Source organism: Manis javanica, chromosome 2 (assembly GCF_040802235.1).
Source record: "Manis javanica isolate MJ-LG chromosome 2, MJ_LKY, whole genome shotgun sequence".
Classification (NCBI taxonomy): domain Eukaryota; kingdom Metazoa; phylum Chordata; class Mammalia; order Pholidota; family Manidae; genus Manis; species Manis javanica.
Window position 1 is genome coordinate 27237471 of NC_133157.1, and position 72089 is coordinate 27309559.

Genomic DNA, 72089 nt, shown 5'->3' on the forward strand with positions numbered 1-72089 from the left:
AGATCTGAAGGAGGAAAGACAGCACATAGACCTGGGCCTTTTAGCATGGAAATTTATCTGAGGAATATTAACTGATCTCACTGAAGAATGACTCTAGAGCTGAATGTTTAACACAGAGTTTTAGTAGGGGGTTTCCTTGCATGTTAGTTACATTGCTCTGTCTGCAAATATCCTGCCTTGCTTTTTCTGGAGGACCTCACCCTACTCTGACTATACCCATGGTCCCTATCTCAAAACTACCACCAGCCACTCAGTATGAAAGTTTAAATAGACCTATAACTATTAAAGAAATTGTAATCATTTTATTCCCAATCTCCAGACCTGGATAGTTTTGCAGAATTCTACTAAATATTTCTAAAGAAGAATTAACACCAATTTAATATTGTAAGAAAAATTCTAGCCAAAATAAGCAGGCGACGAGAGGCAACAAAGGGCCAGGCAGTTTATTTGAGCGCAATTCCCAGGTGATACTCCCCCATTCGGCTATCACAGGCTGGGGAAGTCAACTCCGCAGGGCAGGCAGTGAGTTTTTAAAGGTATGGGGAGGGAGAGCTTAGATTTACAGCGGCGGCGCAAGGACTGGCTAGCCTAAGGCACATTTTTCAGGTTGGGAGAGGGCAGCAGCCGGGGACTTTGGCATGTCATCAGTGTCCGATGTGCTCCCCCCTCCACCCAGTCCCTTCAACCCCCAATCCTCCAGGGAAATGGAAAGTGGGAGTATTCCCTAAATTTGTTTTTTAAAGCTGGTAAAAGCCAAACAGATGGGAGAAAAAAAATAATAAATCTACAGGCCAATGCCCCTTATGAATATGCATAAAAATCATGACCCAACTATCAGCAAATAGAATCCAGCAAAATAAATAAAAAGAATTCTATACCATGACCAAGTAGGGTTTATTTCAGGGGTAAAAGACTGGCTTGATATTAAGAAATTGAGTAATGTAATTCGTAATACTAAAGGATTACAGAAGAACTTACACAATCCTATCAATCAACATAGCAAAAGGATTTGATAAAATTCAATACCCATTCATGATAAAGAAATTCCCTTCTGTTCCTAGTTTGATCATATAGCTGACATATTTAGTGGTAAAAGACTGAATGCTTTCTTCCTGATTTGGGGATAAAAAGGCAAATACATTCCAGCTCTCATCACTCTTTTACAGCACAGTGCTGGAAGTTCAAGCTAGTGCAGTAGGATAAGGAAATGAAAGGCATACAGATCAAAAAGGAAGAAACAAACTGCCCTGATGTGCAGATGGCATGACTGGGGGAGTGCTGGACCTTAGGTTACTCCACTGATTAGAAGAGGGATTCTTAAGTTTTTGCTTTTCCATTTGCTGTTATTTTAAAATGTCAAAACAAAAACAAAACCCACAAAGAATCTTCTCTTCAAATGTTTGGGGTTCTTCCAAAGATTATTTTCATATGTTGTACATACTGCTTATCCTGATAGCTCTTAAATTTATTATGTACAATAAATGCAAATGTTCAAGCTGTCAGGGAAGTAGTATATCACAGTTCCTGGAGACCAACTACCAAGATTTGTATCTTGACACTGTCACTCACTGACTGTATTATCACTGTGGGCAAATTTTTTCTCTGCTCAATTTACTAAATCATATAATGCTGATGACAATGGTTATGATTAACAACTTACCACACTGGGTTTTATTGGTATTAAATGTGAAAACATGTGCAACTGAGTATAGTGTCTCATGTACAGAAAAAGCTCAATAAGTATCACTCATATTATTGTAAATATGTGACATATCCCCTCTCCCCTTAATGTCTTCCCCCTAATCAAAGAATGACATTACTCACAAAAATCTAATGTTTGAGGATTTTCATCAAAGAGGAAGATCATATATGACAAAAACTAGGAAAGCAAACAAAATTTGTAATAAAGAAAATTAGTACATCTGACAAAATATTCAACCCCCAGCAAGCAATTAAAACAGCAGTGAAGTACCATTTTATAACTGCCAAATCAGAAGTATTCTAGTTGCAGGCCAGTGCTGACTAGGCTGCAGTCAACAGGTGTACTGTATTGGTGACTGAACTGATGTAACTTTTTTAGCAATTTGCATATATCTGAAAGGAAATTTTAAAAAGCACGTCTGTTACATGAGATGCTAGACTTGCTATAACTTAACATTCATAGTTTTGTCTCCCTTTCTTCCCACAGTGAACAGAGCTAATTCCAGATAGAATCTTTTCTAATGTGTCCCCTAAATCAGCCATCAGTGTTCTCTGACATCCTCAGATACATGTGAGAATGAAGGATGAGAACTGTTACACCCAAGGTCAAAAAGTATGAGCATGTATTAGGGAAAGGATAACACAAAGGAACTAAGACACAGTATCGAGGAGGACTATGGGGCCAAAATAACATTGCCAAGATCAGGTTGGGTCACGTCAGTACTTTGAAGATACAGTTTGGAGAAACTGTCCTGGTGAGGTACCTGGAGATGCTAAGAATGATACACACTAGCCTTCTGGTATTAGTTCCATCCTTTGAGTTCTTAAAGGAACTTCACCTTTTGAACTGGAAAGCACTAAAAAATACAACAATCATTAAATTTTGAGGGGTTTTTTTTGGTAGAACAGATGGATCTATTTATTTATATATCATACTGCAGGAAAAATACACATTTTGTTTAATCTGGGGGCTCCTACATTCTCATTCACTAATAGCTTGTTATTGACTGGATTATGAAAGGGTTGGCAAAATTTTTGAAAATATTAGGAGACTTCAGATAAATGTGCAGCCAACATGCAACATACCTTCTCCTAGCTTCTATTAAAAACCCAAAGATTTTTTCTAAAACTTAAGATTGCAAAGACCATTTACTAAGCACAAAGGAACATGATATTCAAACATCATTAAAATGAGAGAGATTTTTCAAGACCTCTTTCCCGTCTGAGTTTAAATCAGGGACAAGAATTGTGTCCTCAAGGAACTAACCAGGAAATACATCAGAGCTGCCCTGACAGCTTCTTTTGTGTTCCCTTTGTTAGTCCAGCTACTTTGTTTACAAATCTCCTTACCAAATGACTTCATTAACAATTGAAAACACACTAATATTACCTTAGGAGTTAAACTAATTAAACGCTATCAGCTATATTTATCCTATAATTTCATCTATTTCTTTCTATTTTTTTTTTACAAGCAGAATTTATCACCAACCAGTTATCTCAAGCTAATAGATACAAAAGACTTGTGTGAGAAGAAGCATTGATGATATGCATAAAATCACAACCACAGTAATTGGACCATAGTTAAGAAAAAAGGAATCTATGCTTATTTATAAATGATTATATAAAGGAAGAGACAATATGGGTTAAGCAATGAAATAATATTTACATGAGCAAATTAAGTAAATCCCCAGTTCTTAAAAAGTTTGTTTAAAAAACAGGTCAAGGTGAAGGAGTAAATCTGTACTTTTAACTGCCACATATGATCATTTGGGTTCTTTTGCCTTGGATTTGGTTTCCTTTGGAATCTTTCCATTCTGACATTGAGTAAACCTGGCTACTGTAGAAACACCATCCACAAACTTCGTCTTGAAAAGGACATTTGCATTGTTGAACATACCTTCCTTTAGAGACACCACAATGAACTTAAGGGAAAAATAAAAAAAGCATAAAAAATAACTTTTGTAATATCCTTGACATTTATTCCGTTTTATACTAGAGCTAAGAATTGTTTGGAGATATTTTGATTTTGTTATTTCTTTAAATGCAAAACTCCAAGAATATGCACATCCTAAAATGCAAGTAATAAACAGTTATACTAGTTACTTAATGCTAGCTTTCCATAATTAGTTTCAGCAAGTCTCTTAATTTTGCCTCAAGTGGTTCATTACCCAAGTTTACTATTTCCTCCTGGCTGAGTTCTTGTTGTTGTCTTCAGCATCTGGTATCAGTGGTTTTTTGTTAGCTCTAAATGCCCCAGTGAAATGTTTTTCTATGTACTTTTAATAATACCAAAGAAGGCTTCAAGTTCCTACAGTACTACCACCAGCTCAAATGGAGTACTTGTAGAATTAACAGTTAATGTTAATCTGTAACACTTCACAGTTAAATGCTAAAACACTGCATACTAAATACAGTCTATGATAACTATAAGTGAAATGCCCGTAGTCGTACAATGCATCATCTATATAACCATTTTTGGCAGCCTCAGTTCCTAGACCAACAGTTTAATGAAAACAAAACAGTTCTTAGCTTAAAGGGGGCTTTTTCTACTTTCTAACCAGGAGAAATGAACAGTACCCCAACAAATGCCACATGATTTTCTGATACCTGGGTATAGCCCTGCATAAAATAGTCTTGTTTTGATTGTGCATCGTCTGGCAGCTAGAGAGAATAATTACATTACCCCTAATTTCAAATTATAAAAAAATTAGATTCTCCCTCACACTACAACCAAAAATTGTAATGCCTGGCTCTTTAACAGGAAACCAAACCCTTTTTCCTTCAATACCTATTTGAATGTAAGCATATATTTGAAGACATAGACAATGCTTTAGTATTCTCCAATTCTAATATCTTGTTAATATTGACCACTACTGAATTGTTTAAGAAAAACAAATACTGAAACTATTACTGAGACATTTGTTCTGGTTCTTACCTGAGAATGTGTGAAATGAGTATGGAGCATCTGTCCAATATTCTGGGTATGAGAAAGATCCAAGGCTGCATCTACCTCATCCAGGATATAAATTGGAGCAGGTTTGAAGAGGAGCATGGACAATATTAACGACAAAGCCACTAAAGACCTAAGAAAAGGCCAGGAAAAAAAGCTATCAAAACTCCATTTTACCATGTTTTACTAAAACATTTTATCATTGTTTACTGAAACAAATCTGCTATCCTGTAATTAATAGTGCAGACTTAGTCAGATAAAAAAATCTTAAGTTTCAAACTGTAACCCTTTTGTAGTATTAAAATTTTCCTTATATTTTCCATGTTTCTCCTCTTCAACAAGTTTTACATGGAACAGGCTTATATTCTTTCACCAAATAATAAGGATCTTTAAGAAAAGGTCATGTTAGTTAATAGCTATTTTGCTTCTTACCCAACTGCTGGTATCAGAAACAGCTAGATAGCAGGTCAGTGAGAGCTACATTCTTATACTTTTATTTTTTATTTTTTTGGTATCATTAATCTACAATTACATGAAGAACATTACGTTTACTAGGCTCCCCCTTCAACAAGTACCTCCCACATCCCCGTTCACAGTCACTGTCCATCAACAAAGTAAGATGATGTAAAATCACTACTTGTCACCAAGTTCACAGTCACTGTCCTTCAACATAGGAAGATGCTGTAGAATCACTACTTGTCTTCTCTGTGTTGCACAGCCCTCACTGTGCCCCCCCAACACTATACATGCTAATCGTAATGCCCCCTTTCTTTTCTTCCCGCCCTTATCCCTCCCTTCCCACGCGTCCTCCCCAATCCCTTTCCCTTTGGTAACTATTAGTCCATTCTTGGGTTCTGTGCTTCTACTGCTGCTTTGTTCCTTTAGTTTTCTTTTGTTCTGATACTCCACATATGAGTGAGATCATTTGGTACTTGTCTTTCTCCACCTGGATTATTTCACTGAGCATAATACCCACTAGCTCCATCCATGTTGTTGCGAATGGTAGGATTTTTTTTTTCTTAGGGCTGAGTGATATTCCATTGTGTATATGTACCACATCTTCTTTATCCAATCGTCTACTGATGGACATTTAGGTTGCTTCCATATCTTCACTATAGTAAATAGTGCAGCGACAGACATAGGGATGCATCTGTCTTTTTCAAACTGGAGTGCTGCATTCTTAGGGGAAATTCCTAGAAGTGGAATTCCTGGATCAAATGGTATTTCTATTTTGAGCATTTTGAGGAACCTCCATACTGCTTTCCATAATGGCTGAACTAGTTTACATTCCCACCAGCAGTGTAGGAGGGTTCCTCTTTCTCCACAACCTCGCCAACATTTCTTCTTGTTTGTCTTTTGGATGGTAGCCATCCTTACTGGTGTGAGATGATATCTCACTATGGTTTTAATTTGCATTTCTCTGATGACAAGTGATGTGGAGCATCTTTGTCATGTGTCTGTTGGCCATCTGAATTTCTTCTTTAGAGAACTGTTAATTCAGCTCCTCTGCCCATTTAATTTGATTATTTGCTTTTTGTTTGTTGATGTGTGTGAGCTCTTTATATATTTTGGATGTCAACCCTTTATCGGATCTGTCATTTACAAATATATTCTCCCATACTGTAGGATACCATTTTGTTCTATTGATGGTGTCCTTTGCTGTACAGAAGCTTTTCAGCTTCATATAGTCCCATGTGTTCATATTTGCATTTGTTTCCCTTGCACAGGGAGATATGTTCAAGAAGAGGTCACTCATGTTTATCTTTAAGAGATTTTTGCCTATGTTTTTTTCTAAGAGTTTTATGGTTTCATGTCTTACATTCAAGTCTTTGATCCATTTTGAATTTACTTTTGTGTATGGGGTTAGACAGTGATCCAGTTTCATTCTCTTACATGTAGCTGTCCAGTTTTGCCTGCACCATCTGTTGAAGAGACTGTCATTTCGCCATTGTATGTCCATGGCCCCTTTATCGAATATTAGTTGACCATATATGTTTGGGTTAATGTTTGGAGTCTCTATTCTGTTTCATTGGTCTGTGGCTCTGTTCTTGTGCCAGTACCAAATTGTCTTGATTACTGTGGCTTTGTAGTAGAGCTTGAAGTTGGGGAGTGAGATCACCCCCACGTTATTCTTCCTTCTCAGGATTGCTTTAGCTATTCGGGGTCTTTGGTAATTCCATATGAATTTTTGAACTATTTGTTCCAGTTCATTGAAGAAAGCTGTTGGTAATTTGATAGGGATTGCATGGAATCTGTATATTGCTTTGGGCAGGATGGCCATTTTCACGATATTAATTCTTCCTAGCCAAGAGCATGGGATGAGTTTCCATTTATTAGTGACCCCTTTAATTTCTCTTAAGAGTGTCTTATAGTTTTCAGGGTATAGGTCTTTCACTTCCTTGGTTAGGTTTATTCCTAGGTATTTTATTCTTTTTGATGCTATCGTGAATGGCATTGTCTTCCTGATTTCTCTTTCTATTAGTTTATTGTTAGTGTATAGGAAAGCCACAGGTTTCTGTGTTAATTTTGTATCCTGCAACTTTGCTGAATTCCAATACTAGCTCTAGTAGTTTGGAGTGGAGTCTTTAGGGTTTTTTATGTACAATATCATGTCATCTGCAAATAGTGACAGTTTAACTTCTTCTTTACCAATCTAGATTCCTTGTATTTCTTTGTTTTGTCTAATTGCCGTGGCTAGGACCTCCAGTACCATGTTGAATAACAGTGCGGATAGTGAGCATCCCTGTCTTGTTCCTGATCGCAGAGGAAAAGCTTTCAGCTTTTTGCTGTTCAGTATGATGTTGGCTGTAGGTTTATCATATATGGCCTTTATTATGTTGAGGTACTTGCCCTCCATACCCATTTTGTTGAGAGTTTTTATCATGAATGGATGTTGAATTTTATTGAATGCTTTTTCAGCATCTATGGAGATGATTCATGTGGTTTTCTCTTTCTTTTTGTTGATGTGGTGCATGATGCAGATGGATTTTCAAATGTAGCATCCTTGCATCCCTGGGATGAATCCCACTTGGTCATGGTGTATGATCCTTTTGATTTATTTTTGAATTCAGATTGCTAATATTTTGTTGAGTATTTTTGCATCTACATTCATCAAGGATATTGGTCTGTAGTTTTCTTTTTTGGTGGGGTCTTTGCCTGGTTTTGGTATTAGGGTGATGCTGGCTTCACAGAATGAGTTTGGGAGTATTCCCTCCTCTTCTATTTTTTGGAAAACTTTAAGGAGAATGGGTATTATGTCTTCTCTGTATGTCTGATAAAATTCCTAGGTAAATCCATCTGGCCAGAGGGTTTTGTTCTTTGGTAGTTTTTTTTACTACAGCTTCAATTTCATTGCTGGTAATTGTTCTGTTTAGATTTTCTGTTTCTTTCTGGGTCAGTCTTGGAAGGTTGTATTTTTCTAGGAAGTTGTCCATTTCTTCTAGGTTTCCCAGTTTGTTAGCATATAGGTTTTCATAGTACTCTCTAATAATTCTTTGTATTTCTGTGGGGTCCACCGTGATTTTTCCTTTCTCTTTTCTGATTCTGTTGATGTGTGTTGACTCTCTTTTCCTCTTAATAAGTTTGGCTAGAGGCTTATCTATTTTGTTTATTTTCTCGAAGAACCAGCTGTTGGTTTCATTGGTTTTTGCTATTGTTTTATTCTTCTCAATTTTATTTATTTCTTCTCTGATCTTTATTATGTCCCTCCTTCTGCTGACCTTAGGCCTCATTTGTTCTTCTTTTTCCAATTTTGATAATTGTGACATTAGACCATACATTTGGGATTGTTCTTCCTTCTTTAAATATGCCTGGATTCCTATATACTTTCCTCTTAAAACTGCTTTTGCTATATCCCACAGTAGTTGGTGCTTTGTGTTGTTGTTGTCATGTTTCCATATATTGCTGGATCTCCATTTTGATTTGGTCATTGATCCATTGATTATTTAGGAGCGTGTTGTTAAGCCTCCATGTGTTTGTGAGCCTTTTTGCTTTCTTTGTACAGTTTATTTCTAGTTTCACGCCTTTGTGGTCTGAAAAGTTGGTTGGTAGGATTTCAATCTTTTGGAATTTACTGAGGCTCTTTTTGTGACCTAGTATGTGCTCTATTCTGGGGAATGTTCCATGTGCACTTGAGAAGAATGTGTATCCTGTTGCTTTTGGATGTAGAGTTCTGTAGATGTCTATTAGGTCCATCTATTCTAGTGTGTTCTTCAGTGCCTCTGTGTCCTTACTTATTTTCTGTCTGGTGGATCTGTCCTTTGGAGTGAGTGGTGTGTTGAAGTCTCCCAGAATGAATGCATTCCAGTCTATTTCCTCTTTTAGTTCTGTTAGTATTTGTTTCACATATGCTGGTGCTCCTGTATTGGGTGCATATATATATATTTATAATGGTTATATCCTCTTGTTGGACTGAGCCCTTTATCATTATGTAATGTCGTTCTTTGTCTTTTGTCAGTTTATTTTGAAGTCTGTTTTGTCTGATACTAGTATTGCAACACCTGCCGTTTTCTCTTTGTTGTTTGCATGAAATATCTTTTTCCATCCCTTGACTTTAAGTCCGTGCATGTCTTCGGGTTTGAGGTGAGTCTTTTGCAAGCAGCATATGGATGGGTCTTGCTTTTTAATCCATTCTATTACTCTGTGTCTTTTGATTGGTGCATTCAGTCCATTTACCTTTAGGGTGATTATTGAAAGGTATGTACTTATTGCCATTGCAGGCTTTAAGTTTGTGGTTACCAACTGTTCAGGGTTAGCTTCTTTACTATCTTACTGAATAACTTAACTCACTTATTGAGCTATTATAAACACGGTCTGATGATTCTTTATTTCTCTCCCTTCTTATTCCTCCTCCTCCCTTCTTCATGTTTGTTCTTTTGTTCTGTGCTCTTCTTAGGAGTGCTCCCATCTAGAGCAGTCCCTGTAAGATGCCCTGTAGAGGTGGTTTGTGGGAGGCAAATTCCCTCAACTTTTGCTTGTCTGGGAATTGTTTAATCCCTCCTTCATATTTAAATGATATTTGTGCTGGATACAGTAGTCTTGGTTTGAGGCCCTTCTGTTTCATTGCATTAAGTATATCATGCCATTCTCTTCTGGCCTGTAGTGTTTCTGTTGAGAAGTCTGATGATAGCCTGATGGGTTTTCCTTTGTAGGTAACTTTTTTTTTTCTCTCTGGCTGCCTTTAATACTTTGTCCTTGTCTTTGATCTTTGCCATTTTAACTATTATGTGTCTTGGTGTTGCCCTCCTTGGATCCCTTGTCATGGGAGTTCTGTGTAACTCTGTGGTCTGAGAGGCTATTTCTTCCCCTAGTTTGGGGAATTTTTTGGCAATTATTTCTTCAAAGACACTTTCTATCCCTTTTTCTCTCTTCTTCTTCTTCTTCTGGTACCCCTGTAATGCGGATATTGTTCCGTTTTGATTGGTCACTCAGCTCTCTTAGAATTCTTTCAGTCCTGGAGATCCTTTTATCTCTCTTGGCATCAGCTTCTCTGCGTTCCTGTTCTCTGTTTTCTAGTCCATTAATGGTCTCTTGAATCTCGTCCATTCTGTTTTGAAGTTCTTCCAGAGCTTGTTTTATTTTTGTATTCTCCTTCTTTAGTTCTTGCATATTTCTCTGCAAGTCCATCAGCATGGTTATGACTTTTGTTTTGAATTCTTTTTCAGGAAGACTGGTTATATCTATCTCCCCAGGTTCCTTCTCAGGGGAAGACGTAGCAGATGCCAAAGCTGTCTGGGTTAGTCTTGTCTGGATCAAATTTTTTTGCCTTTTCATGTTGATACGTGCATTGGAGTGCTACTGACGCTTCTATCAGCTGGAAGAGTCTAGCCTCTTTCCACTTGGCTCCTGGCCTTTCTTTACTGGGACAACTGCGACCCCTAGTGGCTTTTGTTGGGCAATTGCCTGTAGACTGGGTCTCTGTATCTGGTCTGGCTGGTATGGGGAAAGCTCCCTTACTGAGGGCGTGGCCAGCCTCAGGCTGCTTTTCTGCTTTGGCAGGGCCCCAGAGGGGTAATGGACGGGGGGCTGTTTGGCTGTTACCTCTGTGAAGTGTCTCATATCTGTTGCCCAGGGGGTTAGTGCGCCCAGATTTCCCTGGAATTTCCAGCTGCTGGACTGTGACTTGGGATGTTTCCATCCAGCTGTGGCATCCCTGTCCCGTTAAGACTTTCAAAAAGCACTCGCTTTTCTTTGTCACGGGGGCATTGCCTTCAGGACCTGCTCAGAGGTCTTGCTGCCCTGTTTCCCTAGTTTCCAGCCCTCCACGCATGCACTGTGTCTGCACTCTGGTGCGGATGCCTGGGGCTGGGTGTTTAGCAGTCCTGGGCTCCCTCTCCCTACCCGCTCCTACTCCTCTCCTCCTGCCGGGAGCTGGTTTGAGGGGCGCTCGGGTCCCACCGGGCCGGGGCTTGTATCTTACCACTTTCACCAGGCGCTGGGCTCTCACAGGTGTGGATGTAGTCTGGCTGTTGTCCTGTGTCTTCTGGTCTCTCTTTTAGGATTAGTTGTATTTGTTGTATTTTCAAAAATATATATGTTTTTGGGAGGAGATGCCCACTGTCCTACTCATGCTGCCATCTTGGCTCCGCCTCCTTGCTTATACTTTTTATACTGAAGACAACAGCTATTATGTTAGTAATAGGATAACTGGGGTCCTCTTTCACACTTTTACTATATATGTATTCACATGTGCATACACATACATACTCTACTCTAAAATGGTGCCAATGAAAAAAGAATAGAGTTGTACAGATTATAGAACATTACATACTTCAGTGTCAGAAGGTAAAACCATTTGTGTGTCAAACTGGCTGGATTATAGGGTACCCAGATATACGGTTAAACATTATTTCTGGATGTGTCTGTGATGGTATTTTTGTATGAAATTAGCATTTGAATGGGAAAACTCAGCAAAGCAGTTTGCCCTCCCCAGTGTGAGTGGACATCAATCAGTCCACTGAGGGACTGAATAGTAAAACAGGTAGAGTCCATTCCTGCCTGATCACTTGAGCTGGGACATGGATATTCTGCTCTTGGTGCTCATGGTTCTCAGGACTTCAGACGCAAGACGGAATTACCATACTGGCTTTCCCAGGTTGCCAACTTGTAGACAGCAAATAGGGAATTCCCAGCCTGTATAATAAAATGAGCCAATTCCTTATAAATCAGGAGAACCCTGAGTAATACTTTATTTAAAATTTGTATTTACACTTTCTATAGCTCTTTTTCAGTTCTAGTCTAGCTAATCATCCCCTTTAACTTGTAGCTGTTTCCTTCTAATCAGGTATGAATAATCCTAGTAATTCTTGTATTTTTTTAACTTTTTATTAAAAAAGCCTTAATATATTTAACATTAGAATAAAAATTACAATAACTTTTGCAACATATTCTATGGCATCAGCAATTACATGAATACTCCCAATTTTCTTCCAGGTTTTAATTACTTGGCTCTCTGTAGGGAAGGAGTTAGGCCACGTGACCTAGGATTCTCCTAGTATGTTGACGGTCTGAATCACTATGTAAGGCTGAGAGAAACTTCCTAGAAGCCCAGGGCATGCTGGCTCCAACACTCTTCTTCTTTTATGTAGATCCATGTATCATTTTCCTTTTACTTGAGAACTTCCTTTAACTTGTACAGTTTTGCTCAGATCAAATCCTTCAACATGTTTTTCTAAAGAAATATTTATATTGCCTTCAGTTTGAAGAACATTTCTATTAGACACAGAATTCTTGGTTGACACATTTTTCTTGTAGCCCTTTACAGATGTTCCCAACTTCTGACTTGCACAGTTTTTGACAGTAAGTCTTAAGTCATTGTTTTTTTCTTGATACTAATACGTCTTTGTACCTCTGGCTGCTTTTAAAATGTTTCTCCTATTCACTGGCATATATAATCACAATTTCATGATATGCATTTGTGCTATATGTGTGTGAGTTTATGTGTTCGGCCCACCTCAGTTCACAGACCTTAAGTGTGGGGTTTTACAGAACTCATCAAAACTGGGTAACTTAGAGCCGTTATTTCATCAAGTATTTTTCTGTTTTGCCTCTTCCTCTCCTTTTGGAACTCCAATTATGTGTGTTAGCCTGCCAGATCTAACATCCCATAAGTCACTGATGCTCTGCTTTTAATTTTTTTCTCTATATATCCTGAATAGATTCTTTGCTATGTCTTCAAATTCACTCGTTACTTTCATATTGTCTTACTTGCTGTTAATCTCATGCAGTAAACTTTTCCTGTTAGATATAGTTTTTATCTTTAGAAGTTCTACTTGATTCTTTTAATAGCTTCCATTTCTCTCATCATGTTCTTTTTTCTTGTAGTTCTTGGAAATAATGTAACTTTTTAACTTCCTTGCCTGTTTGTTTCATCACCTGTTTCCATTGACTGATTTTTTTCATGAGTCACATTTTGTTTATTTTTTTAAATTAAAGTATCACTGATATACTATCTTATGTTGGTTTCAAATACACAACACAGTGGTTCAACAAGTACCCATATTATCAAATCCTCAACCCCCTCCAGTGTGGTCACTATCTACCAATGTAGTAAGATGCTACAGAATCATTAACTATTTTCCATGCTGTACTACCATCCCTGATGAGTCACATTTTCTTGATTTCTGTTCAGTTATTTTTATTATATGGTAGACATTGAAATTTTGCTATTCAGTCTAATTTTGTTGTCTATCTTTAAAGAATATTGGGCTTTGTTCTGAGAAACAATTAAGTTATATGCAGATCACCTTGATCTCTTCAAGGTGTGCAATTAACCTAGCTAAGGTATGTTTTGAGTAGACTTTACTTCAAGTATAGTACAGAACTAATAAGGCTAAAGTATGCTTACTGGGGCCTTCCAAAATTCTGATCTGTTTCCTTAATTTAGTGAGACTACTAGGCTTTGCATAGGTTTCTCTCCCTCTGACTACAGTGCAAAATTTACTCATCGGGAGAAAATCAGGTTAAACAGAGCTCAGCACTTTTGTTTCCTTTCTCTCAGATACTCCTGTGCTGTTCCTTTCCCAATGTCACCTACTATTTTAAGCAAATCTAAATCAAGTAGTCTTACATATTACAGGGTCCTTAAATTCTACATGCAAAGATAGATAAGCAAAGCAAAACTGAAGTAAAATTGGAAAGCAATGAGAGGATTGATTATACTAAACTAAGAGGAATGAGAAATTATAATACTGCAAAAAGGTTACTCACCTCTGACCACCACTAAGTTCAGTTAGGTTTTCTTTCCAAGTATTTCCTAAGGCAACCCTGAACTCCAGACCATCCAATACAGTTTGCCCTTCTGGAGGTGCAAGCGTAGCATTAGCACCAGGCAAAAGAGTAGAAAAAATAGACCCAAAATCCTTGTTTACCTGGATAAAAACAATACCAAAATATAAAAAGTTTTCCAAGAAGAATCAAAGGATTTGTGTATATGCAACCTAGCAGGTGCATTCTATTACTCTAACTCAGGGTTGGCAAATTACAGCCCATGTGACAAGGTCAGCCATGCCTTATGGCTGCCAGTGCTACAATAGTCTAATAGTTGCAACAAAGAGTATATGGCTCACAGAGCCAGAAATATTTATTATCTGTCCCTTCATAGAAATAGTTCTGCTGAGCTCTGCTCTAACTTCCAGGGAAAAGTAGAGGCTAAACTAACCCTACCCCAAAGCTTTGACATTTCTGAAGGCCAGGAATCCTCAGAGCCACACAAATGTGTAATATAGGAGACTGAACTTTCAGTTGGAGAAACAAAAACTCTTTTGGACATAAAACATTTTCTTATAAAACTTGTTTTCTGTTGACTGGTATGGTAACATAGGCCTATGGTTATAAACTGACCTTAAAAACCCAAAGAAGATCAGGGGAAGTCTAAGAAATCAAACCACCAGATCTGTTTATGGCATTGAGTGGTTCTTTCCTATATACTTTTTTCTCACGGCAAAAAAGTTAATGTGTTAACAGGAAGGATTGCACCCGAGAGAAAAAGGCCAAAGAAGCTGTTTGGCCTTATTCCCATCAAGTCATAGTAGATTACACAGAGATTTAGGAGCCAGTATTCTAGCTTGTAATCAGATAATCACTTGATCAATGATTTCAGAATTGGGCCATCTGTCATCAAAGACCTAACTAATATAATAACCTTAGTTCACATTTGAGAGTACACACACACATGAATTTAAGAGCCATTCTCTCTAGGGAAATCTCCAACTTCAAGTGCAAATATACATTTTATGAATATTTACAGTAATAAAGAATTTCTTAAATACAAGCAGTGCTCCTCAAACTAGATTTACTAAGGAATACATATTTTAATAGCAATGCACACATGCTGAGTAATACACTATACAGAGGAAACAGGATCTCATTTTACCTGTGATTTCCAGAGCTAGGTGAGGTTTATCACAATGGGGAGAGAGACCTCGGACTCTTTTGGGAAAGACGGAAGACAGCACTGTATTCAGAAAGACCCTAGGTTCTTTTCCTTTTCCTTCCCTATTCTCCTTTCTTTCCTCACCGCACCCCCGCCCCACATTTTTGGCCAGGCAGGAGAGAGGCAGCTCAGGACTAAGACAGTGGAATGCTACTAAACCCTGAACACGACCAGGGACTGCATGTGGAAATTTCTTCAAAAGAAAAAGAGAAAGATATCAGTTAATGGACAGAGAATATAACTCTATCCTAAATAGGAAATGAATTATATTCATGGGTAGGTATAACAATGAGGCTAACAGCAAACACAAAAATCCAATGCTTAAAATATTTGGGAATCAAGTATGCTTGAAGACAAAGGAAAGTATGTAATGCTGATGATAATTACACCTACCCTCATTAGGTTATTGTGAAGATTAAATGAGAATATGAGAATAGTGCTTGGCACATGAGCACTCAATAAATAAACCTGTTTTAGGAGAACTTTCGAAATTGGGGAAAAATCTGTTTAAAGATAACTCTACTTGCACTAAATCCAGGAACCATGGGGAATACAAGACAAAACCTTTCAGATCCAGTGTTAAACCACATATACAAGAATAATGGGGCCAACTTCTTGTATATATTTTTTTCAAAAGACAGACACATAGTACAGGGAGATGGAACTTGAAAATAAGTCACAGAGCAGGAAAAACAAGGTGACTAACAAGGATAATTGTGCTGCCATTACTGAAAATAATATTATTAAAAAATTAAAAAAGAGAAAAAGAGGCAAGGTGCCCAGTTACATCCCAGAGGCACAGGACTGTTAAACATGAATAGCACAGTAACTGCGGAATGTGAGTAAGTCTTTATGGCAGACACAGGAAAACTTCCACTTAGCAGGCTAAGGAATTATCCTAAAGGAGACCAATATGTGCAGCCAGGGAAGTTAGAAATAATAGTAAAGAACCTTGAATATGGCCGAATTGTCATAAAACAAAAATGGTAGTAAGGATTTCATTGTGTAAGAGTCTAGTAAAAGAATACCAAACTGCCTTGTTTATTGCCCTATTCTTAAAGAAGCAAAACAGGGTGACAGTAGTTAACAACAAAATGAAATTTTAACTATGGTTCTAATTTAGGAAAAGAGAATCCCAGTTTTCTACCTTTTGGCTATATGATCTTAGGCTGTTTCATCTTCCTCAGCTTTGGGTTCTTCATCTATAAAATAGGGATAATAACTACCAAAGTTACAGAATTGTTTTAAGAAAACTAATATAAAATAATTAACAGATCATTTAGTATATGTTTATAATTATTAATCTAATGTGTACAAAATGCTTGCAGAAAACCCATGGAATGTGTAATAATTATGAATTCTGAGGGGCTATTAATAATTTATGAGTGGTAAGGAAAACGCCAATCCTGCTGTAGACATAGTTTTTTAGAACATCTGACCTTCGTGAACCTAGGAAAGAGAAACTGAGGAGGTCAGAACTAACGGGGTCCTTGGGAGAGGTGTTCCAGCAATCAGAGCTTCCCCAACAGGAAGGGGATAGTGCTTCCAGTTTCAAGTAGAGGGTCAGCAGGTACAGTACATACTGGACAATAAGTAAGGGCCTCTGATCTCTTGGGAAGGAAAGTGGCAAGCAAGTAATGTCCCCTTTAAAGGTAACACAGACCTCTTAAGTAAGAATGAAAAATGGAACCTGAGAAGTAGAACCTATGAAAGTATGATGGAGTGACACAAACTTACCTTTGCAAATGGTCAGTAACCAAGTCCAAAAGGACAAAATGTATTTAAAAGTCTATGAGGTTTTAATTAAGGTATGAACACGTGACTCATTCACACACAAATTAGCCATTTCAAATTCATCTCAGAGTATAAACCTATTGACAATATTCTTCACCCTTGCCTCCTAAAGATTAAACAATAACATTTTTTATACAAATACCTTTTGCCACGCAATATTTAAGGCTTGGTTTTTCTTCTGGTCAAGGTCTTCTATAGTTGCAAGGATTTTGGATTTGTCATTTTCTACAATTCTCTTTTTTTTCATCAAGTCATTATACTGGCAAGATAAAAAGCACATTTAATTGGGAAAATAAAAATTTTCCTAAGGTCCTAGAATTCAATCAGGAATAAAAGGGTTACATTATTTTTATATATAATATATATATTCCTATTTACCAAAGATATACTGCATTAAGAGTTATAATGTAAGCCACATTATGAGGAAAGTAAATGTATCATCTATGTCAAATTCAATTACTATAATTGATAATTTATATGGCAAGCTCCAGAAATATTTTGCCTGCACTAATATTCTATTATCTTCCTAGCTACTAAGGCAAAAAGGAAAGTGTGTCAGATGTAACCTCAAAAGTAGTCCCACGTGCCTTCTTCTTAAGGTTAGGCTTAGCAACAAAACAAAGAAAATTTCAATTCTTCACCATGATGTAAAAAGTCCTACATAATTTGGCCCTCATTTATATCTTTTTCCCATCATATTCCTTCTGGTCTGTTTTCAGTTCCTTGAATGTTTTAAGCTTACCGTAGCCTTATAGCCCCTGCATTGTTCTCTCTTCCTGGAACATTCTGACATAACTGGTGCCTCAAACTGCAGCTCAAGAGTCACACCTTCAGAGTGGCCTTCCCTTCCCTGATGTAGGATGCCACTGAAAACATTTTTGATGGGCTGCAGAGGGCTAAGCATACTAGGCGTAACAGCAGAACTTTCTAAACATCCTCTTCAAAGCCTCACATTTCAAAGGAGGCTTCAAATTCTGCCTTAAAAACTCCTGCTAGCTATATTGCTGTCCTTTCTTCTTTATAGCCAACCTCCTAAAACCTCCTCCCCACATTTTTATCTATTTGTTGTATAATCCCATGTAGTTTCTTATGTGGCAATGACACAATAGAGCAAAAAGACAAGACCGTCTGCTGATCAACACTAGAGCTTTTGTCTCTTGTTAGGAGATAGGAGTTGGTGAATTTTTTAGACCCAGTTGTCATTATCTAATAAAAGCAAACAAGTAAAAACAAACAAGTTTCATGATGGAATGCAGCTCAAATCAAATGAAAAATTCTCTTCCATAAATATGCCATATTTTGCAAAGCTTTGATGGAGAAATGAAAACCAGAAGGAATATTTCATAGTGTGATCACAAGTGCATTACTGTCTGTTTAGTATCATAATATAGATTCTTTGTAGATATTAATGTCAGTAACAGTTCAAAGAACCCATTACAATAGAATTTCTCAAAAGTAATGGAGCTCATAGTATTATTTCTATAGAGCTCTCATTAACTCTATCATGCAAATTCAAATAGAATTTTGTGGAATTAAAGGTACAAGGCATGATAAAACATTGTTCAGACTGCTACTGCCTATGGGACTGTCACAAATAGGAATTGATTTCCCCTCTGGATTTTTCTAGTGACATGGCAGAGTTTAAAAGTTTTATTAGGGTAGGGGAGATGGGTAACATCAAGCTGAGAACTCAGAGTATTAAAACAGATGATGCTGCTGGGTTTGGAGATTAGTAAAACTAACAACAAGTTTAGTTATTGCTTATATAATAATAGTTCTAGTACACATGAGAGTCTAAAGGAAGACCGTAGTTACGGAGAGATTGGTAAGGTAGACAGAGTACATCCTATTTTTCAAAGCCTTTGAAGTCAAGTAAAAGAAATGACAGAAATGTGAGGAATTAACATGATCAGAAAAGTGTTCTTATTATTTACACCAAGAATAAGAAAAAGGTAGAATATGCTTATGGCAAAGCTGATAGAAAAGTAATTAAAGGTCCAACACATAAACAAATGATAATGCAAAAATACTGAAATAAGAAATGAAAAGGGAGAAAAGCAAAACCGAAAGCCAGCCAATGTGAAAGACTTCAAGCAGAAGACTGGCTCTCACCACCTCAGGCTGACACAGAGCCGACCTCCTCCTGCTCTCAAGCGGCCAGTCTTAGGAAAATGACTTACCCGCTCTTCAGCCTCTGTTAGTACGCTCATAGCTCTCATGTTGACATTTCTTCCTAGTTTCTCCTTCATTTCTTGTAACTTCTGAAGTCTCTGGCCAGCTTCTTTGGGGTTGTTAGTTTTGAAATCATAGGCACTACTGGGTTGCCCAAAGAGGTGTTTCTCTGCATTAATCCAGTCATAGTCTTTCAACATTTTGGATACCTAGTCACATAGGATAAATATGGAAGGATCTATCATTGCTTACAAATCTACATTTAAAACCAATTTTATAAAATATTTACTAAATTTAATTAAAACATTTTGGAGAAAAACCCCTCAATGACTCATTTGAAAAAAGTTCACTGGCAACAACAGTGAACCTATAATAACTAAATATTTTTACCTGGAGGATAGGTTCACAAAACAAGATTATACAGAGAAAAATCTTCCTATTTCTTAGGCATTTGAAGAGGCAACTCAGAGAAATTTCTACAAAGTATATGTGAAACCACCCATAAGTCAGATGAGACTCCTTCAGATTTACCTAACTCAATCTATTGCCTCAAAAAACTTGTGAAAGTTAAAATTCTTATAGGAATACTTAAGTCACAGATCTGGCAAAACTGTGGAAGCTTAATCAACTGAAAACTCATAATTCTCACTATTATAATTAAATAAAAACTATCCTAAGCATTGACTCTATTCCCCTCTACCCTCTTTGACATGGCACAGTAAAAAGCTTCTTCATATAACCAATTAAAAACTTAAACTTAGAGAGCTTAAGGAAATCTTTCTTCTACTCAATTGTTTAAGATTATTTCTACTGGTAGAATCTAATGCTGGTCAATTTGTATATCCTTATTAATTCCATGGGTATGGTCTTACCTCTAGGCTCCAAGTAGAACAACCATTTCTAGGCTATCTTCCCTGCTCACCTGTAAGCTCTATGAAGGCATTCTGTGTACACAATGCTCATCCTTGTATCTTTAGTGCCTGGCATAGTATCTGATACTAGTCAACGTGCAATAAATAATTGATAAACTATGCACTTAAAGAATCCTTGATTTTTTAGCAGTTCTACCTACAAGTTCCTCTTTGAACCTCCTTAACTGGGAACAAAATCCCCTAGTGATCACCAATACAACATTTTTAATTACCAAAGAACTAATAATAGTAACACTGGTAATATTTCTATGAATCCACTAAAACGAGGCTACCAGGTCAATGGCAAATCAATATTAATACAATGTTTGGGTACTATGATGTGACCATTAACAAAAATATTTTTAAAACCAAGTAATGAACCTGAATAGGCATTCATGGTTCTTTCAGAGGGTGGGAGACTGTTTTGTATTTTCTGATCTTTTTTGAAGTTAACTCTCTTGCACTTTTATGATGCCAAAAAAAACGTATAAGGGACCAAACTGGTAGAGCCCATAAGAAAACAGGATAGATGTTATTATTGAGACCAGAATGCAGCTTCTTAACCATGCAAGGAATATCTGCAAAAGCATGTATTCTCCCTTAAGTACTTAAGGCAATGTGATACATGAAAGCAAGAAACCTTAAGAGTGACCAAAAGCTACAGGATAACTTCAAAAAGATAACTGCTTGGCAAAACATATTTCAGATGAGGCTGCAAAAAATCAACTGTACTAATCCTCCTAACGACATCCAGAAATCAATTAAGTCCCTATTTTGGAAGCTGTTTATATATATATTTTTGTGAGTTCTTTAAATTCAATCTGAAATAAGATAAAGAATATATATTATTACTACAATACATTAGCAAAAATTCTATGAACATCTGGGGATAAAAGAGTCAGTTCCATGGTATACCATTAAATATTTGGCAAAAATATCTTATAGATGGGAATAAATACCTGAAATCTAAAAACAAAACATTTGTGCTGATGAAAATTAGCATTTCTGAGAATCAGTTAACATAGCTATAAGCCTTAAAATTGTGTTACACAGTGGTTCTGTCATGTACACTGAGTTGTATATCGAGCAGTTTACCAAAGTATTTCAGCAACCCAAACACAAACATTTGATTGACGGTAAAAATGAACAACACAAACATGCCTTTGCAGCAGCATCTTCAGCTTCCCGTTTATGTTTACTGATATTGTGATCCAGTTCCTTAAGTTTAAGCTGAGAATTACTGTTTTGTTCCTTATGTTTTGCCACTTCTACATATTTAGCTTTAATTACACTGTCTTGGGCTGTTATCACTTCTTTTTGTTTGGTCACCTCTTCCTGAGCTTTATTCACTGACTCCTGTAACAAATAATTAGAAGACAAGATATAGCAAGATAATATGGAGGTACTTAAGTTTATTAGAATATCATCTAGCAGACTCTGCGCAAGATGGTCATGTGATTATAGGCAGATGGTGACCTAATCCTCTGCATTCTATATCCCCATTAAGCTGACTAATGAATTCACACACAGCAGAGAGCTTGTATTACCAGTGGGAAAAGGAGACAGGAGTGTTCATGCTGGAAGCAATTAAGTTTCTGCTGGATACAGTGTAGCTGACTGGGGGAAGACTAGAGCCTGACCTGTGAGGATCTCAGGAAAGTGGCATTTCAATAGGAAGATAATCTGACAGACCCCAAAAGTACATTTTTCAGGAGGGGCAAAGAACAGCAGCAGGCTAGGCTGGGCTGTGCTGCTCTTCCTGTCTCTAGAGGTCAGCCATATGGACTTTAGAAGTGGCAGTGGAAGGTCACAGTATTGGATTCTAGTGCAAAACTGAGCAACAGAATAAGAAAAACTTTTGAGAAAATAGGTCTGTGGGACAAAGGAAAACTTTCTTGCTGACTTTACTATCCCCCTACCTCCCCAGATTGAACCTTGGATTAACCTCCAAAATGGTAATTACAACTGAAATTCAGTCTACAACCAGCTCCTTTGCTTCATCCTAAATGTTAAAAAAGTCACACAAATGTCTAAAAACAAAACAACAACAAAAAAAACTCTAGCGCAATTCCTATTAAGTAGGGGGAAAACAAATAGGACAACCTGCTAAAAGACCCTGAGGAAGAATAGGTCTCGATAAGTGATCAAAAGCATAGCAAAAAAATTAGCAAACAGGTAATCATGTGCAATACAGAATACTTGACATTATGGTTAGGTTACTGATGTACCCATAGTGCTTTAATTGCCTTATATAGTTCAGTTTGTGTCATCAGAGAAGGTCTTTTACAGGAGGAGAATAAATCATGGCATTCACCTAAAAAAACCCAAAGATATTTAGCTTTTTAAAACCTTTGATGAAGAAAAGGAAAAAGAACAGACATAAGGTTTATTAATTAACACTGTGTCTGACAAAAACATGTTCATGAAGAAGATTCTCTCATTTCTAGTGGTTAAAGACTGCATTGCAGGTGTGACTGTAATAACACAGGGACTCTGTCACTTAGACTGAGTAGAAATGAAATTTTAGTTTTGTCTGAGCCTAATTCATAAGTAGGCAGTTTCTTTTCTAAGCTCCCTGGGAGAGTTCTTAGATATTTAGATACGCTTATCAGCAAAGGGAAACAATTTAGAATGTAAAGCCTGAAAGAACAGCCTTTAAAAATCAAACGATCCATTTATAGTTTCCCATAAAGAGAAAAAAATGAATGCTCTCTTTATAGAAGAGTGTACATGTTTTGATTTTATCTTTATTTAGATCAAGGAAGGAATGGTTTATTTTATTTTTACATTTCTCTTTAGAAAACTATTGGAATTTTTTAAAATTCCACAACATGAAAGACACAGAAAATATGGAGTAATGAGATGAAAAATATAAGATTAAAGACAACAAATCAGAAGGAAACTAAAAATGTTTTTAAACTAAAATTTATGTTGGAGACAAAATAGAGGCAGAAATTAGAAAATTTAATCAGCAACACAAAATGCAAAGTTGAGGAGAATTTGATCCCTTATCTTCAAGAAAATAGAAAAAACTGTTAGATTTGATTGTGTTAAAAAAGAAAACCTTGAACTACAAATAGAATCAAGAGGAAAGAACTAATTTTCAAAACGCTATATGCTACAACTACTAAAACAATCATTTCAAGGGAAAACTTAACAGAAAATATAGAAGTAGATGACAAAAGCAAAGAAGTACTATGATGCAGGTAAATGAATGGAACTCCCCTGTCAAAAGCTGTATACACATAGTTAACATGAAAATTAATGATGTATGCTGCTTACAAAAATGGTATCTATAGCAACATGACAGAAAACTTAAAAAAATGAGTTATGTCACAAAATGAGAAGTAGGTACACTTTTCCGATTATGGTCAGTAATACTGTATTGCTAAGAGAATAATCTTAAAAGTTTTCATCACAAGAGAAAATTTATGTATGATGACAGATATGAACTAGACTTATCAGCCATCATTTGGCAATTTACACTAATACTGAACCATTACATTGTATAATTCAAATTAATGTGCCAATCATACCTCAAGAAAAAAGTTAGGAATAGAAGTAACATGGAACAGAACAATTAAATGTCAAAATCGAAGAAAGAGACAAGAGGGTATCCAATTTCATAAGGGACAATCTCTAATAGACATACCACAACATTAATTTGCAGTAACAGAATGCTTTTATAACATTTGAAACTCCCATAGCTCCAAACTCAACCTTCACATGGCCTGCTTCTGATACCAGAACATTTCTTCCCTCACCAGCTATAATGCCATTAACCCTTAGTAAAGGATGCTGTAGGGACACTGTAGAAGCCTTAACTTCCTGGTTCCAGTGTGCTTTTCTCAAAGGCAAGCTTGACATGTGCAAAGGCTAGCAGCCAACACGGCTTCCCCTGGCATCCTGCTTTTGCTGGGCTGAAGGGGAGCTTGACAACATGTTCACAGGCTGGGCACCTTTCCATGGCCAGTTTCCCTGGCATCCCAAAAAGCTATTTCCTAGCAAGGGCTGCCCATGTGGCACAGCAAACTTCACCACCAGTGGGCCAGTTACGTCTCCTCCAACGAGATCTGGTTCTCAGCCCTGTGGGCAGAATGGAGCTCTTTTACAGATTTGTTCTTCCATGGGATACCACCTCAGCCCTATAGGTAATGGCTGTTTCCTGTATGTGCTGTTCCTATATTCTTTAGAGTTCTCTTTATTCCTTAGTGATCAGTCCTGTATCATTCCAATCTCCTATTATAGTTAATATTTTATCTAACTTTTGCCCATCCAAATTACTGTGATTTGTCTTCTAAATAGACTCAGACTAAAATGATTAGTAATATTATTTCAGAACTCTGACTGAATTGGCGATCATTTTTGCCTCTTGTGACATGAGTGAAGAAATCAAGACCTCCAAAGTCAGATATCTTCAAGCCAACTTTTCCAATATTAAGTAACTCTTACCTTACTTTTAGCCACCTCAGTTGCCATTACTTTGATCTGACCTTCATAAGATTTGATAGCTTCATTTACAGCTTCAAGCTGCTGTTTATAGGATATGTGCTCTCTCTTGAGCTCTTCTAGCTCCAGGGTGATAGCTTCAACTTCCTATAAGAAACACAGAATCAACATTCAACCAGTTACTAACTGCTGAAAATACATATGTCAACAAAATTGGTTAAGATTCTCATGTAAGACTTATAGCTTAGTTATTCAAATACCAAAAACACAGGTAAAATGCTTATCCAAGGGGAAATTTATTCTTCTGTACTTAAAAAAAATAATGACACATGTATGCACAGTTTTTATAGGTTCAAAGAACTCTGCATAAAGCAATTTCCTTTATCTTTTTATTTATGGGGAAAAACAATATAGAATTCTACATAACAGATAAATTAGCAGAGGTAAAGCCTTTTTTATAAAAAACATTATTCAATTTAGAAAAAATTACTTTCACAATTTTCCTCCTTCCCATTATAGACTAATTCATTAGAAAACACTGTGCAGCTATTTAATAACAGGCAGGTCAAAAATAAAAATAAAAACTATGAAGAAAAGTAAACAAACATAAGTGAAGTTGTGTAGAACAGCTTTTTCAGAGCATAGCCTTTGGAGACAGAAAAACCTAGGTTCAAATTCTAGCTTTGGCACTATCCAAAAGATACCATCAGGTATCACCAGTCTGTAAGTGAATGACACTTTGTAAATATAACATGCTTTGTCACACATCATTCTTTCACAGCATACATCCACATAGATGAATGTATTCTGTTCACTACTTAAGTAGAAAAGTCAACACTGAACCTCTGATATGATAGAGCTCTGCCCTGTGGTAATCAGCTTTGGTCAACTCTTGAATGAAGCATTTACCAAAAGGCAACGTTGCTCTTTCTCTAAAATTAGCAAGCCAATGCAACACACACACAATTATATAACAATTAAGGTGTATTTTTATTTTATGTATAGGATGTGGAATTTATTTCCTAAAGAAGCCACATCTCACTTTTAGATTTTGTGATGAATACTGATGAATAAGGTCAACTAATGATGCTCTACCATCTTCAGCTCTATGTTGACAGTAAAAGATGATTTCCATTTTAAGAAAGGTTACCTGTTGTTTTTCTTTCATTTTCTTGCTAGAAGCATCTGCTTTTGTTTTGGCACAATCCAGTTTTTTCTGAGCATCCTTTAGTTCTCTCTCTCGTTCAGCTTCTGCATTTTTCATTTTATTCTCCAATACTTCGTATTTTTCTTCTGCCTTTTTTTGAATTTCTTTGGTGTTTTTTAAGGTCTCCTCACTTTCCTCTGCATTATAAAGTAGGCACATGTAGGTAAATGAGGTCCTCCAAATAATAACCACTATAGAATAATAGCTTGTAAATTCAACTTTTAATACTAGAAATGGTCTGGAAAGTTAGACTAGAGTTTAAAAAAATTAATTGTTCCAGCCTTATTCTAGAAATTGTATGTTGAAACACACATCGTTCCTAAGATCCATATGTGAATTATCTAAACATCTATAAAGAAATTTTTACCGATCATATAAAATTGAGTAACAGAAACTTTACCTACAACTGTTTCTTTAACACAGCTGTATGGTTCCTAAAACCTGAACCAAGAGCATAAGTTATTTTTCCTTTTAGTTTCCAGAAAGCTTACAATTAATTTCATAAACAAGTTTATGTTATACTCTTTACTCAGTAATTTTTACTCAAAGAACCTCTATAAATAGAGAAGTATTCTAAGAACATGTCTAGGATGACTCATAAGACATATATTGTCTCTAAACTTATCAAGAAAAAATTTAAAAAGCAAGACAGAATTCTGATCATGTTACTGTCACAACTGACATACACCGTTAATGTTAGGACCTAGGTACAAATATAATAAAGCCATGACTGCACAATTTCCTAGAAATAATTCTCATTGCAAGCAATCAAAACATATCTTGAAACAAACAAAAACAGAAATAAAAATACCAAAACTTATGGGATTAGCAAAAGTTCTAAGCGGAAAGTTATTTCCCAACAACAAAAGCTTACATGAAGAAACAAGCAAAATCTGAAATAAAAAACTTTACACCTTAAGGAACGAGAAAAAGGAGAACAAACAAAGCCGAGAGAGGAAATCTTACCGTTTGCAACAACACAGATATGTTTCGAGGGCACTGTGCTGACATAAGTCAGACAGAGAAAGACAAATACTGTATGGTATCATTTGTATGTGGAATTTTAACCAATTTAAAGAACAAACAAACCCAAGCTCATAGAAACAAAGAACAGTAGTAGTTGCAAGAGCCAGGGGTGGAGAGTAAGAGAAATGCATGAATTTTTAATTTATAAAAGAGAAAAAAGAAAAAAAATATTAGCAGGGGAAAAAGGTATGTGAATATTGTCCTAAGGAACAAAAAAACCTAAAATTACCATTTACAATTAAATTCTGATTAAAGTGTAAGATAGGTTCTTAAAATAAGAGACATAGCTAGCTATAAATTCAATTACATTAAACATTGAAAATTTCTGTATAACAAAACTACCATAAACATAAACAAAATTAAAAGATAAGCACATAAACCAAAAGATATTTGTAATTCAGATAACCTGTAAGTAATCAGAACTCCTAAGTATGAGAATAATAAGCAAACCAACAGAAAAATGGGCCAAAGAAATAAAGAGAAAATCACAGTAGAAACTGAAAGGTCCAAGGAACATACAAAAAGGTCCCAAAGGTTATCAGCATTTATGGAAATGAAACTAAAATGCTAATGCACTATCTCGTCACAACAGTAAGACAGGAGCACTTTAAAAGTCTGGAAAGTTAAGGATTTGGAGAAATGAGAACTCTCATATGCCACTAGAGGAAATGTGTATTGCTACAAATGGGAAGAACATGGCAATATAATAATGATTAAAATAAACAGCTAAGATTATTAATTCAAATAAATACATAATGAAACACCGAAAATAAGGTTATCAGGAACAAATTAAGCACAGAATCTTTTTATCTTACCAATGATTTTCTTAAGAGCATCTAATTCTTCTTGTTGTTTGTGGTATGAGCTTTGCTGGAGTTTGGTTTGTAATATATCTGCCTCCTCAGTTTTCATCTCCCACTGCTGTTTTAGTTGGCGATACCTTAGGAAAGAGAAGTTTATAATAAATGACCACAGTTTTTCTGATGTTTGAGACATGCATTCAAACTATAGGCTCCTACCTAAAATCAACTCACATACTATATAAAAAATAGAAGATGCCACTAGATTACAAGAATAGTTTCAATGACTCTAAATGCATCTCAGGCATCAATTAAATTCAGGTCTGATTTGGTCACTGAAAGCAAACAACTCTAAATTACCAAGATCAATAATAACTATTTATGGAGAAATGCTCTTAATTTTAGAAAATACTAAAAACCTTTGAATACATAGGTTTCCTTAAAAATAAACCCTCCTAGTGATCCTTATCAAAAGTAAACTCCATAGTTACCCATAACAAAAACAGATTAATAAAACAATTACACAAAATTTCAAAATTTGATTAATCCCCATTTCAAATTAAAAAAAAAAAAGCCTACATTTGTGGTGAAACTGATAGTTTGAAAAGGAAGAGTACTGAACTTAACATTTGCAATCCACTTTTCCTGCAAATCCTGTAATTCTACTCCATTTCTGGCTGTTTAAAGTTATTTCTTTGGAAGGTAATTAGCTAATTAAGCTGTAGTGAATTTCAAGTCATAATAAATTCATAAGGTAGCTTGTCACTAGAAATTTATGACTTGAGAAAAAATAAGGAAGCAACTTATAAATACTTCCTTGAGTATTCCTGCCTGGACTGTTTAACAGCAATTGGAACCATAATTTTCAAAGCATTTTTCAATTCATTTAAAATGCAGTATATAGACATTTGGAAAAAAAAAAGATATAAATCATTTTCCTGATTCAGTCCATGAAAGAATGGCTTTAGTTGACCCTCCCCACTCCCATAGTTTTCAAAATCTATTTCCTTTCTTTGATCTTAATATATAAGGCAATTCTCCAAAACAAATGATCTAATACTGCTGAACAAAGTTAACTGTCTAAGGCCAGTATGACTACAAGCCCCACTACCTTGGCCAGAGCTTTGATGTATCTCAGAGAAATTTTGTTTCATCTTTCTCACAGAAAAAGTTCACTCACTTTATGATTAATTTACGCTAATGAATGTAAGGTGCACGTTTTTACAAGTACATGAAATCTGAAAGTGGGTATTTTGATATAATTTATATCTTGGATGGCCAATTGACTGATTATGATACGCTCTTCCATATATGTGATGTCTCAAAAAAGACTAAGCTTTGATAATTTCTGAAGATGAATGTCAAAAAATCATCTCAAATGAATATATTAAATAGTCATCTTCTCAGTGAGGCTTTTTCCTGGCCAATCTGAAATTTCAAAATCTCATTGCCCTGGATAGTTCCCAACTACTTTCCTATTTTATTTTCTTCTTCTTAGACTTAGCAGTATTTACTAACTTAATATTCTTTGTTGTCTGTTTCCCTAACCATATGAAAAGATGAAAGAAGAGATTTATCTGTTTGACTCACTGCAATTCCCAACTCCTAGAAGAGTACTCAGCACAGGCTACTCAATAGTGAATAATGTTAAGTGACAAACAGAGGCTACATTAAGTAGCATGATCCCAATAAAAAAAATGCATATGTACCTGTATCATAAACACACAGAAGTAATTTTGAAGGTACACATCCATACCTGTATCAACACCCACACAGAAGAATCACTGTAGTAAGGAAACACTTAAATTTTGGCAGTGCCATGAACTTGCTTGCCTCCTCCATAGGCAACCTAGTGATCTTTAATATTTAAAGGAGAGCCACAATGCTGCTTAACTTAGTGTAGACCCCCCTAAGAATGAATGCTATACTGTATCAAATCAAGACTTTAATATCCTTTGGTATCAACCTCCAATGAGTCTCCAACATTTCCACCCACACATAATGGTTTTCCACTGATCCAAGCAAATGTTAAATCTATCTCAACAGGGAAAGGGGAATATTTGGCTTTTTTTTTCCCTTTTGTTAATTAGCTTTCCCTGTATTATTATAACAAAGACATTTTTATCAGAAAAAAAATGGATAAATGATAAAGAAGTTACCAACTCACAAATTATTCAAATTAAACCAAGGATATTATTATTCAAAGTCAAAGTTTTATTTCTTTAAATGAAAGTCAATTTTCTTTCATTTTTTTTACTATGCAGATCTTTACTCAAAAAAACTTAAAAATATGGCTTAACACAACAGAAGTCTTACTTTTCAGCAGTGTTTTTAAGACTTGCTAATTCTTCTTCTAAAGCTTGTAGCTCATTCTCCTTGATTCTCAGCTCATCTTGAACATCTTTAAGTTCTTGAAACTTAGTTAAAATAGAAGCTGCCTGGGACCGAGCACCTGGTAGATTGAAACAGGTCTTGGACAATAAGTTACCACATATGTAATAAACTAAAAGCTTTCTAAGAGACTTGCACTTGAAATGATTCAATAGCAAATCTCTCATGGTTAAAGCTATGTTTCATCTGTGCATCTTAGGACATCATACTTGATAAGAAGTAATCCTAAGTAGATGTGGTAGACTGCTTATTTAAAATAATCACTGATCCTACCTATGGGGCCCATCCCTCCAAGGTCCATTTTCCTCCCCACTATTATCAGGCTTAGCCATGTGATTTTACTATAATAAAAGGGGAATGAATGTGCCTCTTCTGAAAGTGAGCTTTAACAGGCAACACGTTAAGTCACCATTTGTTTTCCCTTTCCCATGAGAAAAGTATGTTCAAAATAGGGACTATTCTTCTTTCATCCTGGTCCCAGAATAACAATGGAACAGAGACAACTGACAGTTAATGTAGCATAATTATGGAATGAACTCATAAGCCACTGAGCTTGAGGGCTGTTTCTTTTCACATCATAACCTGGTTTACACACTGATACAGCAGCATAAGCAGAGTAAATTGGTTTGGCTTAACAAGCAACTATAATTGTCAAGTAACAGGCTGAGGTGTTAGGTTGGCAAGAAAACTCTATAGGTTTGGTGAGAAAATACAAAGGTCAATCAGAAATGCTAATATGGGCACTTCGTTAATATGGTATGGGGTTACATATGTGCCAATCCCTTAAGGACGAACTTCAAGAATATCCAAATTAATGAAATCTGAAAAGTTTCCTCTGTTTTTAGTTATTTAAAAATATGTGGCCTCTCTTTACCTTCCAATTACACATACTAATTACTGTGTACTGGAGAAGTTAATACTTGATCATGGAATTCATTTTGATGGCTATTGTTTTCTTGGCCTAGAAAGAAATTAAGTGACTTATCTCATGAGGCATTATGAAGCCTTTTGGTTTGACTGAAAACAAATTCTGAAATCAGACTTCTTTCTGAATTCAAATTCTGAGCTTTAATACTTACCTGCATGTTATTTAAACTAGTCTGTACCTTAGTTCTACAACTGTACTAAAGATGATGGTAATATGCCCACCACATAGTTGCTATACGGATTGAATGAGTTAATTTTTTAAAGCCCTGGGCTATATAGAAAGATAAAAATGTTCTGCATCTGCATTGTCCAATTATCCATTAACCATTTGTGGTTAATGAATTCTTCAAATTTGACTGGTCCAACTGAGAAAATTCTTTTTATCTGACTTAAATATAAGAGCCACATGTGGCTAGTGACTACTGACTTGGATAGCAGAATTTTACAACACTGCCTGGTACACAGTAAGTACTGTATTTCAGTGTTTGTTATGACATGGTCACTTGACACTGATCTGGAAACTCAATGTAGCAAATATCAGAAGAAAAATATAATCATTATCTAAGAATTGCTTTCTTAAGGTATTAAATCCACTACTTCCTATTTAAAAAAAACACATCATCATACAGCATAGAATTGTGAGAACAAAACTGATGTAAAACCTACCTCCACTCAATGTCCCATGAGGATCAAATACATCACCTCCTAGAGTTACAGTTCTAGTCATAATCCTTTTATCAAAAGCCACTTTTTTTGCATTATCCATATTGTCACAAACAAATGTTGTTCCAAAGACAAATTCCATTGCTTTTTGAAGTTCTGGTTTGTATTTAACCAAGGAAAGAGCCACATGAACATTGTTAGAGCCAACCTGTGGGAAAACAACAGATATAATAAATACTATCCCTTTCTTTCAAATACTATTTTACAAAATAGTAAAAACTGCTATGGAAGAAATTTAAGTAATACTTATCTAGAATTATAATTCCTTTTGAACTTTCTAAAATGCTTTGGAAAACTCAAGAGTTTTAGGAAAAAAACAGTTTCAGGTTTAAACATTAAAAGATCTACTGTTAAGTAAAATATATAGCTAACAGGGATTATCAGAGTTTCTGTCATGCAGGAGCCACCACCAAGTTTCTAAATCTAAAATGGACAATATGGACACACTTTCTTAAAGTACAGCAATTGTTAAATCAACACAATTTATAAAATGTTTTGTTTTAGTTGTTAATTTCATTCCACAGTGAATACTTTTTTAATTCAAACTGAACATACTAGGGCAGCTACATACAAGTTACAGAAATAAAAGCACAACCAATTATTGATTAAAAATAATACAAAAATACCTCAGTCCTTTATTTTGATCCAATTGTCTCTTCTCAACCTCTGCCCATCTTTTTAGAACTAAGCATCCTTTATATAGCTTACAGCAGCAGAAATCAAAATGAAGGCAGCTCTATATGACACAAGTTCAGTACTGTCCTCTGACACAGCAGCTATTAAATGGGTCTGGTTAAGGGATCTAGGTAGAAATTATCTTTGCTGTTACCTTAAATCCCAATTTACTTCTAACACTGGGATGTGACCTAAGGCTGATGTTACTTTCAAAGCCTTCTAGACCCAAATGTGATTTTCCAAAATAAAGGAAGTCTAATGAAAAATACCCCCTTGAATTATTCTGCACTCATCTTTCTTCTCCTAATAATATATATATCAATACAACTGTATTTTGAAATAAGTTTCATTGAAGGCTCTGAATTTCAGCAAGTACACTGAACATCCATTTAGTTATCTTAATTACAAATGCATTTCTAGGTTTCACAGAACTGACATTTTAACCCAAGCACTTGGAATGCCTGCTTGATAAGAAACTGATAGTGAATGTTATGACTGGCTTATTTTTACCCAATTTTATACAGCCACAACAGCCATTTAAAAGCATTTCTTTGTATTAGCAGATCGACTTTAGGCGGGATATCCCAGTCACCTGCACTGTATGTCCCTAGGTTGGAAGGCAATCTGAAAGAACTCTAAAGGAGAAGCAAATCTGCAAACCAGACCTTCCACCATGGTTGTCACTGTGGGCAGCTTAAGTGTGCCTGGCATGAAAAACATTGACAAATTATGGTATTTATGTACAACTCTATAATTCTAACTATTCATAAATCAGAAATTTAATATTTACTACCACCTGATAGTCATGTGACTTAAGGCTTAAAGACATTCTAATACTACAACTTTGAAATAGCTAAGTGAGTTTTAGTCCTCCAATATTTCTCTTCTCTTTCCATCTAATTTCAGAAAAGCCAACTCTATTTTTCTTTTGTATCTTAATTTTTTTAAGCATGGTAACAATACAATTTTGTGGCCCTGCATGTGATTGTTCCCTTTAAATTAATGTCTCCTAATTTAAAAAAAAGTAAGATTCAGATAAAGCATATAAATAAGACTTACAAGACTCTGAGCAACTCTCAAAGTTTCTGGAGCAATACATCTGGCTGAAATTTTATTGAGTGGAATTATAGTGTACCGACGCTTCAATTCCCCCTTTTCTAGTAGCTTTTTTCCAGTGACCTAAAACATTGTGAATTTGCAATAAAACATTAATGATGACAGAAAACATCCAAATGGAAATACTCCAAGTTTAGGAAACCATAATCAAATAAATGTTTAAACAGTGACTACTATTCTGAACAATCAAAAGTCTTAAGATTGATAATATGCATTCTGGGTTCCTGAGTAAGTATGAGACTTCCTCTGGAATAGTTTATCAAATATAATCATTAATAAAATAAAAACCATTAATTGAATAGTTTCACCCTGTAAAGATAAGCAACTTTAGGAAAAGCTTAAAACATCTATGAAAGTACCCAATTCTTCCAGCAGCCCATAATTTTTCAAGCTAAAGATCATTACACATTTTATTTAATTAAAATCAATTTACCTCTGTGTCTACTACAACATTGTACAGTCGTTCCCCAGCCACCAATTCTAAAGCTGTGGTTGCAGAAGTATCTTTCACACTAATCAGAGAAGCTACAAGTCCTTTCACACAATTTCTATTCCAGTGCTTCTCTGGATCCCTAAAACAGAAAAGTTGACAAAAATTAATCATAGATATGAAAATAGAAAAGTTGTATTTTACTGGTGGTCAAAAGCTCTTTCTGACAACACATGAGATTGAAAACAGAAAAATCACACAGTTTTAACATAAAAAAAAATTTTAAATGTCTCGAACGACTAGTCAGCTATTTTTAAATCAATCAAAAGATCTTCCAGTATATGTTTTTCCTTAACAAAAATAACTTTGATGTTCTGATCTTTTAATACATGTATTGCTCTATTCCATGAAAAAAAAAACAAGTAGTAAAACAAATTATAAAACGTTAATGTTGATATTTAACATTAATGACAGAATAACTAAAGAAACTGTACTGAGATTAAATTTCCCTCTTGTTGGTCTTAAGACAGTAGCATTAGTAGCCATTAAATTTCATAAGAATTTTCTCTATCAACATTTGAACATTTTGATAAACATTTAAGTAAAGCATTTCAGCAACTTACAATAATTTTCATACAAAACTCAGTGTCAATTAAATTTTCAGACTGCCTTCCAGCTTAAAAACACTTATTACATAATGTTAAAATTTAAGGTTTAAATGTCTTACTTGTAAGCAAATCGAAGATTGGGAAATTTGGCCAAAAGAGCTTCATATGTTTCTTTTAATCTACTGATATCACGAGAGAGCTGCCTGCGCTTTTCCAGATGGCTTTCTTCCTTGTTTTCTGAACAATCACAAGTAAATTGAAACTAAGTTTTAAAAAATAAAATACTCTATGCTCTCTTACAACACTAAACTATGTTTTCTACCTTTATCTTGCATCTACCTACCACTTCAGCATTTTATTAAAAATAAACATAATAATAATAATAAAGGGAGAAATGCAGGATCTACATATAAATCAAGTATACAAATCAAACGAATATTCATATTTGACCTGATTGTTTATAGTTCATAATGCGTGATCAAAACTGAACGTTTCTGTGATGACTGCCCTTGTACTGTTCACCATGTAAGAACTTATTCACTATGTAAGAATTTGTTCACCATGTAAGAACTTGTTTGTTATGCTTCAGAAGATTGGAGACTAACGAGAATTAGGCTTGGGGTGGATTAATGATTGTGCATTGAGCATTGACTCCCCTATACAGAATTTTATTGTTGTTAACAACCATTTGATCAATAAATATGAGAGATGCCCTCTCAAAAAATAAATAAATTAATTAATTAATTAATTTAAAAAATAAAATACTCTATTGTTTTAAGGAAAATATTAGTAATCTCTATTTCCAAAGCATTTCTGGAAGCAAAATACAAACTTCTGTTAAGTATTAAATAAAAAATCCAAATTTCTATCGTGTGAAGTAGGCATTATTTCCAACAAATAACACAATTTTCTTTCCAAGAAATAGATGAATTGAATTTCTACTAATGTAGAAATATACAAATGACATCTTCGAGTTGTCTAGAGTGATTGAAGTACAAAATTTTCAGTAGCGAGTTTTAAAAATTCAAAGGGTTGTGTTACTTACTTTTGTGACTACAAACATATCTTATAGTAACCATTAATAGGGTAAAAGTTTTTCCAACTTCCTATTTCCTTTATTTAAGTTCATTTCTATCAACAGATTTCCTTTAAGTTCATTTCTACCTCAGATTTAATATCATGTCTTTAAAGGCAAACCTTCATAATTTAGCTTTTTCATTTCTGCTTCAAGTTTTTCTTTAAGTTTTTTCACAGCCTCTAAAGCTTCTTGATCCTTCCTGTAGCCACTATCCATCTTTTTAACTTCAGCTTGTTTGGTTTTTAATTCTTGTTGGGCATGTTTCAACTTCATCTGAGCCTGCAATAGTAAAACATACCACACTATGTGAGGCAGACAGTAGTAGTGATTAAGTGACTACAGACAAGTTTCATAACCACTATAATAGGTTGACAAACCTTTCACAATTATGAAATCAGAGTAGGGAAACTAAAGACTGGAATATAGGTAAATGGGAGGTAGAAATACATCCAAGGAGGATGTTACAGCTTCAGAAACAAGGTTTTATGAAACAAGGTTTTATGTGGTGGGCATAGAAAATGGAGAGGATATTCTTGCTTTCCTGTTTAAGTTCAAGATTTCAACTTTATGATGTCAGTAAAAACAGCAAAGAAAAATTAAAGTAATTGACTAATGTCAAATATCCACAAAACTCTGTGACCAGAGTAAAGCATTTACTGCACTTACAATTTCAATTAAATGCAAAGGTATCTTGTTTCACAGCATCTTAAAGTATCATTAATATTCAACAATCAACATATTTGAATTTTGTTGTATTAGGTGCTATAGAGTGATAGAATAAAGTAAAAATGATCTTTGATATTGATCTGATTATTTTCAACATTTTGTAACAATTGCTAAAGCATAATATGAAGCAGCGTCTTGGGATTGGGGGGGGGCGCAGCAATCACACAGTGCTTACTGTCTATATTTACCTGTTTGGCTTCTGTCTGAGCTTTACTTATGTCATTTTTACAAGCCATCATTTGACCAGCAAGAGTTGCTTCTGCTCCATCTTCATTACTGGACAGGCCAGCGGAAACAGCATTGAAGTGTTGCTGTGCAGCAGCCAAAGCTTCAGCATCTTTGTTACTTGCTTCTTGAAGGGAATTCAGCCCATCTGTTATCTTTTTAACCTCTTTCTCCTTTGCTGCTAAAGTTTTAGAATCCTTAAGGAAGAGTTTCAGATTTGAAACATATTTTAGGAAAACCACCCATTTTCTTACACACATATACCCTTATGTCATCAAATTTCATAGCAGTATGAAGCAGGCATGGTAATAAGGAAAATAATTTAACCATCATAACTTTAAGTACTTTACTCCGGTTCTGAAGTTCTCTCTGTTCTTAAATGTAGTTTTATCCTACTAGAAATATTTTCATCCCATATGAATATGGGAGACAATGAGCTAAAACATCATTGCAAATTTAAACCATTTGAAGAAACTAAAAATCAGTTTCTAAATCTATAGAATTGAAATAAGAGTTTTCCTACACCAAGCTTAAAAATAGAGATTTTAGGATTAAGAGCATGTCTATGTAAGTATTTCTGTAGACTATTAAGGGCCATAAAATTGAAGTACAAAATAATTGTGGGACTAGCATTACTAACATTTAACACCTTTTAAGGTTTATTAACTATAGATATCTAACCCTATGCAAGACACCAGCACCGGGGGGAAAAAAAAATCCAGCTATACTGTTTATATGAAAGTGAATAGAAATTTTGGTCTGTGTATTTGACTCATGATTCATTAAGTATTTATTAGATGTTTAACATGCACCAGGCATTGTTCTAGACATTAATGACACACAGACTCCTCAGAGAGCCTATGTTCTAGGGTGGAAGATGTAGTAAACAAATAAAGCAAGGTAAAGGGATGGAAAGTGATGGGAACCACTTTTTAAGAATGATGAGGGAAGGCCTTTTTGTGATGACATTTTGAGCAGAAACCTAAATGAAATAAAAAGAGTGACCACACTAACAGTAGGGGGACTCTACACTTGGCCAACTGAGGAATATGCTTGGGTATTTGTGGAACTGTGTGTGGATCACAATGAACAAGTGGTAAAGAGGAACCAGGAGTCACATGATGTAGGTAGAGTTCTGGAAGCCATGGTGAAGATTGGATTTAATTACACATGTGACTTTGAAACCAAGTCTATTAAAAGCACAGGAGTGACGTGATCCAATTTATATTTTAGCTTCTGTAAAGAACAGGCTGTGTAGAGTGGCAACAATAAAAGTAAAGCAACTATTAAGGACTATTAGTATTGCAGTATTCCTCCTGGGAAGTAATGGCTTAGCAGTGATGGAGCTCATGGAAAGTGGCTGTACTCTGGATATACTTTTAAAGTCAACAGAATTTGCTGCTGATGATATAGAGGTTTGAGAGAAAAGGGAAAATCCAACACTCTTAAGATTTCTGGACTGAACAATTAGGTTAATAGTGGTGCCATTTATTGACATGAGGAAAATTCAGTACCTAAAGGGCAGGTTTAGGTAACCAGGGAAAATGTGTTCTATTTTGGATATGTTGTTTTAAATGTTTTGTCAGCCATCGTGTAAAAATGTCAAGTAGGTAGATAAATGAGTCTAGGATTCAGAGAAGCCAAGGCTAATTGTACATTTGATAAGCATCAAAATATAGATGATATTTAGGGCTATTGGGCTGAATGGGATCACCTAAGAAATTAGTGTGTATGGAAAAAGTATGAGCACTAGCCCTAAGGCATGCCAATGTTTATATTTTGATTTATATTTCTAGCATGGATTCAATATTTGTATATCCAACCACTTATTTGACTCTCTACTTAGATGTCTAGTAGCATCTCAAGCCAGATGTTCACATGGTACTGCTTCGTATTTTCTACCCAGCTAATGGTAACCTGATTTCCAATTTTCAAGACAAAAATCTAGAGTTTTTCAATCCTTCCTTTCATGTTCAACAACCAATCTGTCAGGTCTACGTTGTTGAACCTACCCTTAAAACACAGAATCCCCTAAATTCTCTCATTACACCCACTTCTACTGCATTTATCCAAAGGCTATCACCTAATAACTGGATTCCCTGCATTGTCTCTTTATCTTTATCTTCAAAACAGTAAGAACAGCCCATTAAAACAAAAAATGTCAATTTTTCTGCTCCACGAACTCCAGTGGCTTCCCGTTATCTCTAAGAATAAAGGTCACATCTTGCAAAACCACATGTGCTTTTACACCTCATTCCCTTTCTGCATTCCTATTACTCAGTGCTAATCAGCTATACTGATCTCCTTGCTTTTCCAATACTTCAGGCACTTAGGTCAATTAGTCTTCAGCCTAGAACATCTTCCCCCACAGCCTCCCAATTGACTTTTATTGTTATCTGACTCCCTTCAGGGTTTATGAACTACCACCCTCTCAGAGACTTTCAATGGCTACTCAATTCAAACTCCCAAGCTATACCTCTCTTTATATATTCCTAATCCTCTCCCATTTTACTTTTTTGTCTCCACATCAGTTACCACTCCCTAACATGGTATATATTTCACCTTCTTATTTCCTTCATCATTGCTTCCCTCACTGAAATAAAGACTCACAAAGCATTTTGACCATTTTGTCACTTCATCCACTGCTACATTATAGCCCAACTACACTTGGTTCATAGCAGACATTAAGTAATAACAGAATGGATAAATGTATACTAGTGGAATTAAATTAAACTTATTTGCTTACCTCAACCATATTTTTTTCTAGCTCTTCACGTTTGTTCTCTTCACTTGTCAGATTTTTCTTCTTGAGATCAAAGGCACTTTGAGATTTAGTATTAACTCTCTGGGCTTCTGCAAGAGCATCTTCTAAAGATCGGAGTATACCTCCACTTTCCTATAATTCAATTCAATCAACATACTTTAAATTCGTTCATGTTGTCATTTTCTTATATGATTTCTATATGAATGATTTACTTTTTAAGCTATTTCATTATCATACTTTAACATCAACACAGAAGACAATGCCCAATCTTAAATAATCACATATATAATTCAACATTTTTTCACAGGGCATATTATCTATTCTTATATATATGTCTGACCTTATCTTTTCCTTTTTCCAATTCTTCTATTTCATGATTGAGTGCTTTTATTTTTTTATCATTCTCAGACAATTCTTCTTGAAGCTTTACAACTTTATCCTGCATTTCTTTTAACTCCTCAGCTGAACGTTCTCTGGTGTCTTCAGCCAGCAAAAACTGATAAGCAACATATAAACGACTTAAATGTTCTATTTCTCTCATTACTTTTTGGTACTCCAAGTAGGAAGATCTTTCCTGAAAGAGAAATCACCAATAAAGTATAACTCAAAATTCATAATTAAAATAAATTTGAAGAATCAAACTGCACAGCATGTATAATATTTCCCACTATACCTTAGATTAAGTAATCATGGATTATAAATTTTAGGTCACTTTAATGACATAATAACTCTGGCTTTTTAGATAGTATTTCATTATACCATCTCTAGTGAATCCTACATGGTTATTTCTTAACCAAGAAATGTGAACATAAGGTTCACAGACTGTGGGTAGTTAAAAAGTCTGTAAATACAACGTACACAAATGCCAACAAAACACTATCACACGTATTGAGCAGCAGTTATTACCAAGAGCCTACCCAACACTCATTCCAGTAACTATTTACAAGTATTTGCTGACACATTACTAAACTTGATTCCCATAAGGACCCTCTGGACCAAAGTAAAAATTAAAAGTCTCCAATTTAAAGATGAAGAAACAAATTCCCAAGTGGTTAAATGACTGCTCCACATTGTCAGATTTAGAAAGAATTGGGCAAAATCAGGTATGAAACCTAGTTTACACTCATGATCTAAAGTTTCCTAGTAAATAATGCATACAAAGGGGGTGCCTCAAGATCACAATTTTTCAATTTTTCCAATAACACCTACAATACTTTTAGATTCAAGACAGCTGAGAAGCATCAAATTTTAAAGAACATTTAATAAATTACCAAAAAGCATAACTTTAAAACATATGGGTAACTGATGAGCTATTGTGTTGTACACTTGAAACCAAAGTAAGACTGTATATCAATTATACTTCAATGACATATATATATATATATATATAATAAAACTATATATATATAATAAAACTATATATATATAATAAAACTATATATGTATACAAAGACTATAGAGAAAACCTAGTCTTCTGTTTCAGTTACCAATTGCCTTGACCAATTGCCAGCAATAATTGTTTTTACTATTATCCTAGAAGTTATTTACTCTATCAACAAGGGTAAACATATTGTATCTTTAAGAAATGTTTTGTTCAATTTAATTATCCAGAAAAATCTATAGATTTATTTCTCTTCAAGTAATAAAATCTGGCGTGTCATTTTCTGAGATTATGAAGAGCTTCTCCAAAATCATTATGACTTAAAAGATATGAAGTACATATCCTCTACAAATAGAAGGCTGAATATGGAGTACCAACTCTAACTCCTTATCTCAAATCTTGATAAAGATTCATGAGAAATAGTATACATTTCCTCCCTGTGTGTATGATCTTCGATACATCACCAGTTTTGAGAGATATTTTGATTATGGCTGTCCTCATGTCTATGGGAAATACCTCTTTTAATTTTTGAATGGTTGGAGTAATCTCTTCTTCAAGTATCTGGAAAATAAAGGAAAATCATATTTTTTATTATGTGAAGGATCATTAAGAAATATTAAAAAGGAGAAGCATGGAGGATTAATGAAAGCAGAGTGGGGAGGAAGAGGCGGGTTCCCACTTTACAGCAGAGAAACTCTAAATGCAAAAGTACTCTCTTCTCTAAAAATATTTCATATAAACTTAATTACCGTCTTAATTTCTTTCAGCTTAGCCTCCTTTTTTTCTATAGTTTTCTGGGCAGCTATTTTTTTGTATTCATACATCCTGGTTCCAGCTGCTTCTTCTATCATGGACAAAATCTAGAAGACAGTATCACTGTATTAACAATGAGACCCAGACAATCAGTCTCATTGGCATTTATACTAAGTACATAATTTAAAGCCTTAATCTCACTAAGCATATTACCCAAAGGATTATAAATGTTAAGTTTTAACAAAATATGCGCATTAGTCATAACTCATTCAAGAAACATTTCTGGCCCTCACTCTTATTCTAAAGCCAAACTTAATGCTACACTGACATTCCAGAGTACATCTCTATTAAAAATGAAGCCAGCAGTTTCACCCTCCTCTTTTCCTTCAATTACAAGTATAAAAAAAGCAAAGTCTAACAACATTCAATTTCACTTTAGAAGTTTCTATTTAAAACTGTTCCAGGTGAGACTCAAGCCATTTAAGTTCCTACATGGATGAAGAAGCATGGCTTACTATTTGCATCACAACTGTAGCTTGTGCTTTAAGAACTTGGGCAAATAAATTTCTCTGTGCCTCAGTTCTTCACCCACAGAGTACTAATATCTTACAGCATTGTTCAGAATTAAAATAATTCATGTGAAAAGCACTCTGAAAAAGGCAAATGCCTTTTATAATTTCCTAAGGACAATTTTGCCAATTGTCCAATATTCTTTTTTCAGAAGTTTCTACTCACCATTACTCCCTATCTCAAGATTATCTGGAAACCACTTTGATTTCTATGTATTTGGCAGGTTTCAAATTAGAAGTTTTCCCTTAATATGTTATCTAAAGCAAATAAGCATGACCTATGTTCAAATCAGACTTTTATTATCAATTATCAGTCTATTTAGCACTTCTCAATAGAAAGGAATAACGGAAGAACCTTTGTTCTTGTACAAAACATTCATTCTTTCATACCAACTCTCCTCAAGGGGCTCCATGAGAAAATTAAGTTTTAATGACCAGAGTAATCCATTGGATGTAATGAATTAATTTCATTCAAATCTTTTTCTGTAGATTTAACTCTGACATGGAATACTGGGCAGAAAGGCTGCAATCCACAGTCAAAATGTATTTTAATATTGGGCACATAAAACTCCTAGAAGAAAACCTTGGCAGGAAGTGCCTTGACATTGGTCTGGGTGATGATTTTGATTTGACACCAAAACCAAAGTCAACAGCATCAAAAATACACAAGTGGGACTGTATCAAATTTAAAAGTTTCTGCACAACAAAGGAAACCATCAACAAAATGAAAGGGAACTTCTAGAGTGGGAGAATATATTTGTAAATCATGTATCTGATAAGGGAATATCCAAATACATAAAGAACTCATACAACTCAACAGGAAAAATCAAACAATCCAATCAAAATATGGGCAGAGGATGTGAATAAATATTTTTCCATAGAAGACATACACATAGCCAACAGGTATATGAAAGGTGCTCAGAAACACTAATCATCAGGGAAATGCAAATCAAAGCCACAATGTGATGTTACCTATTAGAATGACAATTGCCAAAAAAAAAAAGCAATAAGTATTGGTAGGCACATGGACAAAAGGGAACCTCTGTGCATTGTTAGTGGGATTATAAATTGGTGCAGCCACTATGTAAAACAAACACACTAACTTAAAGAGTTATCTGTACTCCTGCATTCACTGCAGCATTATTTCCAATAGCCAAGACATGGGAATAACCTAAGTGCTCACTGCTGGATGAATGGATTAAGATAATGTGCTCTCTGTATCTATTTATATATACAATAGAATATTACTCAGACATAAAAAAGAAGGAGATCTTGCTATTGCAACAATGTGAATGGACCTTGAGGGCATTATGCTAAGTGAAATAAATCAGAGAGAAAGACAAACACTGTATGATACCACTTATATGTGGAATCTTAAACCAATCGAAAAAAAAAAAATCCAAACTTAAGGATACTTTAAAGTTAAGAGAAGTAGATCTTACAAGATCTTAAGAGAACACATTTTTTAAAAGTTCTTATCACAAGATAAAAATGTGTAACTATGCAGTGATGGATGTTCACTGGACTTATTGTGATCATTTCACAACATACACATGTTTATCAAGTCATTATGTTGTGCACCTGAATCTTGTATGTCAATTATAACTCTATTAAAAAAATTATTTCTAAAAATCTGATTAAAAATCCATGCCTTTTCTTACACATTCTCACTTTATCTTCTGAACAGATCTGAGGTAAGGATTATTGATTCCAATTTATGGGTGAGGAAATTAAGGCTCAGAAGGGTTAAGTACATAACTCAAAAGAAAAAAAAAAGTTGGGCACAATTCCAAAAAAATCCCCACAAAACCCTACTTTCTTTAGTCATTCTTTAATAATGTTTCCAAGAATGTTAACAATGGAAAAAATTGTGCTAAAATTGATTACTTAGAAAATTAAAACAATACACATGAATGGGTCTAGAGCGTATTAAGTTCAGTGAAATAAACCAGGCAGAGAAAAACAAATACCGAATAATTCCACTTATTTGTGGAGTATAAAAACAAAGCAAAATAGATAGAACAAAATAGCAGTAGACTCATAGACAATGAGAAGTGATTAATGGTTACCATGCAAGAGGGGTTGGGGAGGGGGAAGGAGACAAAGAGGCACAATAATTCTCCATCACAATAAAAGTTGTTTGTGGGGATGGTACAGCACAGAGAATACAGTTAATGATTCTGTAACATCTTATTTACCACAATTGATAGATAATGACTGCAATATGGGTAACTGTTGAACCACTGTGTTGTATATTTGAAACCAACATTAGATTGCACATCAATGATACTTTAATTTAAAAAAAAAACAAAAAAAAACAATACCTATAATTACTGTTTTTACTGTCTATATATAGAGCAAGTACTCTTACCTCTGGAGGTTTCATATTCAATACTTTTGTAATTCGGCCCTGAAAATAAAATGGCAAACTTACTATAATAGTAACAAATTACAAAAAGAGTAACTGAAGAGCCTACATGTTTATCTGCACTGAAGCTGTTGTATCCTAACATACCAATCCTTTGGAAGTTCTTTTTTTCATTCTATATGAAAAGATACTTTTATTAGATTTGAGATGAAAGGTATCTTGTAATTTTAGTATTTTGCTATTCACTCTCACTTATCAGTGATACAAATTATGTTCTTAAATGATATAAAGTTAACTCAGACCTTATTCTGAGACAGTTAATATTAACTATTATTAAGCAAGACTTACCATTAAGCAAGACTCCAGTTCTAAAACAGGTTAAGCATATACAATTTAGTTTAATTATTGGACATGTCTTGATTCTTTTTGATAGCCCTTTAATTCCTACAGACTGCATATTTCTAGTTCTCACATAGAATAGTAAAATGTTTTATATCAAGGCCAGAAATTCATCAAATTCATACAGTATCCAAAAAAGCTCAAATCAACAAAACCAAAAACAAACAAACAAAAACCTCCTGCTACTTAACCCTGAGAATCATATTACTTAAGAATTTAGATTCATGTAAATTTTCAGCACTGAGGCTATGACATAGTGAAAATTATTTTTGGTTCCATTAGGATACTGCCATTGATCTTGGGATGAGTTTCTCAAAGGATAGAAAGGATAGCTGGCTGGATCTAGTGAGATAACATAAGGTAAAGATAACATTAGCCCTTATTTTTCATTTGAGTAAGTCTCTAAAGAAGAAAATTATTTAAATTTTAACGTATATTTGAACTTAAAAATGCTTTAATCCAGTATTGAAAGGATATACTATGAGAATTTTTTGTTAAATAGTAGCCATGTACTGTTCCTGTAAGAACAAAGTAAGTCAAGGAAAATTATTTCTAGACATTCTTTAAAATTCAAATGTATATAACATTAACATATCAGTACAAATAACTAACCCATATTTCTTAACAGGTGCCCAACACCAGCATACTAATAAAAAATGGAAAAACCAAAAAGAAACACTTTTTCTATTGTAGTAACTTAAAAAATAAAAGATGTAAATACCACTATCAAAGATATAAAGACCACAAACAAAATACCTGCATGATGAGAAAGTGAGGGTTGTTAACATTAAGGCCAACAGAACAGAAGAGATCCTGTACTCTGGTATTGTTTGCATTTACTCCATTGATTAAATATTTATTTCTGCCACCAATAACCACCTAAAAAGGAAAGTATTTTAAAAGGTATAAATGAATACGTACATCTTTAGCTAGGATGATAAATTCCAAATATATTATCTTTCATTTGCTTGTCCTGTCAAACTAGTGGTAAGCCAACCAATTATGAGAGTGGAGAAGTACAACATGATCAGGAATGAGACTGATTCAGGACATGTGGCTTCTAACCCAGGACTTTTGCTAACTATGCATGTGACCTCACCACACATAAATCTCCTAACCTCCCGTGTGAGACTAGTTCTCTAAGATTGCTTCCAGCTTTATGTTTCCAAGTATGTGTAAAACATATTTTCTATCCCTGATCACCATCTTTTTGCAATTTTTCCTCTTCCTCCACTTTTAATTTCCTATGGAACAGAAGTCAGATCCTAAAACTAAAGACAAGGAGTTTAATAGCAGTCCAGACAAGATTCTAAAACAGATTATTAAAGACATGACTTGTGAGTACCTGGATCCTTCAGTTCAGCATGGAATCCATATGAACAATTTATACCAGACACCAGCTTATTCATTCTCTACTATAGCTCTCACACTGTCATTTATTGGGTGTGAATGTCTCACCCACCATATTTTGAGGTCCTTAACAGACAAGATCTGCTTCTCATTCTTCTATTTATATTTCCCAGTGCTTTCAAGGATGCCCAGTATAAATCAAGCACTCAATATTGAATAAATGCCAATTCATTTCTTTTCCTGACAGGATTATTTGGTTAGTAGATCATACATTAATATATTTCAACAGTAGGTCTAGTAAACCCATAAGTAATTTGACAAAGTGTTTATAACAAAATTCTGGAGACGATACAGGCATATGGACTTGTATGAGGACAGGAATTTTATACGGATTAGTGGCAGACTTACTGAAAACTCCTGTAGAGTGATTATTTAATGGATACTTAATGGCACAGAACAGGATTCTGCCCCAAACTACAATGCTTATTTTTGTTTGTTTTTTAAACAGAGGTTTTCATTAAAATAGAAAGGGAAATAAAGTTATATAATGCTGAGATGTTAAATAAGTGAGAGTTAACAGAACTTTTAAAAATAAAACTTTGGTAAACTGAAACTAATGTCTGACTTCTATAAAGAAAAAGGTTTTAAGGGATAAGTTTAAGGTCCTGCATTGGTTTCAAAAACTTGCTTACATACAGGAAATGGAGGTAACATGGCTAAGTAATAGCACACATGAAAAAATTAGTGATTTTAAGAAAATAGGATATGAATTCATAATGCATTATGAATTCCCCAATGTCATATGGGGAAAAATAGTAAAGTACATAAAATGAAAGATGGGACAATTCTTAATTTTGTCCTAACTAGACCAATTCTGACACATGCAATTTGCAGTGTTGTGCATTAAAAAAAGGATATAAAAAATTGGAGCCAGAAACAACTGAAGGAACTAGAAACTAGATTCTTTACAAGCAGTAAAGGAACTAGAAAACAACTAAATATCGATTGAAAGACATAGATTTAGCTTAGAAAACACCTAGACTTTCAGAACACTTAAATATTGAAATATGGAATATATTAAATTTGCCCTCCATGCTCTCAAGGGAAACAGCATTAATGTGTAAATCCTGAAGATAGCACTGTCTCAATTTATAGGAATAATTTTCTGATTAGACCTATCCAAAAACCGAACAGGTTCCCTTAGAAGATAGCAAGTTCCCAAGTACTAGGAGTATTCCAGCACAAAAAAGATGCAGGCATGGGTCAAGATTTAAGCATGGCTGAGTGCTTGTACTGATGACTTTTCAGATATCTTTCTATCCTTTTGGTAAATGATGGAATTTGTATAATCAAAATTTTAACAAGGCAGACATTCTTAGGGAATCTAGTATTTGATGCATCCATTCTGCTCATAAACTTTTCCTCTCCAGCAAAGTCATACTGCTAAAAAATACAACAGACAAGCAAATTCTTAGGTATCCAAATATTTAGCAGTCACTTACCTGCCTTGTTACTGTAATTTCATCATGAACCTCAAATCCTAAAGGACTTTGCTTTTTGTCAGAATTATCAAAGGTGATTGACACTGAAGCTTTGGTAATACCAGCCTGTCCATTTTTGTAAACTAAATCTTGTAAATTAGAAGCCCGAACCTAAAGTAAGAAAAGTGTTATCAATTATAAAAACCTGTACTGAACAAAATGGCACTAAAAGGGGTTTCCCATATAGTGTTCCCAAGTAGCCAGGCAGTTATATTCACACAAAAGGAAAGGAAAAGGGCAACAACCTGAAATGAACACCTTTCTCCAGTTTTTCAACGCTGAAATGAATTGTTTTCTACTCATTTCTTAACAAAAGTTAATTTGAAAGACTGAAGGGAAGATAATGTCTAAGCATTTCACTATTTATCCAATCCTATTAGGAGATCCTGAAAAAGCATTTTAACACAGAGGGGTGAGGAGCGGGAATATGGACTATGGAATGAGACTGCCTTGAAGTAACAATATCTGTCTTTACGTATTGCTCCAAATATCTTAAGAGGACAACCCTTAGGCAACCCCTCTACTTTTCTATTTTCTAACCTAAAAAATGGAGTAATACCTACCTTTAAAGGTCTGCACTGACGTGTAAAATAATTCATATAAAGTAAAAAATGCAAATAAGAGAAAACTGGCAAGTTTCCAATTCTCTTTTTGAGGTTCCTTAAATTTACATTAAGTCAGAAAGTTTACACTTTACCTGAGACAGGTTGGAGATGCCCAGCAAAAAGCAGATGGAGTCCAATATATTGGATTTTCCACTACCATTTAAACCAGTAATAGCATTGAAGAGGGGATCAAAACCATTGACCTCAGTTCTCTGAGCATAGGACTTGAATCCCTCAAGAATGATTGACTTAATATGCATTTTCACCACCGACTTGCACCGGTAAACCTCTGCTACCAATCAAACAGGCCACAAAGTAGTTCTGTATAAACAAGAAACACGTAAATGTAAAGCAAATTTGGAACCATAGTGACTGTAAAAACTAAAAAGCAAAAACGACAGCTCAACAGAAATAAAACAGCCACTTGACAAGCTACTTCCTCTAAAGTAAACGTACCCTTTCCAACTTGAAAACATAACGATAGTTAGTCACTACCTGGAAGTTAACTAAACCGTTAATTCAACCTGGAAGTCAACTACTTACCTCTCCAGGTTTATCTTCCACCGTTATTATACTCTAGCTGACACAGACTACTAATTCTTTCGTAGCCTCTTCCTCCTGCCTGTAAAGTCTTTCTCCCCATACTTGCAGGGCTCCCTCTCCTTTGCTGCACTCCTGTCTTCGCTCAAATGTCCTCTTCCTCGTGACTTCCCTATATGAAAGAGCACCTCTACCTATTCCCTAACTCCGCTTTGATTACCTTCATGGTACTTAAGGCTGACACCAAACAATACTCGTTTGTTCATCTATCCTACTGCACGTTGCTGTAGGATCTTTGCCTGCCGCCACCGCCGTACGCACGACTGCCTGACTCGAGAGCTGGGCTTAGGAGGGGGGTTGTCAGTACGTATCCATGAAAGAAGAATCCCCTATGCTCTCCAGTCTCTTGCTTTCATGTAGGCTGTTCCCTCGCCTCTCCAGGCCTTCCTGTGAACACTTCCTCGCCAGACTCCAAGGCTGGGCAGGAACCAGCCATCCCGACAGGGATCCCTGAGGCCTGACTTAGCCGGAGCCACGCCTCCCGCCTGAAAGGCCAGGCCAGGCCGAGCCAGCTGCACGCACACGCCGCCTCACCTCTCGTCAGGTCTCGACTGGAGGCGCCCCGAAGCTCCTCCAGGCCCTCGGGGCGGAGAGCGGGCCCACCTCGCCGGGCCTGGGCGCTACGGAAGGAGAACTACCAGAGCTGCCGCAACCCTCGCCCGCGCTCGGCACCGGGCCGAACTATTTATGTCTTTGAATTTAGGCGCGAGCAAAGGACCCCACCGCCGCGGCCTATTTCATTGGCTGCTGCCTAGCAGATGCCTGATTTAGGGGTTCCATTTTCCCCAAAGCGACAGATGCATAGAAGAGAGGGTCCTGGCAATGGCAGCTCCGAGGGTGCCACGACTCGAGCTTGACAACGAAAGGAGCAGGCGGCGTAGGTCGCGATCGGCGTCCGGCACCCATTGGGCAGCCACGTCCCCGGCCCAGGGCCTCGCGCCTCACCGCCCCGCTCTCCGATGGCCGCCCGGAGCCCCCGCCCTCCTGCGGGCCGCGGGGCGCCGCTGGAGTTGTTTACGGCCGCCGGAGGGGTCCCGCTCTCCCCCTCGCTCTGCTCCGGCGCCTCAGACTCCTCCGCGTTGGCTCAGATTCGTGGACCGGGCCTGGGAGGTGCCGAACTTCGAGACCCGGCCCGCGTCTGGCTCCGCCCCTGGCGGGCCTGGGCCTCTGACGGGCCTTCCCGGGTCCGGAAGAGGAAGTGGAGCTGTGCGGAGCCCAGAGCGGAGACCGTGTGGGGCCGGTGGTTGCAGCGGGACGTGCGGGTTTCCCCTTAAACGCCTACCAGCGTGAAACGTTACGCAGTGTGGCAGAACTGCCAGTTCAGGTCATTTTTTGGCAACACCTTACAGCAGCCAATATTTATTGAGCTGTGTGAGAGGCAGGCCCAAAAGGCTTTTTAAGATTTTAACCCCGTGAAATCCGTGACATTCTCATTTTACAGACAAGCAAACTGAGTCACAGATAAGCAATTTACTCTGAGTAGTAAATGGGAAAGCTGAGAATTTTTCCCCAGCAGTCTGGCTCCAGAGCGCATACTGAAGCGTTACCTACCGCTCCTCCGTGTATGCAATCCAGTACTACTAACAATAGGTCCTGTATTTGTGTGTATTATTTAAATTAAAAAAGGAAGGAAACACTGGCTAGTTTATTCACAGTTGAGCATATTGTCGCTAATGAGTTAGGAAGGACTTGCCTCGGAGTGCACTGGGGTGCAGTCCCTAAGTAATGGACGAGAAGACGGTATGGCCGTATATTTTTTGACCATGTATATGAAGTTGCTTTTTTACCCTCGGATTGGCCTTACAGTATTCCACACCTGTCTTAACTACCAAGAATGGGCCTATGTTTTGAAGTTCTTTGCTACTGAAGAGAATAAGTTTTGCGGGTTTTTTTGTTTGTTTGTTTAAGGAAGAGTTTACTTGCTGTCACATCCCACTTCTTTCTTTAATGTCAATCGTGACTGGCCCAGCATCATCTAAACAGTTATCTTTGTCTATTTTAATTCCTGCATCTCCTACACTCCACAGCTCTTCACTTGTACTTATGATTTTATTCAGTCTTAATCTATTTATTTTCAACTGTGTCCCTTCATTTCATCACTTTGTGAATGAATAATTTTTAAGTTGCCAACATACTCTACTGTGGTTTTCATCCTGTGAAATTAACATCTCTGGGGGTGAAAACAATGTGTTAAAACAACATTAGCTTTGCACTTGTCTAATTGGTGGCTTATATGTTTCAAATGGATGAAAAGGTGCAAATGTACTTTTGCTGAATAAGGACTTCTGGGTAGTTCTAAGTATACACATCAAACTACTCGATGTATTTATTAAAATGCACATTGCTTACAGGGTAAAGCCGTTATCAGCTTTAGTCATGGAGCGTGCTAGGAACACTGTGGAATTTCTGTCAGTATAGATAGGCTTGTGGGAATCACTAAAGGCTGACGTAGAACTTTGCCTCCTGGATCACCACAGGAAACTGGAGGGTAGATTGGGTGCAAACAGAGCACTATTGCGATTTCATCAGAAATGTGCATCAGAAGCTTTTTTTTTTATTTGGTATTATTAATCTCATCAGAAGCTTTTGAAAGCTTCAAAACCGGCAGACTAGTGGAGGCCTGGCCCTTGTGTAGAAGGCAGCACCAACAAGGGCACGATAAAAGCCCTGACGCGAAACTTGTGAAAATGCTAGCCGCCTACTCTTCCAGGGCACTGGGAAGGACCTTCTTCTCCCCGGTGCTCTTTTCTAACTTTGGAGTCCTAAAGTAGGCCTTCTTGAAACGTGGATGAATTCTCTCTCCGTGGAACTTAGAAGAAAAAGTGAAAGAACTGCACCTTCACAGGAAAAATAAGGGAAGGTTAATTCATTTTGCTGTGAAACTAATTTTGGCTTCAAGGGAAGGAATTGAAAATGACAAGAAGTTCATTGTAAACTTGTATTGAGTAGCAAATACTTGGATACAAGTACGACATCTGACAAACTTGGAAAGAAATAGAGCTGAGCATAATTTAAAATGAATAGAAAAGAAAGTGATTACATTCATTCATCTGTGGGATCTGGTTAGACCCATTCATTGTCATTTCAATGACAATATTGCTTTCAATACTACATGTTTTGTTTGGTTCTTTGTGATATCTGCCTATTCTTTCTATTTTGCCTCTTTAATAAAATTAAATCTTTATCTTTTCTTTCAGGTCCTTCTATTATTCCTAGCTTTTACGCTCTTTATTGTTTACAACATTTGCTGATGTACTCAAAGTGATTTATTTGCTCCTCTGGTGCTGTTCTGAGATGGGGTTGTTTTTTTTACGGGAGTCTCTTCTGCCTTGAATTGAGAGTCCCTTCAGAACAGTTATGTATTTGCTTCTGCCAGGGTTCTTTGGCTCCTAAAGATCCTGAAGCATTTGTAAATTATTATTTCTCAATTTTTGGTTCCTGAATTATGCAAGTATTGTAAATTTGTATCTATTGCAGGCCTGGGTTTTTGATTTCTCACAGGCACCTTTGGTTTTAACTCTTATCCAAAGCTCCAGAAAAAGAACCAACTTCTTTGCCTATTCACCAGACTAGTAGGTGAAATTTTTCTAGTCCCAGTTCTTTAAGGTGCAAGGTTTTACCTAAGGGCCTAGTTCCAGCTGCTCCGCCTCACTGAAATTCAAGGCCCTGTGCTTATGCATTGAACCAGCTAGTGATCCCTACAGCCAAGTTCATAATGTTGGAGGGCTGCCAGGGCATCCACTCCAGTGCTTCTAATTTTCAATTTGTTTTGGCACTGAGAACTTCCCGTTTGTGTTCTTATTTTCTGTTATGAGCTTGGTATTTAGTTTATGTAATAGTTATATTTTATCCAGTATTCAGGAGTTCATAAAGGGAAGTTCAGCCAGCATGCTAAAGAAGGTCTTCCCATGGACTTTTCAGGAATAATATCAGTGATCTTTGTTTTGCTGTTGCCCAAGCCTTGCTCTCAGATTTTCATACACAAAGTAGCTTTTCCTAAAAAAAAAAACACAGAGAAAGACTTGTACCAGCTCTTAAGAAAATATTTTCACATACTGCCCATAAAATCCAGTCTCTCACTTATATTTGTTTTTCCGGGTTTTCCAGCTCTCCTTGGCTTTCCTCACTTGCATGCTGGTTCATGGCCACAGCTGCTCTTCTCCTGTGCTTTGCCACTGCCCTTCCTTTACAGGGAAGATTGTGGGCTCCACTTCCTCAAACATTATTCTCATTCACTGTTCTCCCTGTCAGAATGGTCTCTTACTACTTTTTATTTCAAATCCATACACATCTGCGTGACCTGCCAGTTGGTTCCCTTTTATTACCAACTCAATTCTTAATTGATCCAAGTAGACTTTTGGCTCTTACTAGATTCTTTTTTTTTACAAAAGATCTGCCTTTTCTGTAATTAATGTTTCCTTTACCTGTTACATTATTCTGCAGTCTTCTACAGTCACAAGTATTTCCTTTTCAAAATCTGACTTAAATTTCCTACTTCAACAATACTCATTAGCTGCCAGTCTCTGCCCTCTTTAAAGTTCTACAAAATATATATGTTATCAGAAATATGTCACTTCTTCACTTTGTATAAATCCTTGATGAAAACTGCCTACAGAATTAATTCTAATTTCTTTAATGTGATATGCCTGGCCTTTCATAATTTATTCTCAACCTGCTTTGCCAGGCTTACCTCCTACTATTTCTCCCTTAGATTACCATGTCTTCTTTTGTTCACTACTATGAACTAAGCACCAACCAATGACAAAAAGTAATGTTAGATAAGCTTGTTAATGAATGAATAGTGAATTCAATAGACATGTAAATAATTCCTATATTATACTAAGAATTGTGATAGGTGCTGGGGTACAAAGATGAATAAGATGTGAGCCAGTCCCCAAGAAGACTAACTGAGTAGAGATGACAAGTATGGAGACGAGAGAAGAGCGGAAGGCATTATAAATGAAGTATGGAAGGGCAGGGCATGGATGATAAACATAGGTAAGAGGCAAGAAGCAGGGAAATTTAATGTAGGAGATGCACAGAAGCCAGATTATGAGAATTGTATGTGCCATCTTAAAGAACTTTGGGTCGTTCCTGAAATATTGATGTTCTCTTCTCCATCTCTGTGTCTTTGCACATGTTGAATTTGAAATGCTTATCCCTTCTCCAAATCTCCCCCAGTGTGTATTTCTATTGCAAACTCCAAATCTGATCCATTTCTGGATGAATTACTTGCAATTTCTTTTGTAATCCATTAACCCTTTATCCAGACTTTCTTCTGACCTCAATTCCTATTGTGACATAATATCTCAGGACCTACACATAGTGGACAATACATATTGGTTGAATATCAATATGTTGAAGGTGTTTATTTGCTGCTTTCTGAGTAAGATAAAGAATAGATTAAAAAAGAAAAATGACTTGAAAATTCTGAATATTCACATGTATAATATCTTCCACAAACTAAGGTTCAGAAAGTTAATGGTAGTGATTATTTCTCATTGATGTAACACTGAAAAAATGTTTATACTGGCTAGCAGTGTCATATTTGCATAATACCATCAGTGACCACTGTGACATTCTTAAGGCTGAGGAATCTGCTGTGGAATACACATCCCAGCTTTTTGCTTCAGAGGGCTCTCAGTAATATGTACTTTCCCCTGACCTGCTTTTTGGTCGGTAAAGTGAACAGCTTCTACTATGCAGTTCCAGGTTGAAAATATAATTCCAAGTATCACCACTTCCTATTACCATCCCTCCTTTGTACTCCTTTATTACACACACAGACTCCTGTTACCTGTTACTATCTTTATTAATTTGTATGTCTGTCTCTCCCCACTGGAAGCACATTGGTATCAATGTTCTTGCCTTATTAATGTCTGTAAAACTAGCTTTCAGCCCAATTCCTGACACAGTTGTGCTCAATAAATGTTGACTGAATGGATGAATAACTGCATGAACATATAAAGATTATAAAGGTGGCCATTCTTTCTAAGTCAAAGAATACTCATTCTCTGTTTTTAGATTTTTCAAAAGGATATTGGATGTTTTGCTGTTATTTTTAACCTTTTAAAAATTTCTAGGTAAGTACCTGCATACTCTATCACAAGTTACTATAAAGGAGTGACCTTGAACACTAAATTTCCTCCCTTTGCTATTCTGGCCTTATATCTGTTACCCATGTAACACTGACTTACACTCCACCTCTACCTGCCTTTGAGGGGGTGATAGGGAATCCATGGCCCTCCATTTACTTCCTTTCAGTCTCCACTTTCCCTATAATCTATGCTCCCCAAATCCCACTCCCAACCCTTAAGTGTAGATCTTGCCCTTTGGTTCCCAAGGAACTTCAGATCAGGATAGTATAACATCAGTATATTCCAAAGAGTTTGAGGGCTTTTATTCCTTTAAAATACAGCATTTGTTGTTTATCACAGCACTATTTACAATAGCCAAGAAATGGAAGCAACCTAAGTGTCCATCAGTAGATGAATGGATAATAAAGAAGAGGTGGTACATATACACAATGGAATATTATTCACCCATAAGAAGAAAACAAATCCTACCATTTGCAACAACATGGATAGAGCTAGAGGGTATTATACTCAGTGAAATAAGCCAGGCAGAGAAAGACAAGTACCAAATGATTTCACTCATCTGTGGAGTATAAGAACAAAGAAAAAACTGAAGGAACAAAGCAGCAGCAGACTCACAGAACCCAAGAATGGACTAACAGTTACCAAAGGGAAAGGGACTGGGGAGGATGGATGGGAAGGGAGGGATAAGGGTGAAAAAGGGGCATTACGATTAGCACACATAATGTAGCAGGGGGAGGGGGGACATGGGAAAGGCAGTATATACAGAGAAGACAAGTAATGATTCTGTAGCATCTTACTATACTGATGGACAGTGACTGTAATGGGGTATGTGAGGGGGACTTGATAATAGGAGGAGTCTAGTAACCATAATGTTCAAGTAATTGTACATTAACAATATTAAAAATAAAATAAAATAAAGTAAATACAGCATTTGTAGGACATTCATAGTAGAGTTCAGGTGGGGGGCTTCAGCAATTCGAATCCAGTTTTTTTCATGTACTTTGTCAATAGACAATAAAAATCATGTTTCTGAGTCTTTTCTGCCATTTCCAGATCTCCTCTCCTAATCTCCTATGGGTAAATGCTTGAAAAATCTGCTCATGTACTTCGGTAAGGACAAATAATAATGTACAGACATAGAATGGTCTAAATTTATATATACTAAAAATGTTTTTAAAAGAAACAGATTCTGCCTACATTAATATCAATATGTTAACCATATTAAGCAAAACTTTATTTCCTTGGTGCTACATGGCTACAATGTTTCTCTTCACCAAAGAACCACTGCTCTACACTGGTATAAATTTGAGTATCCATGTAGATGATTTTACAAAAAACAAAGCCTTTTGTGCCTAAAAGTTTAAGTTAATCCTTCACATTTTAGGGAAAAGAACAATGTCTGCAACTTTCAATCAACAGTTTTCCCCATCATTGCTCTTCAAGGATTTGAAACTTTTATTTTAGACTTAGCTTGAATCATCTTATTAATCATGGTTAGGATTAAATAATTTCATTGACTAAAATGTGTATGTATACTTGTCCTACGCCAAGTACCAAACATTTCCCTAAGTTACTTCATGTAATTCAACAGTTCTTTTATTACTAAGTTTTGTAGATGAAGCAGCTGGATCAGGGAACTAGATTTTCATCATAGAGCAGAGCCAGGACTAAAGTCCATCTTCAACAAATGCTTGAGAGCTTATAATGTCAATGAACAATAAACAACAAAAACTTCTGCCTTTCAGAGCTTATATTGTAGTGAACATCAGTTATTTTATTGATTATAAAGCGTAACTTCTCACAACAGTCTTATACTGCCCTAGGAGTAGCTATCAGTCTTAATGCCTCAAATAACTATACTTTCCATGTGACTACTGAAGCCCTCAACTCATTGAAACACCAGCTGACCTATTTGACCAGATGCTTGGACATTCTCAGTCAAGCTTGGATTTATAGTGGGTATCCAGGTTGAGGTCAAGAACATAAAATCTGAACCACTTTAAGCTCTGCTCATAGGGAATGAATTCTTAGCGAAAAAGCAATGTCCCACTAGGAATAAATGCTAAGGCTAAAAGGTAGATTTGTAAACATTTATAAAAAGCACAGTGGGTTTAGCATAGGTAGAAGTGTGGATCAGGAGCAAGAGGAAGAAATGTTCTTAATTACGTTGATTGGTAGCATCTTTTTACACAAAGAAATGTTGCCAGTAATTCTGTTTGGAACACTAATTTGGAGTAATTTTTATTTTGTGTTATCTTTTATTAGTTAATGGGAACTAGGAGTGTAATAACCTGGTGAGAATTTCTCTGCAATTGGTAATCAAATTAGTCTATTCATGAAACTCATAAATAAGCTATAACTCAGCATTTTATGTCTAGGGAAAATAAAACTGGGGTCATGCCGTTTAAGAGGAGAAAAGAATTTAATGGAACACTGTGGGATTTATAGCAGATTTATGACGAAGACCCATTCTAACTGGAAGCTTAATTGTGATTTAAATTACAGGTCAAGCTGTGCAATGTGTTTTCTTTTTAGGAGGAAATCTTTGGGGAGATAGAGTGAACTTGTGTAAAGAAGAAACAGAAACAAATGAGAAAACATTGCATTATCTGTTTTTCCTTTAAAATTTCAAGCTGTTTCAAGTCAAATTGCCCCTGCATTCCTGATGATGGCTGTTGTGAAACTTCTGTCTTTCTTTGTATTATTCTTACCCTCTGTTTGTTCTAGAGCTATTATTTTACACAGTAACAGAAAGATATACGCAGCTATCTGCCAGCAAACTAATATGGAAACCAGAGATAAGGTGTTCTCAACCTTTCTAGAATTGTGACATCCTATCATTTTAGGCTCACATAAAACCAGCAAGTTCTGTAGATGGAAAGGCCCTTGAAGAATTATAGCCACTCACGTTGCAAATGGGGAAATTAAGACTTCTAGTGATTTTCCTAATTCTACTCTTTATCTCAAGTAAAATAAGGTCTAGTGAGGAAATAAAATATGTATGAATAATTTTAATTCAAAATATAAATAAATTGCTCCCCTGCAAAATTAAAAGTTAAAACAGATTGATCAGAGATTTACTCTGTAGGAAGTAAAATAAGGTCTAGTGAGGAAATAAAATATGTATGAATAATTTTAATTCAAAATATAAATAAATTGCTCCCCTGCAAAATTAAAAGTTAAAACAGATTGATCAGAGATTTACTCTGTAGGAAGGACTTCTAGTTGGAAAAGAACGTTTAAACCTGACAGTTCAGACTCTCACTCTCTGACATTTCCCTCTCCCCAGGCCAAATTCCTCAATAAGTAACATCTCAGCCGCCATGCAGGATTCAGCCATGAATGGAGATAGAGTTGGGAGAGGAAACAGAAGGCCAGAGAAGGAACTGAAATGATCTTCTTCCCTTTAAGTTTCTAAAACAAGGCCAAGCCAAATTAATTTTTTAGTAGTAGAACTTTTCTATTAAAAATTTTAGAAATAATAATGGGGGAACAGCCCAAAGAATATGGTAAAAAGAAAGAAGAATCTAGCTTATAAGACACAACATGGAACAAGATACTCTGGGACTCACAAGCTTAATGTCATGTAGGACCTCCGAGAAACAGATGGCACTAGAGTGTCCTATCTGAATCCCTCAGGTTATTGCTGACCCTTACCATTTCCCATCTTAGTTTCTCTGTGCCTCAAGTTTGGGGAGCAGCCCTATAGTCATCCTAGATAAACTTTCCCTCATGCAAAGCAAAGTTATAACACAAGGTTGATGCAGACTGCTAAGAAATTCAAAAAAAAAAAAAAATCATGGCTAGGGACACCATCAAGAGATATTTCTTAGGAGGGTTTTCCTAGGTGGAGCTTGAGCTGAATCCTTTAAAAATAAATATGCATTTGATAGTTAGAGAGAGGGAAACAACAGTCCAAGTGAACAGATCCTTGGGGACAAAACTAGGAGGTAATTGTTTCCACAGGAGATAACCTGGTAACAAATTCCAGGAGTTTTATTAGAAATTTACACTGCCACTATAGTGGATGCTGTGTCCCACCACACAGAGAGCCCTTCAGGACAGAGACATAGGCTCCTCCAGTTGCCAGGATCATTGGCTACTGATGGCTCACAGCTGAGCTCCTTCCGAGACATTGGTCTCCATTGAAGGAAGCTGCCTCGCTGAAAATTACCTCCTCTTCTGTGATCAGCCACATCCAATGACTGGTTGGTCCAGGACATAAAAGCCCTTTACTTCAACCAGGACAAATAAACAAGGCCTTGCAAATAGTTCCCCAGAACCATCAACTGATTCTTGTGAATGCATCGAAGTTCAGCTTCTCTTTCTGGGTAATTCTACGTTCTGCACTCAGTCATGGTTATTCTGGAAAGCACTCCCAAATAAATTTCTGCATAAATATCTGTCTCAGTCTATTCTCTGGGAAACCCACCTAAGACAACTCCAGATGTAATTTGAGAAATTATATGTTATTTTAACAGCATGTAAGATAGAGTTTGATGACAGATATATATGGGTCTGTTATTAGAAGTGCTGGCTTATGTTATCTATGGAAACAAGCATCTCACATTAAATGCCGAATTACTGAACCAATTTATATTCCACTGACAAAGAACTGGAAAGGAGAGAAATTGTACCTGAGCTGTGATTCTTCTGTCCTCAAGTTTTGCCAAACCTGTCAATCAGTTCTGGTCACTAGGTGTAGAGGGCTCTATCAGTAAGGCTACATCAGGAAGTTATGCTGTAGGGGAAAAAAAGTAAAATAACAAAATGAAAGGCTTAACAAGCACCAATAGTTTATTTCTTGTTCATGTTACATATCCATTACAGGTTTGCAAAAGGAAGAGTATTTCTGCTTATCATAGTCACTAAGGAAGACAATTTAGTGGAACAGCCACTACCTAGAACTTTATAGATCTCTGCCAGAGGTACCAAGAGCTCTGGAAGGTCAGAGACAAAATTTAAAATGCTCCAGCAAAAATAACACACATCACTTACACTCACAATTCACTACAGTTACTTACCACAAGGGGCTCAGAAAGTGCAATCCCAAAAATGTGCCCAGAAAGGCAAGGAAGGAGGTGGGGACTGGAATATTTGGCAGGATGCCCTAATGAGGAAAATCAGAATCTAGAAAATAAAAAAAATAAAAGTAAAATAAATTAAATTCAGTTTAAACTACAAATTGAATTTTAATTGTCAATGAAAAATAAAAACCTTAGTAGTAAATAATCTTTGATCCTTTATTGTCTTTCAGATCATACCTGCACTGGTTGGGCTTATTTTATAAACCAGTTAAGTACCTTCTATTTACAAAACACTGTGATGGTTACTATGAAGAATATCTGAATTGTTTCTTTAAATACATTTATATCTAGTTGGGGATATAGGCAAAATATATGGAGGAAGAGACAAAGAGAAGAGGGGGCCAATGTTTAGTGAATGTTAAAGAGGAAATTATTAAGTGCTAAGTTTCCATGTTAGAAGCTCGAGAGGACAGAATTGTGTCTTCTACAAGTGTACCTGAAAACAACATTCTGATTTGAGCTGTGCAGAAGGGCTAAATAAGGAAAAGTGGATGTTACATTATTGCTTTTACACTACTTCATTTTCATTCCCCTCTCCCATTCCAGATCCTTCTAGTTACATTTAAATTTTTGCCGTGTGTGTGTGTGTCTATGTGTGTGTGTGTATGTCTGTGTGTGTAGCACCACAAATGTTTATGTGATTAGGATATGCGATTGTGAACCAAAAGCTGTTACTGTTGCTCCATGCAACCAGAAGCCATGCTTTTCTGGTATTCTGTACACTCTCTTCCAAATTAATGATGATTTATGGTGATAATTATAATAAATTATACCCCTAATTCCTCTTATAGCTTATAAAACAAGTTTATATGTGCTGCTATTAGAGTTATTTCTGCAACATGTGCAAGAGATAGGTTCAGGAAGTTTTAATAAAATTATTCTCACATTATAAATAGTAGAGAAATTGAGGCTGAAAGAAGTAAAATAATATTAGTTGCAGTTATTTATAGCTGTGTATAAACTACCCTAAAACAGTGACTTAACATAACAGCACTCATTTATTTTGCTCACCTGAGGGTCATCTAGGCTCAGCTAGTCAATCCTCATGTGGGATCTTTCATGCACTTGGCAATCAGGTGGATGGCTGGGCCTGAGGTCACCTCAAAAGTTTCACTCATGTTTGAAGCCTGGGTTGGGAAGACTCTCCAGAGCAAGAACAGTTGGGATTTCTCAGGCATAGCTTTCTCTGTGGTCTCCCCATATGGTCTCTCCACACTGATGTGGGCAACCCCAGGAAGGGGCAGGAAATGGGGAAATGCGGTTCTCTGCAGGTGTAACAATCCTTAATGGTGGTAACAGATGAAGACTGCCTGCCAATAGGACTCCCAGCAGCTGAAGCAACAAGTTCATCATCAAAGGAGAATTACCTCATTTGGCTCTAAAACCAGTGCCTTCCCATTATACCACCCTGTCTCCACTAACATCATTAATCTGTAGACATTAATAAATATTGATTGTGAATTAAATTACACAGTGAAAATAATAACATCAGGAAACTTTGTTAAGCAATTAGGTAATACTTTGCACGTGCTTCTACTACCAGAACATGCCATGCCTTACAAATTTCTAGGTATCAATGAGATCATGTCAGCATCAGTACTCAAATCTTGCTGCCTTCAGCTCCCATTTGCTCCTTCAACAATTCTATCTCCTTTCCTTTCCAAGTAACCATCCTTAAACATATGTGGGGATATTACTAGATAGGATATAGGGATCACGGATCAGTCTCGGCAGCCAATGCTGTCAGCTTTTATTCATTACTCCAGTGCTCTTATACGTAACTCTGTGCTTGGTGCAGTGGAGATTCGTTGCTGAGCCCCAACCTCTCCATCAAGCTGCAGACTCCTGTATCCAATTGGTTAATCAACATTACCATTAATATCTAGTCACCATCTCAAAATTACTTGTCTAAAATCAAACACTTGATTCTGCTCAGTAAAATCCTTTTAGTATTTCAGTAAATGACATAAATATTCTCAAAAACCTAGAAGTCATCCTTGATTCCTTTATTTCACAGCCTGGGTATAAATACCTGAAATTGCATTACTTATTTATTTATCTACTTGTTTATTTTCTCTTTCCTCTTCCTAAAATCTTAGCTCCACGAGAATAAACGATTCATTTATTTTGCTTCCTAGTGTGTCTCCAGCATCTGCAATAATTTAGGACTCTGATGTATACAGAGATGGCAGTAGGCAAATATACTATGAATTAATTTTTGAAGAAATTAATTGACTTCTTTTAACTAATTCAGAATTCCACAGCCACTGGCCACAACAACTCTACCAAGATGCTGATCCAAGAAGACACATCTCTGCTCTAAGCAGAGAAAGCCCTGACTGGCCTTAGGGTCAAACCATTTCTACCACCAGTATTTACTGAAGATCAGTCACTTCTCAAGATTTGCTGATGTCACAGCCCCAGGTTGCTAGTGTGATGGGGATTTCCTAGCTGCTAGTCTTCGTAACTGTTTTGCCCTTATTTTAATGGCACCATGTCCAGTGGCCTATAATGACATAAGGCAGCATTACTGCTGCCAATATACAAATACTTCTGCACTTGTGAAGTATGTGATGTTCAGCTGTAAAAAGAAGTATTCCACAGCAGAGTTATTAGGTCCCAAATAATTACTGAGTCTAGTGAAACAGACATTTCAATTGACACACAGCCCCTTTAGTTCTCCCTGGACCTATATACAATCATGGCTGGGTTTGGATGGATACAAATAAAAACTTGACACTGAAATGGGACTGTTTCTTTCCGACTAATTCCACTCTTAAATAAAATCCCCTTGCAGAAGCCTTTTTGTTCCTTACCACCTATAGCCTTGCTCCAGTTCATCAGAATCCGTCCTTCCTTCCTTCTCTCTCTTTCTCCTTCCCTATCTTTAACAAATATTCATGGAGCACCTATTCTACCAAATATTGGGGAAACAAAAATGAATTCGAGTTTGTAATCCCACAGTACAGACATACACTTGGGAAGGTGCAAAAACAACTGTTTCAGGTATGACAAGTATATATTCAAGCTACAATGGGTCCCACAAATGAGAGGTCAGTTATTAGAGAGCAATTAATAAAATCTTAATTTGAGGAGGTGGAGCCAACATGGCAGCTTGAGTAGGACAGTGGGAATCTCCTCCCAAAAACATATATATTTTTGAAAATACAACAAATACAACTAATCCTAAAAGAGAGACCAGAAGACACAGGACAACAGCTAGACTACATCCACACGTGTGAGAGCCCAGCGCTTGGTGAGAGGGGTAAGATACAAGCCCTGGCCCGGGGGGACCCGAGCACATCTCCCCCCAGCTCCCGGCGGGAGGGAGAGGGAGCCCAGGACTGCTAAACACCCACCCCCAGCCACACGCACCAGAGTGCAGACACAGTGCATGCGTGGAGGGCTGAAAATTAGGGAAATAGGGCAGCAAGACTCTGAGCGGGTTCCGAAGCTGATGCCCCTGTGACAAAGAAAAGCGAGTGCTTTTTGAAAGTCTTAAAGGGACAGGGACATAACAGCTGGACAGAAACAACAAAGGTCACAGCCCAGTGGCTGGAAATTACAGGGAAAACCGGGTGAACTGACCCCCTGGGCAACAGCTCTGAGACCCCTCACGGAGGTAAACAGCCAAACAACCCCCCCGTCCATTACCCCTCTGGGCCAGGCGAAAGCAGAGAAGGAGCCTAAGGCAGGACCGGGCCTCAGAAAGGGAGTTTTCTCCATATCAGCCGGGCAAGACACAAAGACCCAGTCTACATACAATTACCCAACACAAGCCACTAGGGGTCGCAGTTGTTCCAGTAAAGAAAGGCCAGTAGCAAGTGAAAAGTTTGGCCCTCCCAGCTGACAGTCAATAGCACCTGTCAACATGAAAAGGCAAAAAAATATGATCCAGACAAGACTAACCCAGACAGCTTCGGCATCTGCTACGTCTTCCCCTGAGAAGGAACCTGGGGAGATAGATATAACCAATCTTCCAGAAAAAGAATTCAAAACAAAAGTCATAACCATGCTGATGGACTTGCAGAGAAATATGCAAGAACTAAGGAAGGAGAATACAGAAATAAAACAAGCTCTGGAAGGACTTCAAAACAGAATGGACGAGACGCAAGAGACCATTAATGGACTAGAAAACAGAGAACAGGAACGCAGAGAAGCTGATGCCAAGAGAGATAAAAGGATCTCCAGGAATGAAAGATTTATAAGAGAGCTGAGTGATCAATCAAAACGGAACAATATCCGCATTACAGGGGTACCAGAAGAAGAAGAAGAGAGAAAAAGGGATAGAAAGTGTCTTTGAAAAAATAATTGCCAAAAATTTCCCCAAACTAGGGGAAGAAATAACCTCTCAGACCACAGAGGTACACAGAACTCCCATGACAAGGGATCCAAGGAGGGCAACACCAAGACACATAATAGTTAAAATGGCAAAGATCAAAGACAAGGACAAAGTATTAAAGGCAGCCAGAGTGAAAAAAAAAAAGGTTACCTACAAAGGAAAACCCATCAGGCTATCATCAGACTTCTCAACAGAAACACTACAGGCCAGAAGAGAATGGCATGATATACTTAATGCAATGAAACAGAAGGGCCTCGAACCAAGACTACTGTATCCAGCACAAATATCATTTAAATATGAAGGAGGGATTAAACAATTCCCAGACAAGCAAAAGTTGAGGGAATTTGCCTCCCACAAACCACCTCTACAGGGCATCTTACAGGGACTGCTCTAGATGGGAGCACTCCTAAAAAGAGCACAGAACAAAACAAAAAACATATGAAGAAGGGAGGAGGAGGAATAAGAAGGGAGAGAAATAAAGAATCATCAGACCGTGTTTATAATAGCTCAATAAGCGAGTTAAGTTATTCAGTAAGATAGTAAAGAAGCTAACCCTGAACCTTTGGGAACCATAAACTTAAAGCCTGCTATGGCAATAAGTACATACCTTTCAATAATCACCCTAAAGATAAATGGACTGAATGTACCAATCAAAAGACACAGAGTAATAGAATGGATTAAAAAGCAAGACCCATCCATATGCTGCTTGCAAAAGACTCACCTCAAACCCAAAGACATGCACAGACTTAAAGTCAAGGGATGGAAAAAGATATTTCATGCAAACAACAGAGAGAAAATGGCAGTTGTTGCAATACTAGTATCAGACAAAACAGACTTCAAAATAAACTAACAAAAGACCAAGAAGGACATTACATAATGATAAAGGGCTCAGTTCAACAAGAGGATATAACCATTATAAATATATATATGCACCCAATACAGGAGTACCAACATATGTGAAACAAATACTAACAGAACTAAAAGAGGAAATAGAATGCAATGCATTCATTCTGGGAGACTTCAACACACCACTCACTCCAAAGGACAGATCAACCATACAGAAAATAAGTAAGGACACAGAGGCACTGAAGAACACACTAGAACAGATGGACCTAATAGACATCTATAGAACTCTACATCCATTAGCAACAGGATGCACATTCTTCTCAAGTGCACATGGAACATTCTCCAGAACAGACCAATAGACCACATACTAGGCCACAAAAAGAGCCTCAGTAAATTCCAAAAGATTGAAATACTACCAACCAACTTCTCAGACCACAGAGGCATAAAACTAGAAATAAATTGTACAAAGAAAGCAAAAAGGCTCACAAACACATGGAGGCTTAACAACAGGCTCCTAAATAATCAATGGATCAATGACCAAATCAAAATGGAGATCCAGCAATATATGGAAACAAACGACAACAACAACACTAATCCCCAACTACTGTGGGACACAGCAAAAGCAGTCTTAAGAGGAAAGTATATAGCAATCCAGGCATATTTAAAGAAGGACAAACAATCCCAAATGAATGGTCTAATGTCACAATTATAGAAATTGGAAAAAGAAGAACAAATGAGGCCTAAGGTCAGCAGAAGGAGGGACATAATAAAGATCAGAGAAGAAATAAATAAAATTGAGAAGAATAAAACAATAGCAAAAATCAATGAGAACAAGGGCTAGTTCTTTGAGAAAATAAACAAAATAGATAAGCCTCTAGCCAGACTTATTAACAGGAAAAGAGAGTCAACGCAAATAACAGTATCAGAAACAAGAAAGGAAAAATCACGATGGACCCCACAGAAATAAAAAGAATTATTAGTGAGTACTTAGAAAAACTATAAGCTAACAAGCTTGAAAACCTAGGAGAAATGGACAATTTCCTAGAAAAATACAACCTTCCAAGACTGACCCAGAAAGAAACAGAAAATCTAAACAGACCAATTACCAGCAACGAAACTGAAGCGGTAATCAAAAAACTACCAAAGAACAAAACCCCCGGGCCAGACGGATTTACCTCGGAATTTTATCAGACATACAGGGAAGACATAATACCCATTCTCATTAAAGTTTTCCAAAAAATAGAAGAGGAGGGGATACTCCCAAACTCATTCTATGAAGCTAACATAACCCTAATACCAAAACCAGGCAAAGACCCCACCAAAAAAGAAAACTACAGACCAATATCCCTGATGAACGTAGATGCAAAAATACTCAAAAAAATTTTAGCAAACCGAATTCAAAAATACATCAAAAGGATCATACACCATGACCAACTGGGATTCATCCCAGGGATGCAAGGATGGTAGAACATTCGAAAATCCATCAACATCATCCACCACATCAACAAAAAGAAAGATAAAAACCACATTATCATCTCCATAGATGCTGAAAAAGCATTCAACAAAATTCATCTTCTATTCATGATAAAAACTCTCAGCAAAATGGGTATAGAGGGCAAGTACCTCAACATAGTAAAGGCCATATATGATAAACCCACAGCCAACATTATAATGAACAGCGAGAAGCTGAAAGCTTTTCCTCTGAGATTGGGAACTAGACTGGGATGCCCACTCTCCCCACTGTTATTTAACATAGTACTGGAGGTCCTAGCCATGGCAATTAGAAAAAACAAAGAAATACAAGGAATCCAGATTGGTAAAGAAGAAGTTAAACTGTCACTCTTTGCAGATGACATGATACTATACATAAAAGACCCTAAAGACTCCACCCCAAAACTACTAGAACTGATATCGGAATACAGCAAAGTTGAAGGATACAAAATTAACACACACAAATCTGTGGCTTTCCTATACACTAACAATAAACCAACAGAAAGAGAAATCAGGAAAACAACTCCATTCACAATAGCATCAAAAAAAAAAAACCTAGAAGAAACCTAACCAAAGAAGTGAAGGACTTATACTCTGAAAACTACAAGTCACTCTTAAGAGAAATTAAAGGGGACACTAACAGATGGAAACGCATCCCATGCTCATGGCTAGGAAGAATTAATATCGTCAAAATGGCCATCCTGCCCAAAGCAATATACAGATTTGATGCAATCCCTATGGAACTACCAGCACATTCTTCAATGAACTGGAACAAATAGTTCAAAAATTCATATGGAAACACCAAAGACTCCGAATAGCCAAAGCAATCCTGAGAAAGAAGAAGAAAGTAGGGCGGATCTCACTCCCCAACTTCAAGCTCTACTATAAAGCCATAGTTATCAAGACAATTTGGTACTGGCACAAGAACAGAGCCACAGACCAATGGAACAGACTAGAGAATCCAGACATTAACCCAGACATATATGGTCAATTAATATTTGATAAAGAAGCCATGGACATACAATGGCGAAATGACGGTCTCTTCAACAGATGGTGCTGGCAAAACTGGACAGCTACATGTAGGCGAATGAAACTGGACTATTGTCTAACCCCATACACAGAGGTAAATTCAAAATGGACCAAAGACCTGAATGTAAGTCATGAAACCATAAAACTCTTAGAAAAAAACATAGGCAAAAACCTCTTAGACATAAACATGAGTGACCTCTTCTTGAACATATCTCCCCGGGCAAGGAAAACAACAGCAAAAATGAACAAGTGGGACTATATTAAGCTGAAAAGCTTCTGTACAGCAAAAGACACCATCAATAGAACAAAAAGGAACCCTACAGTTTGGGAGAATATATTTGAAAATGACAGATCCAACAAAGGTTTGACATCCAGAATATATAAAGAGCTCACATGCCTCAACAAACAAAAAACAAATAACCCAATTAAAAAATGGGCAGAGGAACTGAACAGACAGTTCTCTAAAAAAGAAATACAGATGGCCAACAGACACATGAAAAGATGCTCCACATCACTAATTATCAGAGAAATGCAAATTAAAACTACGATGAGGTATTACCTCACACCAGTAAGGATGGCTGCCATCCAAAAGACAAACAACAACAAATGTTGGCGAGGCTGTGGAGAAAGGGGAACCTTCCTACACTGCTGGTGGGAATGTAAATTAGTTCAGCCATTGTGGAAAGCAGTATGGAGGTTCATCAAAATGCTCAAAACAGACTTACCATTTGACCCAGGAATTCCACTCCTACGAATTTACCCTATGAATGCAGCAATCAAGTTTGAGAAAGACAGATGTACCGCTATGTTTATTGCGGCACTATTTACAATAGCCAAGAATTGGAAGCAACCTAAATGTCCATTGATAGATGAATGGATAAAGAAGATGTGGTACATATACACAATGGAATACTACTCAGCCATAAGAAAAGGGCAAATCCTATCATTTGCAGCAACATGGATGGAGCTGGAGGGTATTATGCTCAGTGAAATAAGCCAAGCAGAGAAAGAGAAATACCAAATGATTTCACTCATCTGTGGAGTATAAGAAGAAAGGAAAAACTGAAGGAACAAAACAGCAGCAGAATCACAGAACTCAAGAATGGACTAACATGTACCAAAGGGAAAGGGACTGGGGAGGATGCGTGGGTAGGGAGGGATAAGGGGGGGAGAAGAAGGGGGATAAGTATGCATGGGTGGGTGGGAGAAAGGGGAGGGCTGTACAACACAGAGAAGACAAGTAGTGATTCTACAACACTTTGCTATGCTGATGGACAGTGACTGTAAAGGGGTTTACAGGGGGTACCTGGTATAGGGGAGAGCCTAGTAAACATAATATTCATCATGTAAGTGTAGATTAATGATAACAAAAAAAAAACGCAGTTCCTATGTGGTGACCTCCAATGAGTTCTACACAATGGTATAAAGGGTATATAAAAGTGTAGGCAAAGGATATGTTTGTGTTTATACAGAGGATGAAAGCCTAATTTGGCTACCCCGAAAATGAACTAAGATGTGATATGAAAAAAAATTTCCAACATCAGCACTCTCTGGAAGACTCATGCCAGAAGATGATCATCAAAAAACCCCAACAAAGATCCAGGCACTGCTGCAGGTGTAGATGCACTCATCCCACTGGTTCCTGGACTTGCCATGGGAATGAAGAAGGAGATATCTAAGCTGGCCTGTGCATACAGTAAAATAACAAATTTGACTGGATCTATACTGTTGGAACTCAACCAAGAATTAGGAGAAGTGCAAATTGTAGTGCTCCAAAATCTTGCAACTACAGACTATTTACTGTTAGAAGAACATAAGGGATATGAACAGTCCCCAGGAATGGGTTGTTTTAATTTGTCTGATTTCTCTCAGACTGTTCAAGTTCAGTTGGACAATATCCACCATATCATAGATAAGTTTTCACAAATGCCTAAGGTGCCTTACTGGTTTTCTTGGTTTCACTGGGGATGGCTGATAATTATAGGTATGCTTTGGTTATGTAACTGTACTCCTATTATGTTAATGTGTGTGTGCAATTTAATTAGTAGTTTAAAACCTATACATGCTGAAGTTACTCTACAAGAAAATATGTCAAAGAAATAATCAATCTTCCCATATTTTCTTCCACCTGCTACTTCTATAGCTTTTCTTCTTCCTTCCTAATTACAACCTGTTAGTAGAATTCATGCCTCATATCGAATTTACCATGTATCACAATTCTTCCAAGTGGTAAAGATACCTCAAGACAAATGCTGGGCATAGAAGCCACAGGGCATAAATATGTAAAGAAGTAAAAAACTAACCTTTTCAAACAATAAGGCTTTTCTCTCACTTACCAACTTTACATTTCCCTGTATGGCCCCGGAAGATGACTGGTTAGCCAGAGACGGGTAAGATTCCTCAAGGGAGGAACAACCTAAGACAGGCACAATCGCAGGGGGGCCATCAGGTGAGAAATTGGGGATCAACAGAGGTGAGGCTTAGAACCTCTCTCCCCCTGTTCTGAGAGAAATCTGCTGCATCCATGGATGTTTTGTTGCCCTTGTCTAGCTTGGATTAACACATAGTCTACAGGCACACAGCTGATCATCTACATTTGCTCTCTTACAACACTAAACTATGTTTTCTACCTTTATCTCGCATCTACGTACCACTTCAGCATTTTATTAAAAATAATAATAATAAAGAGAGAAATGTGGTATCCACATATAAATCAAGTATAAAAATCAAACGAATATTCATATTTGAACTGACTGTTTATAGTTCATAATGCATGATCAAAACCTAAAGTTTCTGTGATGACTGCCCTTGTACTGTTCACCATGTAACTTATTCAATATGTAAGAATTTGTTCTCCATGTAAGAACTTGTTCGTTATGCTTCAGAAGATTGGAGACTGATGAAAATTAGGCTTGGGGTGGATTAATGATTATACATTGAGCATTGAGTCCCCTATACAGAATTTTATTGTTGTTAACAACAATTTGATCAATGAATAGGAGAGATGCCCTCACACACACACAAAAAAAGTACACACTTCCAATTGTAAAATAAATAAGTAACCAGGATGTAATGTATAGTATAAGGAATATAGTCAAAATATTGTAACAACTTGATATGGTGATAGCTGGTACCTAGAATTATCATGTATATAAATGTTGAATTACTGTGTTGTACATCTGAAACTAATGTAATACTGTGTGTCAACTACCCTTCAATAAAAAATAATTATCTAAAAAAAAATCTTAATTCACAGAGAGAAACAAGTTGTATCTGGAGTGTGCTTCTTTTTTTTTTAATTTAGGGTGAATGATGGAGTACTGTAGGCAAAATGAAAAAAGGGGTATAGTCAGCTGGAACAGCACAGGCAAAAACACAGGGAAGTGATCTATGACATACTGTATTAAATCCATCTCAACTAGATATCCACATATTTGTGTTTGTCTTCAATTAAAAAATATATTGCATTTCAGACATAAACAATTCCTAGAGGGGAGAAGACATCTCTTTCATATATTTTTTATAAAATGTATAAAATTCCCTTATAAAAATTTCTGATTATAAAATTGCTATAATTCATAGGGAAAATTCAGAAAATATAGAAAAATACATGAGAATATTCTGGCATATATTTCCCAATTTAAACATATGCTTGTGTATTATATACATATTCTTAATATTAATACACAAAATTTTTCATATATAACTAAGGCCATATTTTATATACCTTGTCACTTTTTTCTGATCTGTAATGTACATATTAGTCGAATTGCTCGAGAACAAAGTGTGGTTGGGTGTGTGACCTAAATGCTTCCACTGAACTTACTGTCTGTTCTAGGGCATAACTGCTTTTTTTGTGTGGCCCAGCAGGACACCAATTCCTAAGATGTAATTGTGGCCAATATAGCTTAAGTCTCTGATCTGAAGATGATTTTTTTAAAGAGGAGAGAGAAATACATGCACATTTAAAATATATAAATTAGGTATATATATATATATATATGTAAAATTACATGTGTGTATATAGTAGAACAGAATACATAAAAATGTATAAATATCTTTCCTATTATCATAAAATATAACCTATGTTTTCACTTATTGAGACAGAAAAATACCTATGCTTTATCAAGCACTGATAATTAGCCAAGTGTTCTCCGTTTTCTCAAATATTACATCTAATTCTCAAAACTACTTCCCTGTATTTACAGATCGGAAAATTGAGGCTCAGGAAGATTAAGCAATTTGCCAAATGTCACACATCTGCCAAATTGAAATCAAAGCTAAGAGGATTATGGTAATTATTATGGTATTAAATAAAAAAACCATCAGTTTTTTATTTTCCTGCTAATAGATCCTTAGACTGGAGAAACAGACAATGATATTTTAATAGTAATTATCTTTGTAAGATTTTGTAGTTGAGTTTTATTTTATTCTTGACTGTTACAATTAGGAAAAAGTTAATATGATGGTGGCTCTGCCACTTCCTAGTATTGTGACACTGGGCAAATAACCTCTTTAGACTTAA

General features: G+C 36.3%; 1 protein-coding gene across 1 annotated transcript; it reads right to left on the bottom strand.

Moving 5' to 3' along the window:
• Positions 1 to 870: 870 nt before the first annotated feature.
• Positions 871 to 51757, bottom strand: SMC2 (structural maintenance of chromosomes 2). The gene is made up of 25 exons (XM_073226896.1): positions 49206 to 51757; positions 48164 to 48392; positions 47428 to 47577; positions 45332 to 45454; positions 44180 to 44218; positions 41236 to 41346; positions 41003 to 41047; positions 39446 to 39679; positions 39088 to 39237; positions 36305 to 36538; positions 35510 to 35669; positions 34432 to 34549; positions 33708 to 33846; positions 33218 to 33337; positions 31427 to 31631; positions 29759 to 29894; positions 27458 to 27582; positions 25560 to 25753; positions 24413 to 24556; positions 21122 to 21316; positions 19058 to 19258; positions 17020 to 17136; positions 13859 to 14019; positions 4637 to 4784; positions 871 to 3623 (listed from the first exon to the last, which is right to left on the bottom strand). Exons 2-25 carry the CDS (start codon positions 48329 to 48331, stop codon positions 3465 to 3467), a joined length of 3576 nt encoding a protein of 1191 aa, XP_073082997.1. The 5' UTR covers positions 48332 to 48392; positions 49206 to 51757; the 3' UTR covers positions 871 to 3464.
• Between the last annotated feature and the right edge of the window lie 20332 nt (positions 51758 to 72089).

Bases quoted from the DNA above. Each gene is read 5' to 3' on its own strand.
- SMC2 (XM_073226896.1), bottom strand. From the start codon at position 48,331: ATGCATATTAAGTCAATCATTCTTGAGGGATTCAAGTCCTATGCTCAG. The intron at 41,347-44,179 runs GTAAGAGTACTT...ACTGTCTTCTAG, and splicing joins TGAATATGAAACCTCCAGAG to ATTTTGTCCATGATAGAAGA. The intron at 39,680-41,002 runs GTATTTCCCATA...TTTCTCTTTCAG, and splicing joins CCATTCAAAAATTAAAAGAG to GAAAGATCTTCCTACTTGGA.